Consider the following 71,648-nt stretch of genomic DNA (forward strand, 5'->3'; position numbering starts at 1 on the left):
ATCGAGCACGACGCGCCAAGGATCAAGCTCTACACAGAAGCCGAAGCCAAAGAAGCTCGCGAAGATGGAGTTGACCTGGTCGAAGAGGCCCGGCTGCTGGCCGAGTCTAGATCTACCATCTACCAGCAAAGCCTCCGACGCTATCACAGCCGGAAGGTCCAGCCCTTAGCATTCCGAGAAGGAGACCTAGTGCTCCGGCTGATCCAGCGGACAGCCGGACAGCATAAACTGTCATCCCCATGGGAGGGTCCCTTCATCGTGAGCAAGGCAGTAGGCAATGATTCCTACTATCTCATAGATGCCCAAGAGGCTAAGAAAAACAAGCCGGACAAGGCTGACGAGGAGACTAAACGTCCCTGGAATGTCAGGTTACTCCGCCCATTTTACACATGAGAGGAGGAATGTATGTATCCCTTGTATCCCTTTTGTGAGTTATGAAAAAGCTTGCGCCAAGAGCGCCGTTTCCGACAAGTTTTTCGCATATTTTACCTTGTTTCGCCAATTGGCTTGAACCCTCTCACGCGGCCGGCTCAGTAACGTGATCCGGTTTCCGACAGCCGGCTTCCGATCCAGCTACAGACCGCAACCCGGCTGTCCGGCTGGCGGGAGTAAGGCCTAGGGAGCCGGCACGCGAAAAACGACTAAGAGAAAGAGTAAAAGCGAGTTGACTTGCAACTTTTCACAAAAGTGCCGGATTGCCGAATTCAGCTCGTTCGACTGAAATACTGTCGGCCTCACCCAGCGGCCCGCTCTTGATCCGGCGACGGACCGCAAGTCGGACGTACGACCGGCAAGGGCACAGCCAAAGAGTGGGGCGGATGGGAAAAAGCGAACGAGTCGAAAGAAAGCAACTCGGCACATAATTGGTTAACAAACACATTAAAGTGTGGCATAATTAAAAGGCGATAATATTGTCTTACATCTGCACCCGGCATCCCGGGGATTTAATAAATTGTCTTGCAAAGGAACAACTGAAAAGCAGGAAATCTAAGCCGGAGGGGCATCAGTGGAGCCGGCGGCCGGGTCGTCCTCAGGCACATCTTCCGCCTCCTCATCATCCATGTATTCTCCATCGGATGGAGGAGGGTTCGGGTCCGCGACGAAGAGCGTCTTGTCGACGAAGTCGGCGATGGTGCTGGCTCGAGCAAGGCGGGCGGCCTTGAAGTCGGCTGGGAGCTTGTCCTCCACGCCGGCTCGCCGGAACTCAAGCTGCCCCAGGTCCACCTCGTTGTACCAGGAGAGGACGAAGGACAGCGCCATATCGGCACCGGCGCGCGTGGCCGACTCCTTCCAGTCGAGGAAGCGGTCCGGCGCCTGCTCCATCGAGGAGATGAGGCCGGAGATGTCTTGCGGCGCCGCCTCCCCAGGCCACAGCATGGGCACCAGCTCTTCGGCCGCCTTCCGCAGCTCCCAGCCGAGCTTGGTGACGGGCTCGATGCGGGCAGCCATGGACGCCAGATGGTCCTCCATGGAGAAGTACTCCGAGCTGCCCTCGCTGGTTTCCCGCCTCCTGGAATCGCGCGCGACGCCAACGGCTGCCAAAGCCGCCTCCTGCGTCTCCGGGAAGGCCGCTGCAAGAAGAAGAAGCAAGTCAGAAACCATCAAAGCCGAAATAAGCTGAAAAATGCAAATTTTCGAAGTCCTAAACCAAAAGGAAAAGCCTGGCGGCAGCCGGCAAGAACCGACTGCCACCAGCCCAAAGATGAGGATAACGAAGAAATCAGAAGTTTCTGCTGCCGGCTGCCAACAAAAGCCGGCAGTCGACAGCCGAAAGCCGGCAAAGGGAAGGAACATAAAGATGCACTCACCCGCCAAGCCGCGATCAAGCGCGCTAAAATCGTCGGTCCAACGCTTGGCGGTAGCCGTCAGCTCTGTGGACTTGGCAGTGACCTCCTCCTGCAGCGCAAGCCGCTGCTTCTCCACCTCCGACAGCCGCCGGCTCAGATCATCCACCTTCTCCTTCTCCGCCGTCCTGAGGGAGTTGAGCTCGGTGATGTGGTTCTTCTCCAGCAGGCGCAGCCGTGTCAGCTCCTGCTCAGCCAGCTTGAGCTTGCCGGCGGCGGATCGGCCCGCCTCCTCGCTCTCGGCGCACTGGGCGCGAGCGGCTCGGAGATCCGACTCCAGCTGCGGGACTTTGGCGGCTTCAGCTGCGGGGCGGCCGGAAAGAAATATCAGCCAACCAAGATTAAAAAGAAAATAAGACATCAAGTCGGAAGAAGCGTAGAGCTCACCCTTGACGACCTCCAGCTCACGAGCCAAGGCGGCCCGCTCGATCTTGGCCCGGTGGTAGCTGGTCACCACCTGGTTGTACAAGAAGGTGCGCCGCTCCTCAACCGTCTGAAAGAATCAGTTGTTTAGACGAAACCTGAGCCGGCTTCAGGCAGCCGGCCCACGTCTCGGAGGGCTACCAGGACAAGAAAATCGCAGAAGAAAAGAAAACACACCTTCTCGGCATCCTCCGGCCGTCGCCACCGGGGCAAGGGTCTCGGCGGCCTTGGTCTTGAGGCTGGCGCGATAGCCGGAGAAAAGCATCTTCATGGGCGCCGTGCCAGCTGCCCCTCCCGGCTGAGTACCTCGCAGGAGTTCGCCCGATGCCATGCCTTCTCCATGGTTCCCGCCGAGCCGGCCGGAGTCGGAGGCGGACGGCACAGCCACCAGCCGGGCACCCCTGGCCACATGAAGGCCCTCAGACGGGCCCGCTGCGCCCTCCGTCCTCACCAGCACGCGCGAGTCGGCGCCCTCCGTGCGCGCCGGCTCGTCCCTAGCCGGCTCCTGCCTGGTCGGCTCGTCCCTCGTCGGCTGCGGCGGCGGCGTCGCTCCGGGCGCAGCGGATGGCCCAGCCGGCCCAGTTGTCTCCGGCGCCTGGGGCGCCTCCGACTCTCGTCCAACTCCACCACGGTGGGCCTGCTGCCGGCTCCGGCCGCAGCGGCGCGCGGCCCCGCGCCGCCGGTCCTAGGAGCAGCCCCGCCGGCTCCGGCCCGGCTGAAGGCGGCATGCCCCGCCCGGCCCCAGCGGCTGGGTCCAGAAGAGGTGTCCGGCGCGGGAACATGTCGTCCAGCGTCGGCTGCCGCGTTGGCTCGACCCGCGTGCCGCGATCGGGCGCGGAGGCCAGCGGCACGGCAAAGGAAGAAGCCCCTGTCGCAGGCGGCGGCGGCGTAGGTGCGCGCGAGGAAGGCTGTGGCGTCTGCTCCCTCCTCTGGCGCGGAAGCGGCTACACCACGCGTGGAGCTTGCCGGGAGCCGCCGCCCTCGGCAAACTTGATAGGGGCCCTAGCCGGATAAACAGAAGGACGGTAAGCACAAAAGTAAGGAAAGAAAAGGAATCAAACAAGAAAAAGAGAGAGAGAACTCACCCGGCTTGCTCCGGGACCTTCTTCGGCTGATGCCGGCGCTGTTTCTTCGCCCTCGACTCCGCGGCGGCGGTGGAGCCGGCTCTCTTCGTGCCCTTGGGCGCCGAAGTCGCCGTGGTGCTTGGCGGCCTCGTGCGCAGAGGCACGGCGGGGATTGGCCCCGTGCCGGACGTCGCCGGCTCCTCTTCCTCCTGGTGCTCTGGTGAAGGGGGCGGATTGTGCTCCCCCTGGCCGCCTAGATCGGGCGCCTGCGGCAGGTCGTCGTCACCGGCATGGTCGCCGGCTTGGTCAGCCGGATCGACGAGATCCGGCGTCCACCTCTTCGTCGCCAGGTCGCCGTCCTCGGCGTTCTGGCGCTCAAAAACCTAGAAAGACAGAAAAACATGAGCATATGACAAGCCGGAAGTCGGCAGAAGAAAAAGGAAGTCGGCCTCGCAGCCGCAAGCCGGAAAATGGCAAAGACACGAAGCTTACCCGCGCCGGTGGATGGTTCCTGTCACAGGGCACCAGCCCGTAGCTCCAGTCCTCCGCCAGGTTCGCCTTGGTGATGTGGTTCACCCGGCTGGCCACCTGGGCCTTGGTGAGCGGCACCTTGGACGTCCGGTTCGGATCGAACCGGCCGGACATGTGCCCGATCTTGTGGGTGCGCATCTGGAGCGGCAGCACCCGGCGCTCGGCGATGGTGCAGAGAAGATCTTCGGCAGTCAGCCCGCCAGCGGTGGCTGTCGCCAGGAGATCCCAGAGCAGGTTCACCTCGGCATTCTGGTCCGTCGAGCGGGCGTTGTGGCTCCAGTTGATCCGGCCGACTGGAGGAGCCGGATTGAACTCCGGCAGGTTGATCCGGTCGACGAGCTCCCCCTCGTTGCGCACATAGAAGAATGACATTTGCCAGTTCTTCACCGAGTCGACGGTGGGGATCTTAGGGAAAGGCGTACCAGGCCGGGTGTAGATCGAGGTGGCGCCGCAGGCTCGCAGGCGGCCGTCGTTGGTCTGCGCCTTCAAGAAGAAGAGCCGGCTCCAGAAGTCGATGTCGGGCCACAAGCCGGCGTAAGCCTCCATGAACGCTACGAAGCAGCTCAGGAGGACGCACGCGTTGGCCGGCAGGTGGTGCGGCTGGAGGCCGAAGTGGTCGAGGAATTGCCGGAAGAACGGCGAAGCCGGCAGACCCAGCCCGCGATCAAGGTGCGCGCCGAAGACGACGCGCTCGCCGTCCCTCGGCTCGGGCTCCGTCTCCTCGCCGGGCACCCGCGTGATGACCGACTGCGGGATCCGCCGGAGGCGCACCAGGCGTTCGATGTCGTCTTCCTGCATGTAGGAGCCCCTCCACGATCCGCTGGGGGACGCCATTGACGAGGTCGAGGAAGAAGAGGACCAGGAGAGGCTGAACGGCGAGGAAGAACCTTGCGACCGCGGCGGCGACAACGGCGGCTGAGGACGCTCCGTCGAGATGCGTGGCCCCGTGGCGCCGGATTGACGAAGTGGCGGCGGCGGATCGGTGGAGGCTCGCCCGTCGGAGTTCGCCAGCGGAAGGAGTTCGCCGGAGCAGCAGCAAGCTCGAGCGCGCAGAGGGCGATGGAAGCAGGAGCGCGAGGAGGAAGAAATGGCAAGTGGCCGCCTCGAGGCGCTCCCCCGCGGCATTTATAGCCACCCGACGCGGGCGGTTGGCCTCCAAGTGGCGGTCGTGGGCCGTAACTCCTCCCACGTCGCCGGATTTACTGCGCCGTAACTGCGCCGTAACTCCTCCCACGTCCACGACGGTTACCAAAAACGGCCACACCACGTCGCCCACTACCGCACCGGATCCGGAGGGACAGTGATTTGACCAGACGAACCGACCGCCGGGCCAGGCGTCAGACCCGTCAAGTCGGGCGCAGGGCCCGAGGCGGCGGAGACTCCGGCGCGCCGCAAGCCGGAGCCGGACCAAAAGTTCCACTCGAGCCGAAACTCATCAGCAAGGCGGAGGCGCCATCAGATCTTGCGAGAAAGCAAAAATTGTACAAGTGTAAAAAGCGGCCGGCTGGGGAGCAGCCGGCAGGAACGAGCCGGATGAGGGCGCAGCTGGCTGAATGGAAATTCTCAGTCGGCCCCTCCAAGTGCCGTCAAATATATCGGAGAAGCCAGGAAAACCTGCCTAGGTCCTTCTAAACGCAGGACCTTGCCAGCTTCGGGGGCTAATGTCGGGGGGAAGACCTCGGATAGGGCAATGGACGCGGAGCAGCCGGCTGGCCACTGGCCGGCTCGCGGCAAAGCCGGCTGAGGAGCAGCCGGCTGGCGCCGTGGCCGGCTGGTCCGGAAGCCGGTTGGCTCTAGGTCCTAGTCGGCCTGGCTGCGGCCACCAATGCTGTAGCTGGGCCGGCTTCTACAAGCCATATCCGACTGGGGTTTGTACCTCAGACCGACTCGAGGCTGGCGAGTCTTGCACTGGAAGGAACCGGGTTGGTGATCCGGGTTCCCAAAGTCCACGCTGACTCCATCTTCCGTAAAGCGCGGGGCACTGTGGAGCAATAGTGCCACGCGCCGGACAGGCCGTCAGAGCTTACGACGATCCGTACTGGCTACAGTGGCTGACGGCGACAGGGACACCTCCTCCATACCGCTGACCGTGGCAGCCGGATGGGACAGGCCACGATGCTCAACCACTCCTGACGTCACCGCCTCGGGAAGGAGCGGAAGCCGAAGCCGGCCAAGCCGGCTAGTAGACTATAGGGTCTTATGTGTAAAGTGCCGGTGCCTATATAAGCCGCACTACCCCTCTAGTGCAGGGACGATCGATCATTTATTGCTTTCACCCACCTGCAGAGCTGCCCTGTGAGAGAGACCATCGTCTCCCTTAGCCTCTCAGGGCCAGCCGGACACAGCTCTAGGAGCACCACTGTACTGTGTGATCATCATATACACTCATAGCAGGAGTAGAGGTTTTACCTCCATCGGAGGGCCTCGAACCTGGGTACGTCGCCGTGTCGCTCGTGCCCATACCCGCTTCCGGATACCGCCGTGAGATCCCTCAGGAACCACTTCGATTAGCCACCCTATGGCATATGCCGTGACGATACCACGACAGGATCATTGGCTTGCATAGGAAGCACTGAAGCATATCACAGGCACCACTGGCACACACACAAGTGTCACTGATGCATCACAAGCACACCTAGACAAGCAAGCCATAATCAAGCATAGCATGGCATAGCAAGCTTTTGTGCAAAGTACAGTAGAGCATGGCAAGTACAGAGCATGCTAGGAGCAACAGAGAAGCAAGCACAGCATGAATAGCAAGCAAAGCAACATGGGTCAGTACCAGTAACTGGTAATTTGGCCATGAGCTTGCAGTAGACATAAGCACAGGAAGATTGCGCAGCAATAGCATGTCTCTGCGTGATCACAGGACCACCAGAGAGCAACAGAGCATGAGGAGGAAGAAGAACAGTAACAAGGGGAGGCGCACAGATATGGAGAAGAGGAAGAGGAAGTGCAGCAACTTACTTGCGCCTGGAAGAAGAAGCTAGGGCATGGCGAGGCAGTGCTCGCGCGGCCCTAACAGCTGCAAGTCCAGGGTAGGCGCCGACGTTACGCCGGCGAACCCAAACACGAACCAGCACCACCGTAGCAAGCACCTGAGGCGACGGCACGAGTACTGCGAGCAGCACCCGCGCCAGGTCAACCCCAGGCGCGTATCCATCGTCGGCGAGGATGAGAGCTCGCCGGAGTTCGTCGAGGAGAATCTCCACGAGATCCAGAACGGAGGCGATTCGCCAGTAGAGGAAGCAAAGGGGAAAACCACGCGGACAGATCGATAGATCTGCACGCGGCGGTTCCGAATCGGTAGGTGGCTACGGCGGGGAAGCTCGGAGATGGCCGGAGCGAGGCGGCGGCCATGGCGGCGACGCCATCGCCAGAGCGTCGCGAGAGATTAGGGTTAGAGGTGAACGAGAGAGAGAGGGCCAAGTGAGTGAGAGAGGTGGGCCGTTCGGCGCCACCGAACCCAAAAGGGATTAGCCTTATTGGGCCGTCCCTGGGTTTAGGTAAATGGGCTGGGCCCAATATGGGTCCAGGGGGGTATTTTGGTCTTTTAACATTTAATAAAAGGCCAGAACTTTACAAAATTTTAATAAATCAAATACAACTCTAAAAATCCATTAAATTTTGGATTAATGAATGAAAAATAAATCTGAACAAGAATAAAATATGAAATGAATTTATGAGACAAATTCAAAATTATGAATTTTAAGAATTTAAATAATAACTTGGGATTTTAAACTATTATTTCCTTGTAATTAAAATTCAAGGAAAAATATCAAATAAGTTCAAATACTTATTTTCAAACATTTCAAAATGAAATTCTACTATTCCAAGTCATTTCTATTGGAAAAGGGTATTTTTCCAAGAAAAATACTATATTCCTTTTTATTCCAAAAACTATAGAGGTAACTCTATGATTTCAAATTATTTTTGGAATGATTAAGGAAATCACCAAGTAAAAATAGTTTTACTTTGAATTGTTGTACTCCGTGTGAATTAAAATGGTATATACTTTTAAATCAATTGCAAGTTACCGTCAAAGACATAAATCTTAAACGCAACCCTAAATTGATATAACTCAACGGGGTAAAGGGATTCAACATAAAATAATACATCCATGATTGCATTATTTGGATTTTATAACATTGTCCTTACCGGACAATGATGCTTCTTCTGAGAACCCGAGGTCCAGGTTCCATCAACTGCATTGAACTGCACTATCTCGCAGTCCACAGGCAAGTTCACCCTTGCTCATGTCAACTTGAGTATTTTCTACTACTTTAATGCAAAGCTATATACTTATCATTCCTGCATCGCAAATGAAATGTTACTTTCCAACTATGAATATGACTATGTGGCTGGCAATGGAACCATGGTATGTGTTGATATGGTGGAGGTTCCATTGCAATGGGTTATATCACCCTAGGATTAAATTACCAATGCCGTCCAGTGATTCTAGCGCCGTACAAATCGCGTTGACCATGAGATCTATAATGGCTCTTGGGGAAGCCGGTCGTATCTTTTCCTTACGCACGCCAACGGATTGGTAGAGCCGGCGGGGTGTTGGAGGCACTGCCGTAGGTTGGGATAGCCTTTTAAATCCCCATCCATTAGTGATGATGGCTCTACGATCTATGAAGGATTGTCCGGAGTACACCATGAGTAAAGCCGTATTATCGGGGGAAGTCTACTGGAGGTGTACGGTTGGACAAAAGGGTGGGTTTGCAGTCGCGGAGAAGGCGGTGTGGGCTTGGATCTTTATACCTGGCCTCACACCAAAGGAAGTGTGAACAGGGGCAAGTCCCTGCGGATGGCAAAAAGGGTGAGATCTCTTGTGGGAAAAGTAACGCACCTCTGCAGAGTGTATCAAATTATGGTTGTCACTCCTTGTTCCGGGAAGTGAACTACGAACGCGGCAGGAAAGGAACTCCATGAAGTTCTAGTCAACCTGTGAAGACTGACGGGCATAGTTTTCATAATAAAAGCAACCTTTTGAAGAAATGATTTCAAAAACATGCATTGACCTGCGATTTCCTGATCAATGGTCGTAGCTAGTGCATCAAACACCTTTTTATTCTTTTAGAACTTGCTGAGTACCCCTGTACTCACTTTCTTTCGACACCCTTGCTAGACTGTGATCCGGAAGTGGAGGCCATCAACGATGGAGCACCAGAAGGAAGTTACGAGCTGGTCTACGAAGAACCTGATCTTACCGGCGGAGTGGAAGGCGTAGACTATGGGATAGTCTACGGACCAGATGACACGGAGGTGGAGGAGTAGTGACATACCCTAGCATCATAGAGCCGAGCAACGTAGAACTTACCTAAATAAGTTGTTGAGCTCTCTTTATATTTGTTATGAGTTGTAATCGTACTTAAGGAGTATCTTAGGGTGTTCTCATAGGACCTGTGAGAATACCAACTTGTTAAGACAATGTATGTAATAAAGTATGGAGTGTTATGACCTGCAATGTTTCTGTTGTACCACTCTGAGGGATATGGCAAATTGTGAAGAAGTCCCTTCGCAAAGATCATATCAACGACTTGTATACTACAACATGCAGTGGTATGCCGGGTCACCGCAGCTGGTATCAGAGCAAATGTTGCGACCTTAGGTTGGAAAAAACCTAGTATAGGGAAGAAACCTGTATGAGTCTAGTAGAAATAGTAAAGGATTCTCTAGAAATATGGTGATTATTCACTTGAGAATAGCAAAACCATATATTTTAGTGCGATAATTCTTTATTATAGCTATCATGATGCATTATCACTACTAACTAGCAAGGTGGCCCTCGCAAATGCGAGGGCATCTTCTTACCATTATAAAAGTGAAAAAATAATTCACAACACAATATAAAAGTAAAACGGTTAATTAGTGTGAAATGTTATCTCAATAAGAAAAGTTCAAATAGGCATGGAACACATAAATCATCTTGACATATGGATCTCCCTTTTTGAGTAATTAAATTAATGAACAAAAATCATCAATCTTTGTAGTTAACAGCCAGGCCAAGTAAAGAGTAATAATCTTCCGTTTTGTTGGTTTAAAATATTATTTGTTTTTTTTTTGTGTCGGTCTTTGTACTTTCACTATCTTCGTTCATTCTGAAATGCTTTTTGATCCCGGGCACAACTGCACCCTTTTTTTTGGAGTTGTCCATTCAGGCAGAGATTGGTGGTACGTGGTTGTATTTTACCCGTTCATTCCAAATACATAATACTTAAGACGTTATAGTCTCTAAGATGTGTGATTTTCTATAGCAATATGGTACTAAAATTTAATAATTATTATTATAAAAATAGAAAATATTTTGAACCGTGACTTAAGATATCTATTATTTTAGCCTATTTCAATATACTATATGTATATATACATTTATACACCGATAATCAAAGTAATAAAATTTATAGTGCCCAGTTTTCTAGGACATCATTTTCATTAGGATATTCTAATTGTTAATATGTAAATCCATCCATTCTTCCTATCCCTATCCATGTCCCTATCACTATGGCCAACACAATCATTCTACATTCCGATCACATGTACATGTAGTGTCATGTTCCGTGACTATGAGACATGAACAACAAAGTTTCATCATCTTAATCAGTCCTTGATTTTACGACGTGATTGTAGTGAGAAGTAACTCTTATAGGAACCCATGACCCATATGTATTTTGTAATACGGATTTACATAGATAAAATAGGCTATTTCTATTTTTCATCTCTATTGCACCAACAGAATAGAATACTATCCGTGATATGGTCAGTTATAATTATATCAAATGTATTGGTTATTTAAGATGTTTTATGAAATCATACAGGGAAGTACAAAAAATTACACTAAGATATGCATGTTTTACTGTCTCATGAGACTCTCTGGTATGCGGCGCTTTTTTTTTTTACCATATTTTGATTTCAACATCAAATAGATGTGAAAGTTCTAGAGAACTCTCAACATTTTTTCTATCCAATACTAAGATGGTCGTGGTCAATTTTCCACCATTTTAATTTGCGCCGGTACCTCTCACCTTACTCGGAAATAAATCTCTTTCCAATGTTTATTTGCAAGTTGGGTAATTTAGCAAAGTACAGCTATAAGGCACGTGTTAAATCTTATATCCGAATTTAAGTTTTGTATTTTAATAGATCAAAATCAAAATTTTACCCACATGTACCCACATACCAGATTCTACTATGCGAACTGAATGTGCAATTGACGTGCACATCTAGCTAGCTTTGTCCACAATTGATTCCGCCATGATTGCATATATGTCATGCTCCTCTGTTGTGGCATTATCGTACCACCATCGTAAGTTTATTTTTAATTTTTTCTCTATAATTTTATTTAAAAATATGTTTAGTTCAGTTATTAAAAAAACTACTTTTTTGATCTGCCAGAACTGTCTAAAAATTTGTAGTCTCATTGCTAAAGTGAACCCCAATGATTTGCAATCTGAATATGAGCTATGCAAAATGATAGCCTGATTTTTCATTGCATTTACCAGATTGATAGCATGAATGATCTACACAAATCTCTTCCGTTATAATTAACTACTTTTTACAAAATGGAATATTTTCTATCGGACCGCAAGATTGAATACATTCTTTTTGACGGGCTAAGCGTTTTTTCTAAAACTGCACAGATTGAATAGGTGTATTTTATTTGACTGCTCATACGTGATAGCTAGCCAGCTAGGTTTTGAAAAAAGAGGCTTCGATTGGGACGTTTAAAATCTCGACTCATCAGAACGTACATGTTAAATCAATCAGTACTCTGCCTAGACGTAACACTGTTAGGTCCAAGTGGTATGACCGGATGCAAATGTGTAGAGATTTTTAGAGTTAAGGGATAAGGGATACGAAACGTGTATAGATCAACACATAAAAATTAGGCTGTCACACATTTACCAGATTGATAGCATGAACGATCTACACAAATCTCTTCCGTTATAATTAACTACTTTATACAAAATGGAATATTTTCTATCGGACCGCAAGATTGAATACATTCTTTTTGACAGGCTAACCGTTTTTTCTAAAACTGCACATATTGAATAGGTGTATTTTATTTGACTGCTCATACGTGATAGCTAGCTAGCTAGGTTTTGAAAAAAGAGGCTTCGATTGGGACGTTTAAAATCTCGACTCATCAGGACGTACATGTTAAATCAATCTGTACTCTGCCTAGACGCAACACTGTTAGGTCCAAGTGGTATGACCGGATGCAAATGTGTAGAGATTTTTCGAGTTAAGGGATAAGGGATACGAAACGTGTATAGATCAACACATAAAAATTAGGCTGTCACGTAAGGTACTGCCATTAAAATATGGAAAGACATAAAACGTGCAGTGTTTTTTTTCTTTGCGACCTGTGTAGTGTTGAATCCAAACTCTAACTATCAAAATATTAGATCCTCTTTCCACATGCACGTAAGGTACTGCCATTAAAATATGGAAAGACATAAAACGTGCAGTGTTTTTTTTTCTTTGCGACCTGTGTAGTGTTGAATCCAAACTCTAACTATCAAAATATTAGATCCTCTTTCCACATGACACGGACCTCATATGGTACCCATTTTTCTTTTGGACTTCCTATTTTTCTTTTTTTTCGTGAGATATATGGAGCTTACGTGCCAGTCTATTTTTGTACACCTATATTGTTATACGTAACACTTCCTATCTTTTAATCTCAGACGTTAAAATTAAAATCACCGGTTTATATTTTTTAAGCATATGTGGATTAACCTGGTGCCTCGAAAAACACCCTTATTTTGCTTTTAGTATATAATAGATATTCTGCTTTTGTATACAGCCATAATGGCGAACACTTTTCCTAAGAGGACTTTGAGGAAGGTTGAGGGATGGCTCGGTGATTATGATGGACCAATAACAGCTCTCCTGTGTGGGATGCTGAAGGAACTTCATTGTGATCCACGGATACCTGTTATCAAGTATACCTACTATGATGGGAAAATCCTAGCCAAGTGCGGGGTATCGGTCCAATTACCGACAAAACTGCTGAAGAGTCGTATAATGCCATACGGAGAAGCCAAAACTATCACCACAGCCTACCACATGGGCCTATTCAAGGCAATCCTTGAGATAAGGCAGCATAAGTCAGTAGAACTGCTATGTTCAGAGTTTTCTCATATACCTCATGCCGAGGAAGATGAGGATCCCACTCTGAATCATTTGGTGTTAGCACGCAGAAGTCCTGTAGCTGCAGCACAGCACATGGATAGCTGTAAGTCTTTATTGACCACGATGTACCTTTTACACATGAAGATGAGAGGTGAGATTGACCACATGCTAGCTGAGTTCACGGACCCTGATAAAGTCCAAACTCGGATGAGTGATTTGAGGGCACAACCACAACACACTACACCTTTCTTTAGCCTAGACAGCTATGTAGATGACCAGTTATCCCATAAAGATCCACTCACACCCAACTTTGTCCCACATTATCCACATGTGTCAGCATCATATGAGTCTGGATACGGGGGAGATGATTCCAGGAACCTAAACTGCTCGGAGTCACCAATCGAGAACTCGACTGGTTGGCGTTTCGGGGAACCATTTGGAGATGAAGGAGAACCCATCACTTGTGAGTCAGAGGATGAAGGAGGCGCGGTTAACCAGAATGTTAACCAGAGCTTTGGGCAGGAAGAGAAAGATACCAACTCCATTTCTTTAGATTTGGAGATGGGATTACCCAAAACATCCCAGTACGTCGTAGGTGAGAGTTCTAGAACCAAGAAAAAGAAGAAGAAGAAGATGAGGGGTCAAGTGAATAGGAATCCTACATGGATGACAGAAGAAGATGAGCTGTATTCCACTGGGGATATATATGAGTCTTTATCGAGCTACTTTGGCATGACAGATCTCTGTCTCGGCACTTCGTCCGATTCAGACTACATACCTACGGGAAGGACCTTCATTCCGGACGGTGTTCGGAGGACAAACCGCTGTACCGGATGGACCCCAGGGATGTACGCGGAGGCGAGTTATGATGACGAGGAGTAGAGCTCCAAGGAAGAATAAAGTAATCTAGGTGGTATTGTAATAGAGCGTATTTTAAATTCCCGTTGGCTTGGGCTTTGAGCCAAATAAGTGGTTTATATATACCACATGTAATATAAGTTTGTGAGTGTGTTATGTATTATACAAAGTATATGCATAATAAATGTTTGTTTTGTATTTGCTTCTTGATTTCATTGTGTGACTAGTTCTGGGCATTGAGTTGAGCTCAGAAAGCATTTGCATGGTGTAATTATGAGTAATCGCTCTTTGTTACAGGACTAGGGGGAAATGGCGTTGGTAGAAACCGAAGAGGCTCGCAGAGAGCGGGAAGCAAGAGAGAAAGAGGAGGCAGATGCAGCAGCTAGAGCAGAGAACGCACCACCACCACCACACCCAATGATGCACCCAGACTTCCAACAGTATATGAGGTCAATGGAGGAAGATAGGAGGCGTTACCAGGAAAGCCAGAGCAAGAACATGCAAGATTTCTTTACCCACGTCATCAATGATAGGGGTAATGAAGGCAAGGGAGTAACACTATCGGACTTCCAAAATGCAAGACCACTACCATTTACATCAGCTCCAGAACCAATGGACGCTGAAGATTGGCTTATGGATACGGAACGGAAGCTGAAGACCGTTGGTTGCAACGATGAGGAGAAGATTAGATACACCACTTATCTGTTGTCAGGACCAGCAGCGTCATGGTGGGAGAACCTTGTAGCAGTACACCCTCCAGATAAGGTATTCACCTGGGAGGAGTTCAAGAAGAAGTTCCGGGATGCTCATGTTCCGGACAGCGTGGTGGAGCTGAAGAAGAGGGAGTTTGAAGAACTAAGACAGAATACTGCACCCATCATGCAGTATGTTCAGGATTTCAACAGGTTATCCAGGTATGCACCTGAGGATGTAGATACAGAGGAGAAGCGGAAGAAGCGGTTCATGAAAGGCATGAATCCATACATGAAGATGCAACTGAGGTTGGCACGGACTGCCGAATTCCAGGAACTGATTGACTCGGCAATCACTTTTGAGGATGATTACCGGCAAGTCCAAGAGGATAGGAGGAAGAGGGCTCGTATAGAGCCAAGGAAGTACCCAATCAGTAAACCAACACCTGATCGGAGTTTCAAACCCCGATACCGACCTACTACTGGTAGCCAATACAACCGGGGAGGTCAGAACCAGAACCCAATCAGCCAAATCATCTGCAATAATTGTGGCCTAAAGGGTCATTTGCAGAAGGATTGTTAGAAACCCAGGATCATTTGTTATGGTTGTGGGAAGGAAGGACACATCAAGCCAGAGTGTCCAAACAAGGCATCTTGGAGCGGACAGAGCTCTGGAGGACGAGGTGGAAACAACAACAACAACAACAACAACAACCGCAACAACAACAACAACAACCGCAACTACAACTACAACAACAAGAGGGGAAAGCCTTATGGAAAGCTGAATTGCACATCTTTGGAACAAGCGGAAGAGTCGGATCAAACAGTCTTAGGTACGCTAAGCATTCTTACTCATCCTGGCAAAGTATTATTTGATACTGGAGCAACCACATCATTTCTTGCATTGGAGTTTGTGGAAAAATTCGGGCTTAGATGTTCTAAGTTAGAAACTCCTATAACTGTTCTATCCGCGGGGGGAACGATCTTAGTAACCCACGTGAAAGAAGCACAAGTCCTAACCATATGTGACTGTGTGTATTTCGCGGACCTATTCATCATACCCATGAAGGACATATCAGTCATCCTAGGGATGGATTGGTTGACAGAAAATGGAGCGGTGATTAACTGTGGAGACAAAACAGTATCACTTCGCAACTCCATCGGAGGTCGAATAGTGTTCCAAGGAGATAAGTACAGTTAGTTGGAGATTGGATTGGAACTCAATAGTCTGAAGGAGGTGAGAATTGAAGATATTCCTGTAGTGAATGAGTTTAAGGATGTATTTCCTAAGGAACTACCGGGAATGCCACCCGATAGAGAGATAGAATTCACAATCGATCTGATTCCAGGCACAGCACCAATAGCACAACCACCATATAAGATGGGGCCGAAGGAATTAGTGGAACTGAAAGCTCAGATTGATGAGTTAGAACAGAAGGGATTCATTCAAGAAAGTGTGTCACCATGGGGTACACCAGTGATTTTTGTGGATAAAAGAGATGGAGGAAAGAGAATGTGTGGAGATTACAGAAATTTGAACAATGTAACTATCAAGAACAAGTATCCTTTACCTAGAATCCAAGACCTTTTTGATCAAGTTCAAGGAGCAGGAGTCTTCTCGAAGATAGATTTAAGGTCAGGATACCATCAAATCAAGATCAAGAAGGAGGATGTACCAAAAACAGCGTTCGTATCAAGGTATGGACACCATGAATACTTGGTTGTACCATTTGGACTAACAAATGCACCAGCAATTTTCATGAATTTGATGAACAAGATATTCATGAAGTACTTGGACAAGTTTGTGATAGTGTTCATAGATGATATTCTAATCTATTCCAAAGATAAAGAAGAACATGCCAAGCATTTGAAGATAGTTCTGCAAACTTTGAGGGAACATCAGCTATATGCGAAGTTTAGCAAGTGCAAATTTTGGTTAGATAGTGTTGAATTTCTTGGACATGTCATAACCAAAGAAGGCATAGCGGTGAATCCAAGCAAGGTTCAGTCCGTATTGGAATGGAAATCACCTAAAAATGCTAAGGAGATACGAGGATTTCTTGGTATGGCAGGCTATTATCGGAGATTCATAGAGGGATTTTTGAAGATTGCAGGACCAATGACCAAGTTACTCAAGAAAAATACTCCATTTGTGTGGACAGATGAGTGTGAAGCCAGCTTCCAAACACTAAAAGATAAGTTAACCACAGCACCGGTGTTAGCAGTTCCTGAACCTGGAAAGGATTACACGGTGTATTGTGATGCTTCCAAGAATGGACTTGGATGTGTTCTTATGCAAGATCGGAAGGTCATAGCTTATGGATCAAGGCAGTTGAAACCACATGAACACAACTACCCAGTACATGATCTAGAGTTAGCGGCAGTTGTGTATGCTCTGAAGAGTTGGAGACAATTTCTATATGGATCCAAGTGTGAGTTATACACCGATCACAAAAGTTTGAAATATTTCTTCACCCAGAAGGAATTAAACATGAGACAGAAGAGATGGTTAGAGTTGATTAAGGATTACGACCTTAAGATCAACTATACACCAGGCAAAGCTAATGTAGTAGCAGATGCCCTAAGTAGGAAGAGTACCGAGAATCAACCTACGGAATGGGAGATTCCAAAGGAACTTCGGAAAGAGCTAGAGGAGGCTCAGATTTTATTTATTCAAGGTGATGATAAGGGAAGTATAGCAACCATGAGGATTATGGATGAGATGTACTCAGACTTGAAATATGAGATTATCCGAAAGCAAGCGGATGATTTGTTCATCCAAGAGGAAATCAAGAGGATCGGAGAAGGAAAACCATCAGAATTCCATCTAGGGGATTTTGATTCATTATACTTCCAGAAAAGGATCTGTGTACCGGATGATCCAGAAGTGAAGACAATCATATTAAAGGAAGCACATGAAACCCCTTATTCAATACATCCAGGAAGTACTAAGATGTATATGGATTTGAAGGAGATGTTCTGGTGGAACAACATGAAAAGAGAAATAGCACAATATGTCTCGGAATGTCATACATGTCAACGAGTGAAGGCAGAGCATCAGAGTCCTGCGGGATTACTCAAACCACTAGCGATACCGGAATGGAAATGGGATGAAATCGGAATGGATTTTGTTACTGGTCTACCAATGACTAGTAAGAAGAAGGATATGATATGGGTAATAGTGGACAGACTTACCAAGAGCGCTCATTTCATAGCCGTAAACACAAAAGATACTGCAGAAAAGCTTGTGGATATATATGTGAAGGAGATTGTGAGTAAGCATGGAGTACCAAAGAAGATAGTCTCAGATAGAGGTTCAATTTTCACATCAGCATTTTGGAAACAACTACACGAAGCTTTGGGATCCAAGCTGGATTTCAGTACAACTTATCATCCACAAACCGGAGGACAAACCGAAAGAACCAATCAGATACTTGAGGACATGCTTAGAGCTTGTGCTCTGAACTTTGGAGGCTCATGGGAGGACCATTTACCTTTAGCGGAATTCTCATATAACAATAGTTATCAGAGTAGCATCCAGATGGCACCGTACGAAGCATTGTACGGAAGAAAGTGTCGATCACCAATTTGTTGGTTTGAAACCGGAGAAAACAAGGAGTTTACACCGGACTACATCAAGGAGAGACAAGAAGTCATCGAGGTGATCCGGGATAGACTCAAAATAGCTCAGAGTCGTCAGAAGAGTTACGCCGACTTAAAGAGAAGAGATTGGGAACCAAAAGTGGGAGACATGGTTTATTAAAGGTTAGCCCAATGAAAGGACTTAAGAGGTTCGGAGTAAAAGGAAAATTAAGTCCTCGATATATTGGACCATTTAAGATACTCAGTCAGAATCGAGGAACAGCTTTTGAGTTGGAGTTACCGGCACAACTAAATCAAGTTCATAATGTGTTTCATGTTTCACAACTCAGAAAGTGTTTGAAGGCACCGGATGATCCCATTACATATGAAGAAATAGAATTGCAATCTGACTTAACTTATGTGGAAAGACCAGAAAAGATCTTAGAAGTACAGTGGAAGAAGTTAAGAAACAGAGCAATTAAATACTGCAAAGTTCAATGGCAACATCATCCTGAGCGAGAAGCAACTTGGGAGACGGAAGAAGAATTAAGGAAGTCATACCCCGAAATGTTCAGGTACCAATCTTCAGTTCGGGACGAAGTTTCTGTTAAGGGGGAGAGGCTGTAATAACCCAGAACATAGGAACAACGAAGGGTAGATTTAGAAATGGGATGTGCATTTCATCGCAAAACGGGGGAAATTTTCGCGCCTTATTGCAACTAAACCTAAGAGGGATCGAGGTTCTCTCTCATTTTGCACTTAGGGTTAGGCAATGTGAGTTAGGGAAATTTCGACATGATCTCTTTTGTATCTTGTACTTTGAGGGAATGATTACATTTGATAAGTGTTAAACATTTAACTATAAACATCACACAATAGAAACAATGAATTTAAAATTTCAAACATAAGATATAAATTCAAATCACTTTGAAATTCAAAGTGAATATGAAATACAATATATAATCAAGAATATAAACATTACATAATACAAAGCTCATAAACCAAAAACTTGAGCTTTATTGATATACAACACATATACAAGGTCTTTACAATATTCTTGATACAAGAATTGAGACATAATTATCAATATAAAGGAAAAAGGAAAATTACAAGTTTAATTCTAAACTAAACCTAAACTAAGTGGCTTGAGGATGATCTTCTGGCCATAGCATCATTCAACCCTGCAAAACAAAAACAGAGAACAAGAACTAGCCAGAATACAAGTGTTAACACAAAGTTCAGTTTGGACAGTTAGCAAAATAACACAAAGTTCAGTTTGGACAGTGAAACTGTCACAGCACACTTGTGCTTGTCCAAAATCCTGGACAGCACAAGATAGACATAGGCAGACCAGCACTGAGCAAGCCACAGGGGCTCAAGTTTCACCATATGAAGGCTGTTGCTAGGCAAGCAACAGCAAGGCAATGCAAGGGGTGAGTCATAAAGTAAATGAGCTTGTGTGTCATGGCCAGGGAAGAAGTAGAGGCCATATAAATAGCACACAAACCCTAGAACCATGACAGTCGACCACATTTGCAAATCACCAGGTAAGGGTGAAGCAAGAACAAGCAACAGTTCATCCAGTTCATACTCAAGAACAGAAACCAACACAACCAACTTAGACACCAGTAATCATGGTGACCTAAGAAGATCAACCAGACACTGGAGGTGAAGGGCTGTGCACAACAGAAACCCCAAGTCTGCATCAACCAAATATTTCACACTAGGAGCTGGAACAAGGTATACCAAATACCTGGACAGATCCAATGGATCTGATCCATCACATATGCATGAAATAAGCATGGGATGAGCAGATGCTCATATGGGTAGATCATCACTTGGTTTTCACCAAGGATTACTGCCAGTCAAAAGCTACTAAAAATAGAAAGCATCTAGGTACAGATCTTGTACACTGAAACTAGCACACATGCACAGATGCACACCATAGCCAGATCACATGCACAGATAGCACCAGTAGATGAATTGCAAGGATTAGCAGCTAAGACTACACAGTAAATCCTAAGCTATGAACCATCAGTAAACCCTAGTTTTCATCAGGCAAACATATTGGCATTCATATCAAGTATGATTCCCAAATATGCAAGCAAAGGTTGAGTAGCCACAAGATCCAACTAACTAAGTGAGCAACCAATCAGTAGCAAGGCTACTGAGGTCACATCACACTTAGCATCAATTAAAAGGAAGCCAAACATAGCACATCATTATCCAGGAATGGATTCAGATTCAATTGCTTGCTAAACACTCATGAATAGCCAAATCATTTGCAAGCAAGTCATTTAAATCATTACTGCATAAGCAGTTCATCATAATTTAATTAATACAAGCATGAATTTATCACAGATCCATGCTAAGCACTGACAGTAGCATACTATTAAGCAACACAATTTAATCACTGCAACATAGCCACTGGAGCAAGTCCAGTAGCTTGAGTAAGCAACAGCATAGTGATGCTTGAGCATCAGCATCACAAGGGAATTGAATCACTTAGCCACAGTATTAATCAGTAAGCCATCACTAACAATTAATTGATCAAATGGATCAATTGAATCAAGTCAAGCTACACAGGGAAGTTAGCCGACAAGCAAGGAATGATCCAATGGATCATTGGCTTGCATAGGAAGCACTGAAGCATATCACAGGCACCACTGGCACACACACAAGTGTCACTGATGCATCACAAGCACACCTAGACAAGCAAGCCATAATCAAGCATAGCATGGCATAGCAAGCTTTTGAGCAAAGTACAGTAGAGCATGGCAAGTACAGAGCATGCTAGGAGCAACAGAGAAGCAAGCACAGCATGAATAGCAAGCAAATCAACATGGGTCAGTACCAGTAACTGGTAATTTGGCCATGAGCTTGCAGTAGACATAAGCACAGGAAGATTGCGCAGCAATAGCTTGTCTCTGCGTGATCACAGGACCACCAGAGAGCAACAGAGCATGAGGAGGAAGAAGAACAGTAACAAGGGGAGGCGCACAGATATGGAGAAGAGGAAGAGGAAGTGCAGCAACTTACTTGCGCCTGGAAGCAGAAGCTAGGGCATGGCGAGGCAGTGCTCACGCGGCCCTAACAGCTGCAAGTCCAGGGTAGGCGCCGACGTTACGCCAGCGAACCCAAACACGAACCAGCACCACCGTAGCAAGCACCTGAGGCGACGGCACGAGTACTGCGAGCAGCACCCGCGCCAGGTCAACCCCAGGCGCGTATCCATCATCGGTGAGGACGAGAGCTCGCCGGAGTTCGTCGAGGCGAATCTCCACGAGATCCAGAATGGAGGCGATTCGCCAGTAGAGGAAGCAAAGGGGAAAACCACGCGGACAGATCGATAGATCTGCACGCGGCGGTTCCGAATCGGTAGGTGGCTACGACGGGGAAGCTCGGAGATGGCCGGAGCGAGGCGGCGGCCATGGCGGCGACGCCATCGCCAAAGCGTCGCGAGAGATTAGGGTTAGAGGTGAACGAGAGAGAGAGGGCCAAGTGAGTGAGAGAGGTGGGCCGTTCGGCGCCACCGAACCCAAAAGGGATTAGCCTTATTGGGCCGTCCCTGGGTTTAGGTAAATGGGCTGGGCCCAATATGGGTCCAGGGGGGTATTTTGGTCTTTTAACATTTAATAAAAGGCCAGAAATTTACAAAATTTTAATAAATCAAATAAAACTCTAAAAATCCATTAAAATTTGGATTAATGAATGAAAAATAAATCTGAACAAGAATAAAATATGAAATGAATTTATGAGACAAATTCAAAATTATGAATTTTAATAATTTAAATAATAACTTGGGATTTTAAACTATTATTTCCTTGTAATTAAAATTCAAGGAAAAATATCAAATAAGTTCAAATACTTATTTTCAAACATTTCAAAATGAAATTCTACTATTCCAAGTCATTTCTATTGGAAAAGGGTATTTTTCCAAGAATAATACTATATTCCTTTTTATTCCAAAAACTATAGAGGTAACTCTATGATTTCAAATTATTTTTGGAATGATTAAGGAAATTGCGGTGACCCAGCATACCACTGCATGTTGTAGTATACAAGTCGTTGATATGATCTTTGCGAAGGGACTTCTTCATAATTTGCCATATCCCTCAGAGTGGTACAACAGAAACATTGCAGGTCATAACACTCCATACTTTATTACATACATTGTCTTAACAAGTTGGTATTCTCACAGGTCCTATGAGAACACCCTAAGGTACTACTTAAGTACGATTACAACTCATAACAAATATAAAGAGAGCTCAACAACTTATTTAGGTAAGTTCTACGTTGCTCGGCTCTATGATGCTAGGGTATGTCACTACTCCTCCACCTCCGTGTCATCTGGTCCGTAGACTATCCCATAGTCTACACCTTCCACTCCGCCGGTAAGATCAGGTTCTTCGTAGACCAGCTCGTAACTTCCTTCTGGTGCTCCATCGTTGATGGCCTCCACTTCCGGATCACAGTCTAGCAAGGGTGTCGAAAGAAAGTGAGTGCAGGGGTACTCAGCAAGTTCTAAAAGAATAAAAAGGTGTTTGATGCACTAGCTACGACCATTGATCAGGAAATCGCAGGTCAATGCATGTTTTTGAAATCATTTCTTCAAAAGGTTGCTTTTATTATGAAAACTATGCCCGTCAGTCTTCACAGGTTGACTAGAACTTCATGGAGTTCCTTTCCTGCCGCGTTCGTAGTTCACTTCCCGGAACAAGGAGTGACAACCACAATTTGATACACTCTACAGAGGTGCGTTACTTTTCCCACAAGAGATCTCACCCTTTTTGCCATCCGCAGGGACTTGCCCCTGTTCACACTTCCTTTGGTGTGAGGCCAGGTATAAAGATCCAAGCCCACACCGCCTTCTCCGCGACTGCAAATCCACCCTTTTGTCCAACCGTACACCTCCAGTAGACTTCCCCCGATAATACGGCTTTACTCATGGTGTACTCCGGACAATCCTTCATAGATCGTAGAGCCATCATCACTAATGGATGGGGATTTAAAAGGCTATCCCAACCTACGGCAGTGCCTCCAACACCCCGCCGGCTCTACCAATCCATTGGCGTGCAGAAGGGAAAAGATACGACTGGCTTCCCCAGAGCCATTATAGATCTCATGGTCAACGCGATTTGTACGGCGCTAGAATCACTGGACGACATTGGTAATTTAATCCTAGGGTGATATAACCCATTGCAATGGAACCTCCACCATATCAACACATACCATGGTTCCATTGCCAGCCACATAGTCATATTCATAGTTGGAAAGTAACATTTCATTTGCGATGTAGGAATGATAAGTATATAGCTTTGCATTAAAGTAGTAGAAAATACTCAAGTTGACATGAGCAAGGGTGAACTTGCCTGTGGACTGCGAGATAGTGCAGTTCAATGCAGTTGATGGAACCTGGACCTCGGGTTCTGTAAGAAGCATCATTGTCCGGTAAGGACAATGTTATAAAATCCAAATAATGCAATCATGGATGTATTATTTTATGTTGAATCCCTTTACCCCGTTGAGTTATATCAATTTAGGGTTGCGTTTAAGATTTATGTCTTTGACGGTAACTTGCAATTGATTTAAAAGTATAAACCATTTTAATTCACACGGAGTACAACAATTCAAAGTAAAACTATTTTTACTTGGTGATTTCCTTAATCATTCCAAAAATAATTTGAAATCATAGAGTTACCTCTATAGTTTTTGGAATAAAAAGGAATATAGTATTTTTCTTGGAAAAATACCCTTTTCCAATAGAAATGACTTGGAATAGTAGAATTTCATTTTGAAATGTTTGAAAATAAGTATTTGAACTTATTTGATATTTTTCCTTGAATTTTAATTACAAGGAAATAATAGTTTAAAATCCCAAGTTATTATTTAAATTCTTAAAATTCATAATTTTGAATTTGTCTCATAAATTCATTTCATATTTTATTCTTGTTCAGATTTATTTTTCATTCATTAATCCAAAATTTAATGGATTTTTAGAGTTGTATTTGATTTATTAAAATTTTGTAAAGTTCTGGCCTTTTATTAAATGTTAAAAGACCAAAATACCCCCCTGGACCCATATTGGGCCCAGCCCATTTACCTAAACCCAGGGACGGCCCAATAAGGCTAATCCCTTTTGGGTTCGGTGGCACCGAACGGCCCACCTCTCTCACTCACTTGGCCCTCTCTCTCTCGTTCACCTCTAACCCTAATCTCTCGCGACGCTCTGGCGATGGCGTCGCCGCCATGGCCGCCGCCTCGCTCCGGCCATCTCCGAGCTTCCCCGCCGTAGCCACCTACCGATTCGGAACCGCCGCGTGCAGATCTATCGATCTGTCCGCGTGGTTTTCCCCTTTGCTTCCTCTACTGGCGAATCGCCTCCGTTCTGGATCTCGTGGAGATTCGCCTCGACGAACTCCGGCGAGCTCTCGTCCTCGCCGACGATGGATACGCGCCTGGGGTTGACTTGGCGCGGGTGCTGCTCGCAGTACTCGTGCCGTCGCCTCAGGTGCTTGCTACGGTGGTGCTGGTTCGTGTTTGGGTTCGCCGGCGTAACGTCGGCGCCTACCCTGGACTTGCAGCTGTTAGGGCCGCGCGAGCACTGCCTCGCCATGCCCTAGCTTCTTCCTCCAGGCGCAAGTAAGTTGCTGCACTTCCTCTTCCTCTTCTCCATATTTGTGCGCCTCCCCTTGTTACTGTTCTTCTTCCTCCTCATGCTCTGTTGCTCTCTGGTGGTCCTGTGATCACGCAGAGACATGCTATTGCTACGCAATCTTCCTGTGCTTATGTCTACTGCAAGCTCATGGCCAAATTACCGCCATCGGTACTGACCCATGTTGCTTTGCTTGCTATTCATGCTGTGCTTGCTTCTCTGTTGCTCCTAGCATGCTCTGTACTTGCCATGCTCTACTGTACTTTGCTCAAAAGCTTGCTATGCCATGCTATGCTTGATTATGGCTTGCTTGTCTAGGTGTGCTTGTGATGCATCAGTGACACTTGTGTGTGTGCCAGTGGTGCCTGTGATATGCTTCAGTGCTTCCTATGCAAGCCAATGATCCATTGGATCATTCCTTGCTTGTCGGCTAACTTCCCTGTGTAGCTTGACTTGATTCAATTGATCCATTTGATCAATTAATTGTTAGTGATGGCTTACTGATTAATACTGTGGCTAAGTGATTCAATTCCCTTGTGATGCTGATGCTCAAGCATCACTATGCTGTTGCTTACTCAAGCTACTGGACTTGCTCGATGGCTATGTTGCGTTGATTAAATTGTGTTGCTTAATAGTATGCTATGTCGATTGCTTAGCATGGATCTGTGATAAATTCATGCTTGTATTAATTAAATTATGATGAACTGCTTATGCAGTAATGATTTAAATGACTTGCTTGCAAATGATTTGGCTATTCATGAGTGTTTAGCAAGCAATTGAATCTGAATCCATTCCTGGATAATGATGTGCTATGTTTGGCTTCCTTTTAATTGATGCTAAGTGTGATGTGACCTCAGTAGCCTTGCTACTGATTGGTTGCTCACTTAGTTAGTTGGATCTTGTGGCTACTCAACCTTTGCTTGCATATTTGGGAATCATACTTGATATGAATGCCAATATGTTTGCCTGATGAAAACTAGGGTTTACTGATGGTTCATAGCTTAGGATTTACTGTGTAGTCTTAGCTGCTAATCGTTGCAATTCATCTACTGGTGCTATCTCGTGCATGTGATCCGGCTATGGTGTGCATCCGTGCATGTGTGCTAGTTTCGGTGTACAAGATCCGTACCTAGATGCTTTCTATTTTTAGTAGCTTTTGATCGGCGATAATCCTTGGTGAAAAACCAAGTGATGATCTACCCATATGAGCATCTGCTCATCCCATGCTTATTTCATGCATATGCGATGGATCAGATCCATTGGATCTGTCCAGGTATTTGGTATACCTTGTTCCAGCTCCTAGTGTGAAATATTTGGTTGATGCAGACTTGGGGTTTACATTGTGCACAGCCCTTCACCTCCAAGAACCGGTTGATCTTCTTAGGTCACCATGATTACTGGTGGCTAAGTTCGTTGTGTTGGTTTCTGTTCTTGAGTATGAACTGGATGAACTGTTGCTTGTTCTTGCTTCACCCTTACCTGGTGATTTGCAAATGTGGTCGACTGTCATGGTTCTAGGGTTTGTGTGCTATTTATATGGCCTCTACTTCTTCCCTAGCCATGACACACAAGCTCATTTACTTTATGACTCACCCCTTGCATTGCCTTGCTGTTGCTTGCCTAGCAACAGCCTTCATATGGTGAAACTTGAGCCCCGTGGCTTGCTCTCCGGGTCTGCCTATGTCTATCTTGTGTTGTCCAGGATTTTGGACAAGCACAAGTGTGCTGTGACAGTTTCACTGTCCAAACTGAACTTTGTGTTATTTTGCTAACTGTCCAAACTGAACTTTGTGTTAACACTTGTATTCTGGCTAGTTCTTGTTTTCTGTTTTTGTTTTGCAGGGTTGAATGATGCTATGGCCAGAAGATCATCCTCAAGCCACTTAGTTTAGGTTTAGTTTAGAATTAAACTTGTAATTTTCCTTTTTCCTTTATATTGATAATTATGTCTCAATTCTTGTATCAAGAATATTGTAAAGACCTTGTATATGTGTTGTATATCAATAAAGCTCAAGTTTTTGGTTTATGAGCTTTGTATTATGTAATGTTTATATTCTTGATTATATATTGTATTTGATATTCACTTTGAATTTCAAAGTGATTTGAATTTATATCTTATGTTTGAAATTTTAAATTCATTGTTTATATTGTGTGATGTTTATAGTTAAATGTTTAACACTTATCAAATGTAATCATTCCCTCAAAGTACAAGATACAAAAGAGATCATGTCGAAATTTCCCTAACTCACATTGCCTAACCCTAAGTGCAAAATGAGAGAGAACCTCGATCCCTCTTAGGTTTAGTTGCAATAAGGCGCGAAAATTTCCCCCGTTTTGCGTTGAAATGCACATCCCATTTCTAAATCTACCCTTCGTTGTTCCTATGTTCTGGGTTATTACAGCCTCTCCCCCTTAACAGAAACTTCGTCCCAAAGTTAAGATTGGTACCTGAACATTTCGGGGTATGACTTCCTTAGTTCTTCTTCCGTCTCCCAAGTTGCTTCTCGCTCAGGATGATGTTGCCATTGAACTTTGCAGTATTTAATTGCTCTGTTTCTTAACTTCTTCCACTGTACTTCTAAGATCTTTTCTTGTCTTTCCACATAAGTTAAGTCAGATTGCAATTCTATTTCTTCATATGTAATGGGATCATCCGGTGCCTTCAAACACTTTCTGAGTTGTGAAACATGAAACACATTATGAACTTGACTTAGTTGTGCCGTTAACTCCAACTCAAAAGCTGTTCCTCGATTCTGACTGAGTATCTTAAATGGTCCAATATATCAAGGACTTAATTTTCCTTTTACTCCGAACCTCTTAAGTCCTTTCATTGGGCTAACCTTTAAATAAACCATGTCTCCCACTTTCGGTTCCCAATCTCTTCTCTTTTGTCGGGGGGAAGACCCCGGATAGGGCAATGGACGCGGAGCAGCCGGCTGGCCACTGGCCGGCTCGCGGCAAGGCCGGCTGAGGAGCAGCCGGCTGGCGCCGTGGCCGGCTGGTCCGGAAGCCGGTTGGCTCTAGGTCCTAGTCGGCCTGGCTGCGGCCACCAATGCTGTAGCTGGGCCGGCTTCTACAAGCCATATCCGACTGGGGTTTGTACCTCAGACCGACTCGAGGCTGGCGAGTCTTGCACTCGAAGGAACCGGGTTGGTGATCCGGGTTCCCAAAGTCCACGCTGACTCCATCTTCCATAAAGCGCGGGGCACTGTGGAGCAATAGTGCCACGCGCTGGACAGGCCGTCAGAGCTTACGACGATCCGTGCGGCTACGGTGGCTGACGGCGACAGGGACACCTCCTCCATACCGCCGACCGTGGCAGCCGGATGGGACAGGCCACGATGCTCAACCACTCCTGACGTCACCACCTCGGGAAGGAGCGGAAGCCGAAGCCGGCCAAGCCGGCCAGTAGACTATAGGGTCTTATGTGTAAAGTGCCGGTGCCTATATAAGCCGCACTACCCCTCTAGTGCGAGGAGGATCGATCATTTTATTGCTTTCACCTACCTACGTAGCTGCCCCGTGAGAGAGACCATCGTCTTCCTTAGCCTCTCGGGCCAGCCGGACACAGCTCTAGGAGCACCACCGCATCGTGTGATCATCATATACACTCATAGCAGGAGTAGAGGTTTTACCTCCACCGGAGGGCCTCGAACCTGGGTACGTCGCCGTGTCGCTCATGCCCATACCCGCTTCCGGATACCGCCGTGAGATCCCTCAGGAACCACTTCGATTAGCCACCCTATGGCATATGCCGTGACGATACCACGACATTTGGCGCCCACCGTGGGGCCTTCAGCATCCTCGGCCGGTGTCTTCATCCGGACGGGCCTCACCATCACCACCGGCGAGCGAGTCGCCTGTGCTTGATCTGGAGATTCGGCTCCCTCAACTGCATCAGCGACAACGCTGGCTGCTTCGCTGACCGGCCCTTCCCAGCCGGCGGCAGCGTCATCTCCTTCGGCGGCTTCGACGTTTACGTCGCCACCGTCGCACCGCCGCGCTACCCGCGGCAGGTGCTGCGCTGCGCTAGCCCTCCTCCGCGAGCCGGCAGCAGCGCTCCCGCCAGCCCCGCCGTCGTGCAAGTCATGATGGCTGGCGAGGAGCTCCCCGAGAAGAACCCGCGCACCCGCGGCCCCGGCTTGGAGCGCAACATCGACCCCAACGCCTCCGGCTCGGGCCCGAAAGCGCCACCACCACCGTCCCGGCTGGATGCAGTCCGGGCAAAACTGAGCACCCCGCTCACGCCTGGCGGAGATCCCACCGCCGTCGAGGCGGACTTGGAGGCGCACCGCCAGCTCCTCCTCAAGCAAACCGAAGAACTGGCTGCTGCTAAGCGCCAGATGGAGATCACCCAGCGCGAGTACAACCGCGCCCACGGCCTCACTCCAGGCGGCGACGAGCCAAGCCGAGCCGGCCATATCCGCCGCAGGGGCCGCGACCTTGGCGCTGAGATCGCCCGCGACGGCGCTCCTTCGCCGGCTCCGTCCATGGAGCTCCCCGTCTACAACACGCCCGACAAGAACATGCGCGCGGCAGAAGCCGCCGCGGAAGAGCTGAACCGCCTTGAAGGCGAAGAGTTACGCCGTCGACCAGCAGGATCGAGCCGCTTAACGCAGCCAACAGGCAGATCGCCGACCCCAGGTATGTCAATGCCCCCAGAGCTTCTCACGCTCGTGGAGCTGCAGGCAACGACAGGGAAGGCGCCAGGGACACGGCCGAGTCCGCCTCCCCAGGACCAAGCCGGCGCCATGACTCCCGGGCCACGCACAGCTCGGGCCGGCCAAGCCACCAGCCGAGCGGCAGCGGCCGCAGCCGGCCCCCTCCAAGCCGGAACCAGGAGCAAGACTCCGGACCCCGCCGTCATCACCGGCCGGCTCCAGAAACAAGCGGCGCGCGCCAGCCGGCACACTCCCGGCTGGGCCCGCGCATCGAGCCCGCCGACGCCCGAGATCGCCTCGACCGGCTGGTCGAATCCCGCATTGCGGAGGAAGAAGCTCCAGCCGGCCCAAAGTGCTTCGGGCCCCGCATCGCCAACGAGCCCACGCTCGAAGGCTTCACGCTCCCCCGCGACACCCCCAAGTACGACGGCACCGCCAAGCCGGAGGACTGGCTGCAGGACTACTCCACCGCAGTCGGCATCGCCAAAGGCAACAAGCGCTGGGCCGTGCGCTACTCCCCCCTGATGCTGGTCGGCTCCGCCCGCACATGGCTCAACAACCTGCCAGCCGGCAGCATAAACGGCTGGCTCGACTTCGAAGCGGCCTTCATCAGCAACTTCACCGGCACCTATCGCCGGCCGGGTCGCCCCCAGCAGCTCGAGATGTGCAAGCAGGGCCCCGACGAGACGGATCGCGCGTACCTGACGCGTTGGTGCGAGATGCGCAACTCCTGCGAGTCACGATGGCAATTTTATCCACGGATCCGGGTATCCACGGATATTCGACCCGCCGGGCACGGGTATGAAGGATTGGTTGTGTCCACGGATTTCATGGGGCGGATATCCAATAATTCATGGAGCGGGCACGGGCGTAGCTTTTGCTCCATGGATATTCGATGGATATCCAACTGACATGTGGGACCCACATGTCAGTGACACATGTGATTTTACGTACGATTGGCTGTCCTTTTTAGGCCCAAATCACCAAACCCTTACTTTAAGCATTAATGATTTTATACTCTAAATAATCACGGAACCGCCTTGTGCTGGTAGGGCTTCCGCCGGCCGCATTGACAGTGGATCTTCGTTGATTGCTTCGCCTCCTCGCTATTGTGATATATTGTTGCTTTGATATTCCTATGAATTGTCGATATAATTACGACTGCAATGCTACGAAAATAATGTCGAAATGCTGCCAAAATATTCATGTTAGCTTATTATTGATGAAATGCAAGTGAAATATTGCTGAAATGGTACTCAAATTTTATGGGTATGGATATCCATGGATATCCAGGTATCCATCGGATTTGGATTTGGGGCGACATCCATGCCCATGGATACTTTCGTGGGCGGGGCAGAGCGAGGCTGATGGATTTGGGCATGGATCTGGTTTTTCTATATCCGTCCAAACCCGCTCCATTGCCATCCTTACCTGCGAGGGCGTGCACGAGATCCAGGCCATCAGCTTCTTCATGGGAGGCTGTCGGCCCAACACCATGCTGTGGCACAAGTTGCGCCGCAGTGACCCCAAGTCGATGGCCGCCTTGATGGCCATCGCCGACAAGTACGCGCTGGCAGAGGAAGCCGGCAAGGCGCCGGCTGATATTTCACCGGCTCCAGCAAGGCGGGACAACAACAGGCCGGCTGAGCACAAGCCGGCCGAGGGCGGTTCGCATGGCAGCCGGCGGGACAACTACCGCGGCAAGCGTCACAGCGACCAGCCGGACCGCCGGTACGGCTCCGCCCACGTAGCCGCCGTGGCAGACAACGCGGCAGGCGGCAGCCGCCGCCAGAAGCAAGACCGGCAGTGGAAGCCGAAGTACACCTTTGAGCAAATGCTCGACTCGCCGTGCAAGTACCACAGCGGCAAGAACCCCTCCAACCACACCACCCGCGACTGCCACTTCATGAAGCGGCTGACAAGCGGTGAACCTCTACCGCCTCCACCCCCGCCTCCACCAGCCGGCGGGCCGGGTGGCCCAGCCGGCGCAGAGAACGCCAACCTCGAGCACCACGAGGCTAACCAAGTGCACCATGGCGGCCGATATCTGGCCGAAGACGCCACCTACATCATCTTCACCTCCGAGCCCGAGGATAGGACGAGCCAAGAGCGCCGTTCCCTCGAGGTCAACGCGGTCATACCGCCGGTCCCCCAGTACCTAAACTGGTCAGAGCAGGCCATCACTTTCGATCGCCGTGACACACCGGCTGTCCTGCCGAAGCCGGGCAGCTACGCCATGGTCCTCGACCCCACCATCGGCACAACCCGGCGCAGCGTGCGTTTTTCGCGCGTCCTCATCGACGGCGGCAGCAGCATCAACATCCTCTACCGCGACACCGCCCGCAAGCTGGGCATCCAGGAGGCCGAGTTGCGCCCCACCCCCACCGTCTTCCACGGCATCGTGCCAGGCCATTGCTGCCAGCCGATCGGCCGGATCACGCTGGAGGTGATGTTCGGGCAGCCGGATCACTTCCGCACCGAAAGAATCGAGTTCGAGGTGGTGGACCTCGTGAGTCCCTACCACGCGCTCCTGGGCAGGCCGGCCCTGACCAAGTTCATGGCGGTGCCCCACTATGGGTACATGAAGCTGAAGCTGCCTGGCCCCAAGGGGGTCACCACCGGAGCCGCCGACTACCGCCGCCCCCAGGACTGCGCCAAGCCGAGCACCAAGATGGCCCGAGACGCTGGTCATCGCCACCGAGAAGCAGCTCATCCACGACGCCGTTGCCCTCGCCAAAGCCGCGCAGACAGACATGCCGGCTGCAGGCAACCCGGCTGGGACGACTCACTTCCAGCCGGCCGACCACACCAAGAAGATCCTCCTGGACCCGGCGCAGCCGGACAAGTTCGTCACCATCGGTGCCGGCTTGAACAAGAAATAGGAAAGCGAGCTCACCAGCTTCCTCCGTGAGAATCGGGACATCTTCGCATGGACTCCAAGAGACATGCCGGGTGTGCCGAGGGAGTTGGCTGAGCATCACCTCCACGTCCGGCCTGAAGCCAAGCCGGTGAAGCAGCCTCTCAGGCGCTTCGCCGAAGAACGAAGGAAGGCCATCGGTGAAGAAATCGCCCGGCTCCTAGCTGCCGGCTTCATCATGGAAGTGCTGCACCCGGACTGGCTGGCGAACCCGGTCCTGGTGTTGAAGAAGAACGGCTCTGGCGCATGTGTATCGACTACACCAGCCTGAACAAGGCGTGCCCAAAGGATCCCTTTCCCCGCCGCGCATAGATCAAGTTATAGACTCGATCGCCGGCTGTGAACTGTTGTCTTTCCTAGATGCCTATTCAGGCTACCACCGATTCCTTTGAATCCGGCTGATCAAATAAAGACTTCGTTCATTACCCCGTACGGGGCTTACTGCTACACGACTATGCCATTCGGCTTGAAAAATGCAGGCGCCACCTACCAAAGGTGCATGCAAAAGTGTTTGCAGGATCAAATCGGCAGAAATGTTCACGCATATGTGGATGATGTCGTTGTAAAAACCAAGGAGATGCCTACCCTCCTTGACGACCTGAGAGAAACCTTCACCAATCTGAGAAGATTCCGGATGAAGCTCAACCCGGCCAAGTGCACATTCGGCGTACCGTCTGGCCAGCTCCTCGGCTACCTCGTCTCTCAGCGAGGGATTGAAGCCAACCCGGACAAGATCAGTGCCCTGGAGAAGATGGAACTGCCGCAGTGCCTCAAGGACGTCCAGAAGTTTGCTGGCTGCCTGGCCTCCTTGAGTCGCTTCGTCGGCCGAGCTGGGAGAGAAGGCACCGCCCCTGTATCAACTAATGAAGAAGGCGGACAAGTTCGTCTGGTCACCGCAGGCGGATGAAGCCTTCCGTGACTTAAAGCGCGTGCTCTCAACCGCGCCAATCCTTGCAACGCCGGCTTCAATGGAGCCGATGCTGTTGTACATCGCAGCCACCAACCGAGTGGTTAGCGTTGTCCTGGTGGTGGAGCGCAAAGAAGCCGAAACAGAGAGAAGCTGGTCCAGCGCCCCGCCTATTACCTCAGCGAAGTGCTCTCCCAGTCGAAGCAAAACTACCCCCACTACCAGAAGGTCACCTACGGCGTCTACATGGCGGCCAAGAAGCTCAAGCATTACTTTCAAGAACATCCCATCAGGGTGGTTGCCACAGCGCCTTTGGCGGAAATCATCGGCAGCAAGGATGCCAACAGCCGGGTTGCCAAGTGGGCCCTGGAGCTAGCCGCCCACACTATCCTCTACGAGCCACGCACAGCCATCAAGTCGCAGATCCTCGCGGACTTCTTCGTCGACTGGGCTGAGATGCGCACCGCCGCCCGTGCCGGATTCCACACATTGGAAGATGCACTTCGACGGCTCGAAGATGCGCAACGGCTTGGGAGCCGGCATCGTCATCACCTCTCCCAAGGGAGACCGGCTGGACTACGTCCCGCAGATCCACTTCGCCGCATGCAACAAGGTGGCGGAATATGAAGCGCTCATTCATGGGCTGAAGCTGGCGAAGGAGAGTGGCGTGCGTCGCTGCGTGTGCTTCGGCGCCTCCGACGTGGTCATACAGCAAGCATCTGGCGACTGGGACGCGAAGGACGCCAATATGGCCTCGTACCGCTTCCATGTCCAGCAGCTATCCGGCTTCTTCGACGGCTGCGAATTCCACCACGTGCCACGAGCAAACAACGAGGCGGCTGATGCCTTATCCAAGATTGGCTCAACCCGGCAAGCCATCCCGCCGGGTGTCGCCTTGGCGGTTCTCAAGAAGCCGTCCATCATACCGTCACCGGACTCGGATTCAATATTCGTGCCGGCTGACCCGGGGGCTGCTCAGTCCAACCCGGGGGCTTCATCGCCCAAGTCGGGGGCTAACAAGCCAAACCCGCCGGCTAGCATGCCGAACCCGGGGACTTCTCAGTCCAACCCGGGGGCTTCATCGCCAAACTCGGGGGCTAGCAAGCCGAACCCGCCGGCTAGCAAGCCGGACCCGGCGACCATGCAGTCGAATCCGGAAGCTCCCACGCAGAGGCCCCGTTGGTCAGCGTATTCGAGATAAGATGCGTACCTTCATGGGCACAAGAATTCCTCTCCTACCTCACCGACGGTGTGCTGCCCGATGATAGAGTCCAGGGCCAGGCAGATTGAGAGAAGGGCCAAGGCCTACACCATCATCAACCACCAGCTGTACAAACGCAGCGTAAGTGGGGTGTTCCAGCGGTGCGTCGAGCCGGCTGAAGGGATTGAACTCCTACGGGAAATCCATCAAGGAGAGTGCGGACATCACGCCTCATCCAGAGCCATAGTGGCCAAAGCCTTCCGGCACGGCTTTTACTGGCCGACTGCGCTCAGAGACGCAGAAGATTTGGTGAAGAAGTGCAACGGCTGTCAGCGCTTCGCAAAGCAAAGACACCAGCCGGCTTCCGCCTTGAAAACCATCCCCATCACATGGCCATTTGCCGTATGGGGCTTGGATATGGTGGGCCCATTCAGAACAGCGCGAGGCGGCATGACACATCTCTTGGTGATGATTGATAAATTCACCAAGTGGATCGAAGCCAAGCCAATCAAGAAACTGGACGGGTCCACAGCCGTCACATTCCTCAAGGAAATCATTGTGAGATTCGGCTACCCCCACACCATCATCACCGACAACGGCACCAACTTCTCCCAAGGCATCTTCTCTCGCTATTGCGGGGAAATGGGAATCCGGATGGCCCTATCTTCTGTGGCACACCCAGAGTCCAACGGACAAGTGGAAAAGGCTAACGGCTTAGTCCTAGCCGGCATCCGGCCCCGGCTGGTGGAGCCGCTCGAGCGAGCAGCCGGCTGCTGGATTGAAGAATTGCCCGGTGTCTTTGTGGAGCCTGCGCACAACGACAAATCGCTCGCCGGCTTCACACCATTTTTCCTCGTATACGGGGCCGAAGCCGTCCTGCCGACTGATATCGAGCACGACGCGCCAAGGATCAAGCTCTACACAGAAGCCGAAGCCAAAGAAGCTCGCGAAGATGGAGTCGACCTGGTCGAAGAGGCCCGGCTGCTGGCTGAGTCTAGATCTACCATCTACCAGCAAAGCCTCCGACGCTATCACAGCCGGAAGGTCCAGCCCTTAGCATTCCGAGAAGGAGACCTAGTGCTCCGGCTGATCCAGCGGACAGCCGGACAGCATAAACTGTCATCCCCATGGGAGGGTCCCTTCATCGTGAGCAAGGCGGTAGGCAATGATTCCTACTATCTCATAGATGCCCAAGAGGCTAAGAAAAACAAGCCGGACAAGGCTGACGAGGAGACTAAACGTCCCTGGAATGTCAGGTTACTCCGCCCATTTTACGCATGAGAGCAGGAATGTATGTATCCCTTGTATCCCCTTTGTGAGTTATGAAAAAGCTTGCGCCAAGAGCGCCGTTTCCGACAAGTTTTTTGCATACTTTACCTTGTTTCGCCAATTGGCTTGAACCCTCTCACGCGGTCGGCTCAGTAACGTGATCCGGTTTCCGACAGCCGGCTTCCGACCAGCTACAGACCGCAACCCGGCTGTCCGTCGGCGGGAGTAAGGCCTAGGGAGCCGGCACGCGAAAACGACTAAGGGAAAGAGTAAAGCGAGTTGACTTGCAACTTTTCCTATAAGTGCCGGATTGCCAAATTCAGCTCGTTCGACTGAAATACTATCGGCCTCACCCAGCGGCCCGCTCTTGATCCGGCGACGGACCGCAAGTCGGACGTACGACCGGCAAGGGCACAGCCAAAGAGTGGGGTGGATGGGAAAAAGCGAACGAGTCGAAAGAAAGCAACTCGGCACATAATTGGTTAACAAACACATTAAAGTGTGGCATAATTAAAAGGCGATAATATTGTCTTACATCTGCACCCGGCATCCCGGGGATTTAATAAATTGTCTTGCAAAAGAACAACTGAAAAGCAGGAAATCTAAGCCGGAGGGGCATCAGTGGAGCCGGCGGCCGGGTCGTCCTCAGGCACACCTTCCGCCTCCTCATCATCCAGGTATTCTCCATCGGATGGAGGAGGGTTCGGGTCCGCGACGAAGAGCGTCTTGTCGACGAAGTCGGCGATGGTGCTGGCTCGAGCAAGGCGGGCGGCCTTGAAGTCGGCTGGGAGCTTGTCCTCCACGCCGGCTCGCCGGAACTCAAGCTGCCCCAGGTCCACCTCGTTGTACCAGGAGAGGACGAAGGACAGCGCCATATCGGCACCGGCGCGCGTGGCTGACTCTTTCCAGTCGAGGAAGCGGTCCGGCGCCTGCTCCATCGAGGAGATGAGGCCGGAGATGTCTTGCGGCGCCGCCTCCCCAGGCCACAGCATGGGCACCAGCTCTTCGGCCGCCTTCCGCAGCTCCCAGCCGAGCTTGGTGACGGGCTCGATGCGGGCAGCCATGGACGCCAGATGGTCCTCCATGGAGAAGTACTCCGAGCTGCCCTCGCCGGTTTCCCGCCTCCTGGAATCGCGCGCGACGCCAACGGCTGCCAAAGCCGCCTCCTGCGTCTCCGGGAAGGCCGCTGCAAGAAGAAGAAGCAAGTCAGAAACCATCAAAGCCGAAATAAGATGAAAAATGCAAATTTTCGAAGTCCTAAACCAAAAGGAAAAGCCTGGCGGCAGCCGGCAAGAACCGACTGCCGCCAGCCCGAAGATGAGGGTAGCGAAGAAATAAGAAGTTTCTGCTGCCGGCTACCAACGAAAGTCGGCAGTCGACAGCCGAAAGCCGGCAAAGGGAAGGAACATAAAGATGCACTCACCCGCCAAGCCGCGATCAAGCGCGCTGAAATCGTCGGTCCAACGCTTGGCGGTAGCCGTCAGCTCCGTGGACTTGGCAGTGACCTCCTCCTGCAGCGCAAGCCACTGCTTCTCCACCTCCGACAGCCGCCGGCTCAGATCATCCACCTTCTCCTTCTCCGCCGTCCTGAGGGAGTTGAGCTCGGTGATGTGGTTCTTCTCCAGCAGGCGCAGCCGTGTCAGCTCCTGCTCAGCCAGCTTGAGCTTGCCGGCGGCGGATCGGCCCGCCTCCTCGCTCTCGGCGCACTGCGCGCGAGCGGCTCGGAGATCCGACTCCAGCTGCGGGACTTTGGCGGCTTCAGCTGCGGGGCGGCCGGAAAGAAATATCAGCCAACCAAGATTAAAAAGAAAATAAGACATCAAGTCGAAAGAAGCGTAGAGCTCACCCTTGACGACCTCCAGCTCACGAGCCAAGGCGGCCCGCTCGATCTTGGCCCGGTGGTAGCTGGTCACCACCTGGTTGTACAAGAGGGTGCGCCGCTCCTCAACCGTCTGAAAGAATCAGTTGTTTAGACGAAACCTGAGCCGGCTTCAGGCAGCCGACCCACGTCTCGGAGGGCTACCAGGACAAGAAAATCGCAGAAGAAAAGAAAACACACCTTCTCAGCATCCTCCAGCGTCGCCAGCTGGGCAAGGGTCTCGGCGGCCTTGGTCTTGAGGCTGGCCCGATAGCCGGAGAAAAGCATCTTCATGGGCGCCGTGCCAGGCTGCCCCTCCCGGCTGAGTACCTCGCAGGAGTTCGCCTGATGCCATGCCCTCTCCATGGTTCCTGCCGAGCCGAAGCTGGAGTCGGAGGCGGACGGCACAGCCACCAGCCGGGCACCCTTGGCCACATGAAGGCCCTCAGACGGGCCCGCTGCGCCCTCCGTCCTCACCAGCGCGCGCGAGTCGGCGCCCTCCGTGCGCGCCGGCTCGTCCCTCGCCGGCTCCTGCCTGGTCGGCTCGTCCCTCGTCGGCTGCGGCGGCGGCGTCGCTCCGGGCGCAGCGGATGGCCCAGCCGGCCCAGTTGTCTCCGGCGCCTGGGGCGCCCCCTCCGGACTCTCGTCCAACTCCACCACGGTGGGCCTGCTGCCGGCTCCGGCAGCAGGCGGCGCGGCCTGCCGGCGCCAGTCCTAGGAGCAGCCCCGCCGGCTCCGGCCCCGGCTGAAGGCGGCATGCCCCGCCCGGCCCCAGCGGCTGGGTCCAGAAGAGGCGTCCGGCGCGGGAACATGTCGTCCAGCGTCGGCTGCCGCGTTGGTTCGACCCGCATGCCGCGATCGGGCGCGGAGGCCAGCGGCACGGCAAAGGAAGACGCCCCTGTCGCAGGCGGCGGCGGCGGCGTAGGTGCGCGCGAGGAAGGCTGTGGCGTCTGCTCCCTCCTCTGGCGCGGAAGCGGCGACACCACGCGTGGAGCTTGCCGGGAGCCGCCGCCCTGGGCAAACTTGATAGGGGCCCTAGCCGGATAAACAGAAAGATAATAAGCACAAAAGTAAGGAAAGAAAAGGAATCAAACAAGAAAAAGAGAGAGAGAGCTCACCCGGCTTGCTCCGGGACCTTCTTCGGCTGATGCCGGCGCTGTTTCTTCGCCCTCGACTCCGCGGCGGCGGTGGAGCCGGCTCTCTTCGTGCCCTTGGGCGCCGAAGTCGCCGTGGCGCTTGGCGGCCTCGTGCGCAGAGGCACGGCGGGGATTGGCCCCGTGCCGGACGTCGCCGGCTCCTCCTCCTCCTGGTGCTCTGGTGAAGGGGGCGGATTGTGCTCCCCCTGGCCGCCTAGATCAGGCGCCTGCGGCAGGTCGTCGTCGCCGGCATGGTCGCCGGCTTGGTCAGCCGGATCGACGAGATCCGGCGTCCACCTCTTCGTCGCCAGGTCGCCGTCCTCGGCGTTCTGGCGCTCAAAAACCTAGAAAGACAGAAAAACATGAGCATAGCCGGAAGTCGGCAGAAGAAAAAGGAAGTCGGCCTCGCAGCCGCAAGCCGGAAAATGGCAAAGACACGAAGCTTACCCGCGCCGGTGGATGGTTCCTGTCGCAGGGCACCAGCCCGTAGCTCCAGTCCTCCGCCAGGTTCGCCTTGGTGATGTGGTTCACCCGGCTGGCCACCTGGGCCTTGGTGAGCGGCACCTTGGACGTCCGGTTCGGATCGAACCGGCCGGACATGTGCCCGATCTTGTGGGTGCGCATCTGGAGCGGCAGCACCCGGCGCTCGGCGATGGTGCAGAGAAGATCTTCGGCAGTCAGCCCGCCAGCGGTGGCTGTCGCCAGGAGATCCCAGAGCAGGTTCACCTCGGCGTTCTGGTCCGTCGAGCGGGCGTTGTGGCTCCAGTTGATCCGGCCGACTGGAGGAGCCGGATTGAACTCCGGCAGGTTGATCCGGTCGACGAGCTCCCCCTCGTTGCGCACGTAGAAGAATGACATTTGCCAGTTCTTCACCGAGTCGACGGTGGGGATCTTGGGGAAAGGCGTACCAGGCCGGGTGTAGATCGAGGCGGCGCCGCAGGCTCGCAGGCGGCCGTCGTTGGTCTGCGCCTTCAAGAAGAAGAGCCGGCTCCAGAAGTCGATGTCGGGCCACAAGCCGGCGTAGGCCTCCATGAACGCTACGAAGCAGCTCAGGAGGACGCACGCGTTGGCCGGCAGGTGGTGCGGCTGAAGGCCGAAGTGGTCGAGGAATTGCCGGAAGAACGGCGAAGCCGGCAGACCCAGCCCGCGGTCGAGGTGCGCGCCGAAGACGACGCGCTCGCCGTTCCTCGGCTCGGGCTCCGTCTCCTCGCCGGGCACCCGCGTGATGACCGACTGCGGGACTCGCCGGAGGCGTACTGTGCGCTCGATGTCGTCCTCCCGCATGTAGGAGCCCCTCCACGATCCACTGGGGGACGCCATTGACGAGGTCGAGGAAGAAGATGACCAGGAGAGGCTGAACGGCGAGGAAGAACCTTGCGATCGCGGCGGCGACAGCGGCGGCTGAGGACGCTCCGTCGAGACGCGCGGCCCCGTGGCGCCGGATTGGCGGGGTGGCGGCGGCGGATCGGTGGAGATTCGCCCGCCGGAGTTCGCCAGCGGAAGATGTTCGCCGGAGCAGCAGCGAGCTCGAGCGCGCAGAGGATAGCGATGGGAGCAAGAGTGCGAGGAAGAAGAAATGGCAAGTCGCCGCCTCGAGGCGCCCCCCCGCGGCATTTATAGCCACCCGACGCGGGCGGTTGGCCTCCAAGTGGCGGTCGTGGGCCGTAACTCCTCCCACGTCGCCGGATTTATCGCGCCGTAATCGCGCCGTAACTCCTCCCACGTCCACGACGGTTACCGAAACGGCCACACCACGTCGCCCACTACCGCACCGGATCCGGGGAACATTGATGTGACCAGACGAACCGACCACCGGGCCAGGCGTCGACCCGCCAAGTCGGGCGCAGGACCCGAGGCGGCGGGAGACTCCGGCGCGCCGCAAGCCGGAGCCGGACCAAAAGTTCCACTCAAGCCAAAATTCATCAGCAAGGCGGAGGCGCCGTCGAGATCTTGCAAGAAAGCAAAAACCGTACAAGTGTAAAAGCGGCCGGCTGGGAAGCAGCCGGCAGGAACGAGCCGGATGAGGGCGCAGCCGGCTGAATGGAAATTCTCAGTCGGCCCCTCCAAGTGCCGTCTAATATATTCGAGAAGCCGGGAAAACCTGCCTAGGTCCTTCTAAACGCAGGACCTTGCCAGCTTCGGGGGCTAATGTCGGGGGGAAGACCCCGGATAGGGCAATGGACGCGGAGCAGCCGGCTGGCCACTGGCCGGCTCGCGGCAAGGCCGGCTGAGGAGCAGCCGGCTGGCGCCGTGGCCGGCTGGTCCGGAAGCCGGTTGGCTCTAGGTCCTAGTCGGCCTGGCTGCGGCCACCAATGCTGTAGCTGGGCCGGCTTCTACAAGCCATATCCGACTGGGGTTTGTACCTCAGACCGACTCGAGGCTGGCGAGTCTTGCACTCGAAGGAACCGGGTTGGTGATCCGGGTTCCCAAAGTCCACGCTGACTCCATCTTCCATAAAGCGCGGGGCACTGTGGAGCAATAGTGCCACGCGCTGGACAGGCCGTCAGAGCTTACGACGATCCGTACTGGCTACAGTGGCTGACGGCGACAGGGACACCTCCTCCATACCGCTGACCGTGGCAGCCGGATGGGACAGGCCACGATGCTCAACCACTCCTGACGTCACCACCTCGGGAAGGAGCGGAAGCCGAAGCCGGCCAAGCCGGCCAGTAGACTATAGGGTCTTATGTGTAAAGTGCCGGTGCCTATATAAGCCGCACTACCCCTCTAGTGCGAGGAGGATCGATCATTTTATTGCTTTCACCTACCTACAGAGCTGCCCTGTGAGAGAGACCATCGTCTTCCTTAGCCTCTCAGGGCCAGCCGGACACAGCTCTAGGAGCACCACTGTACTGTGTGATCATCATATACACTCATAGCAGGAGTAGAGGTTTTACCTCCACCGGAGGGCCTCGAACCTGGGTACGTCGCCATGTCGCTCGTGCCCATACCCGCTTCCGGATACCGCCGTGAGATCCCTCAGGAACCACTTCGATTAGCCACCCTATGGCATATGCCGTGACGATACCACGACATCTTTAAGTCGGCGTAACTCTTCTGACGACTCTGAGCTATTTTGAGTCTATCCCGGATCACCTCGATGACTTCTTGTCTCTCCTTGATGTAGTCCGGTGTAAACTCCTTGTTTTCTCCGGTTTCAAACCAACAAATTGGTGATCGACACTTTCTTCCGTACAATGCTTCGTACGGTGCCATCTGGATGCTACTCTGATAACTATTGTTATATGAGAATTCCGCTAAAGGTAAATGGTCCTCCCATGAGCCTCCAAAGTTCAGAGCACAAGCTCTAAGCATGTCCTCAAGTATCTGATTGGTTCTTTCGGTTTGTCCTCCGGTTTGTGGATGATAAGCTGTACTGAAATCCAGCTTGGATCCCAAAGCTTCTTGTAGTTGTTTCCAAAATGCTGATGTGAAAATTGAACCTCTATCTGAGACTATCTTCTTTGGTACTCCATGCTTACTCACAATCTCCTTCACATATATATCCACAAGCTTTTCTGCAGTATCTTTTGTGTTTACGGCTATGAAATGAGCACTCTTGGTAAGTCTGTCCACTATTACCCATATCATATCCTTCTTCTTACTAGTCATTGGTAGACCAGTAACAAAATCCATTCCGATTTCATCCCATTTCCATTCCGGTATCTCTAGTGGTTTGAGTAATCCCGCAGGACTCTGATGCTCTGCCTTCACTCGTTGACATGTATGACATTCCGAGACATATTGTGCTATTTCTCTTTTCATGTTGTTCCACGTAACATCTCCTTCAAATCCATATACATCTTAGTACTTCCCGGATGTATTGAATAAGGGGTTTCATGTGCTTCCTTTAATATGATTGTCTTCACTTCTGGATCATCCGGTACACAGATCCTTTTCTGGAAGTATAATGAATCAAAATCCCCTAGATGGAATTCTGATGGTTTTCCTTCTCCAATCCTCTTGATTTCCTCTTGGATGAACAAATCATCCGCTTGCTTTCGGATAATCTCATATTTCAAGTCTGAGTACATCTCATCCATAATCCTCATGGTTGCTATACTTCCCTTATCATCACCTTGAATAAATAAAATCTGAGCCTCCTCTAGCTCTTTCCGAAGTTCCTTTGGAATCTCCCATTCCGTAGGTTGATTCTCGGTACTCTTCCTACTTAGGGCATCTGCTACTACATTAGCTTTGCCTGGTGTATAGTTGATCTTAAGGTCGTAATCCTTAATCAACTCTAACCATCTCTTCTGTCTCATGTTAATTCCTTCTGGGTGAAGAAATATTTCAAACTTTTGTGATCGGTGTATAACTCACACTTGGATCCATATAGAAATTGTCTCCAACTCTTCGTAGCATACACAATCGTCCGTAACTCTAGATCATGTACTGGGTAGTTGTGTTCATGTGGTTTCAACTGCCTTGATCCATAAGCTATGACCTTCCGATCTTGCATAAGAACACATCCAAGTCCATTCTTGGAAGCATCACAATACACCGTGTAATCCTTTCCAGGTTCAGGAACTGCTAACACCGGTGCTGTGGTTAACTTATCTTTGAGTGTTTGGAAGCTGGCTTCACACTCATCCGTCCACACAAATGGAGTATTTTTCTTGAGTAACTTGGTCATTGGTCCTGCAATCTTCGAAAATCCCTCTATGAATCTCCGATAATAGCCTGCCATACCAAGAAATCCTCGTATCTCCTTAGCATTTTTAGGTGATTTCCATTCCAATACGGACTGAACCTTGCTTGGATTCACCGCTATGCCTTCTTTGGTTATGACATGTCCAAGAAATTCAACACTATCTAACCAAAATTTGCACTTGCTAAACTTCGCATATAGCTGATGTTCCCTCAAAGTTTGCAGAACTATCTTCAAATGCTTGGCATGTTCTTCTTTATCTTTGGAATAGATTAGAATATCATCTATGAACACTATCACAAACTTGTCCAAGTACTTCATGAATATCTTGTTCATCAAATTCATGAAAATTGCTGGTGCATTTGTTAGTCCAAATGGTACAACCAAGTATTCATGGTGTCCATACCTTGATACGAACGCTGTTTTTGGTACATCCTCCTTCTTGATCTTGATTTGATGGTATCCTGACCTTAAATCTATCTTCGAGAAGACTCCTGCTCCTTGAACTTGATCAAAAAGGTCTTGGATTCTAGGTAAAGGATACTTGTTCTTGATAGTTACATTGTTCAAATTTCTGTAATCTCCACATATTCTCTTTCCTCCATCTCTTTTATCCACAAAAATCACTGGTGTACCCCATGGTGACACACTTTCTTGAATGAATCCCTTCTGTTCTAACTCATCAATCTGAGCTTTCAGTTCCACTAATTCCTTCGGCCCCATCTTATATGGTGGTTGTGCTATTGGTGCTGTGCCTGGAATCAGATCGATTGTGAATTCTATCTCTCTATCGGGTGGCATTCCCGGTAGTTCCTTAGGAAATACATCCTTAAACTCATTCACTACAGGAATATCTTCAATTCTCACCTCCTTCAGACTATTGAGTTCCAATCCAATCTCCAACTCACTGTACTTATCTCCTTGGAACACTATTTGACCTCCGATGGAGTTGCGAAGTGATACTGTTTTGTCTCCACAGTTAATCACCGCTCCATTTTCTGTCAACCAATCCATCCCTAGGATGACTGATATGTCCTTCATGGGTATGATGAATAGGTCCGCGAAATACACACAGTCACATATGGTTAGGACTTGTGCTTCTTTCACGTGGGTTACTAAGATCGTTCCCCCCGCGGATAGAACAGTTATAGGAGTTTCTAACTTAGAACATCTAAGCCCGGATTTTTCCACAAACTCCAATACAAGAAATGATGTGGTTGCTCTCGTATCAAATAATACTTTGCCAGGATGAGTAAGAATGCTTAGCGTACCTAAGACTGTTTGATCCGACTCTTCCGCTTGTTCCAAAGATGTGCAATTCAGCTTTCCATAAGGCTTTCCCCTCTTGTTGTTGTAGTTGTAGTTGCGGTTGTTGTTGTTGTTGTTGTTGCGGTTGTTGTTGTTGTTGTTGTTGTTGTTGTTGTTTCCACCTCGTCCTCCAGAGCTCTGTCCGCTCCAAGACGCCTTGTTTGGACACTCTGGCTTGATGTGTCCTTCCTTCCCACAACCATAACAAATGATCCTGGGTTTCTGACAATCCTTCTGCAAATGACCCTTTAGGCCACAATTATTGCAGATGATTTGGCTGATTGGGTTCTGGTTCTGACCTCCCCGGTTGTATTGGCTACCAGTAGTAGGTCGGTATCGGGGTTTGAAACTCCGATCAGGTGTTGTTTTACTGATTGGGTACTTCCTTGGCTCTATACGAGCCCTCTTCCTCCTATCCTCTTGGACTTGCCGGTAATCATCCTCGAAAGTGATTGCCGAGTCAATCAGTTCCTGGAATTCGGCAGTCCGTGCCAACCTCAGTTGCATCTTCATGTATGGATTCATGCCTTTCATGAACCGCTTCTTCCGCTTCTCCTCTGTATCTACATCCTCAGGTGCATACCTGGATAACCTGTTGAAATCCCGAACATACTGCATGATGGGTGCAGTATTCTGTCTTAGTTCTTCAAACTCCCTCTTCTTCAGCTCCACCACGCTGTCCGGAACATGAGCATCCCGGAACTTCTTCTTGAACTCCTCCCAGGTGAATACCTTATCTGGAGGGTGTACTGCTACAAGGTTCTCCCACCATGACGCTGCTGGTCCTGACAACAGATAAGTGGTGTATCTAATCTTCTCCTCATCGTTGCAACCAACGGTCTTCAGCTTCCGTTCCGTATCCATAAGCCAATCTTCAGCGTCCATTGGTTCTGGAGCTGATGTAAATGGTAGTGGTCTTGCATTTTGGAAGTCCGATAGTGTTACTCCCTTGCCTTCATTACCCCTATCATTGATGACGTGGGTAAAGAAATCTTGCATGTTCTTGCTCTGGCTTTCCTGGTAACGCCTCCTATCTTCCTCCATTGACCTCATATACTGTTGGAAGTCTGGGTGCATCATTGGGTGTGGTGGTGGTGGTGCGTTCTCTGCTCTAGCTGCTGCATCTGCCTCCTCTTTCTCTCTTGCTTCCCGCTCTCTGCGAGCCTCTTCGGTTTCTACCAACGCCATTTCCCCCTAGTCCTGTAACAAAGAGCGATTACTCATAATTACACCATGCAAATGCTTTCTGAGCTCAACTCAATGCCCAGAACTAGTCACACAATGAAATCAAGAAGCAAATACAAAACAAACATTTATTATGCATATACTTTGTATAATACATAACACACTCACAAACTTATATTACATGTGGTATATATAAACCACTTATTTGGCTCAAAGCCCAAGCCAACGGGAATTTAAAATACGCTCTATTACAATACCATCTAGATTACTTTATTCTTCCTTGGAGCTCTACTCCTCGTCATCATAACTCGCCTCCGCGTACATCCCTGGGGTCCATCCGGTACAGCGGTTTGTCCTCCGAACACCGTCCGGAATGAAGGTCCTTCCCGTAGGTATGTAGTCTGAATCGGACGAAGTGCCGAGACAGAGATCTGTCATGCCAAAGTAGCTCGATAAAGACTCATATATATCCCCAGTGGAATACAGCTCATCTTCTTCTGTCATCCATGTAGGATTCCTATTCACTTGACCCCTCATCTTCTTCTTCTTATTTTTCTTGGTTCCAGAACTCTCACCTACGATGTACTAGGATGTTTTGGGTAATCCCATCTCCAAATCTAAAGAAATGGAGTTGGTATCTTTCTCTTCCTGCCCAAAGCTCTGGTTAACATTCTGGTTAACCGCGCCTCCTTCATCCTCTGACTCACAAGTGATGGGTTCTCCTTCATCTCCAATTGGTTCCCCGAAACACCAACCAGTCGAGTTCTCGATTGGTGACTCCGAGCAGTTTAGGTTCCTGGAATCATCTCCCCCGTATCCAGACTCATATGATGTTGACAGATGTGGATAATGTGGGACAAAGTTGGGTGTGAGTGGATCTTTATGGGACAACTGGTCACTCAAATCTACATAGCTGTCTAGGCTAAAGAAAGGTGTAGTGTGTTGTGGTTGTGCCCTCAAATCACTCATCCGAGTTTGGACTTTATCAGGGTCCGTGAACTCAGCTAGCATGTGGTCAATCTCACCTCTCATCTTCATGTGTAAAAGGTACATCGTGGTCAATAAAGACTTACAGCTATCCATGTGATGTGCTGCAGCTTCAGGACTTCTGCGTGCTAACACCAAATGATTCAGAGTGGGATCCTCATCTTCCTCGGCATGAGGTATATGAGAAAACTCTGAACATAGTAGTTCTACTGACTTGTGCTACCTTATCTCAAGGATTGCCTTGAATAGGCCCATGTGGTAGGCTGTGGTGATAGTTTTGGCTTCTCCGTATGGCATTATACGACTCATCAGCAGTTTTGTCGGTAATTGGACCGATACCCTGCACTTGGCTAGAATTTCTCCATCATAGTAGGTATACTTGATAACAGGTATCCGTGGATCACAATGAAGTTCCTTCAGCATCCCACACAGGAGAGCTGTTATTGGTCCATCATAATCACCGAGCCATCCCTCAACCTTCCTCAAAGTCATCTTAGGAAAAGTGTTCGCCATTATGGCTGTATACAAAAGCAGAATATTAGTAGTGATAATGCATCATAATAGCTATAATAAAGAATTATCGCACTAAAATATATGGTTTTGCTATTCTCAAGTGAATAATCACCATATTTCTAGAGAATCCTTTACTATTTCTACTAGACTCATACAGGTTTCTTCCCTATACTAGGTTTTTCCAACCTAAGGTCGCAACATTTGCTCTGATACCAGCTGCGGTGACCCAGCATACCACTGCATGTTGTAGTATACAAGTCGTTGATATGATCTTTGCGAAGGGACTTCTTCACAATTTGCCATATCCCTCAGAGTGGTACAACAGAAACATTGCAGGTCATAACACTCCATACTTTATTACATACATTGTCTTAACAAGTTGGTATTCTCACAGGTCCTATGAGAACACCCTAAGGTACTACTTAAGTACGATTACAACTCATAACAAATATAAAGAGAGCTCAACAACTTATTTAGGTAAGTTCTACGTTGCTCGGCTCTATGATGCTAGGGTATGTCACTACTCCTCCACCTCCGTGTCATCTGGCCCGTAGACTATCCCATAGTCTACGCCTTCCACTCCGCCGGTAAGATCAGGTTCTTCGTAGACCAGCTCGTAACTTCCTTCTGGTGCTCCATCGTTGATGGCCTCCACTTCCGGATCACAGTCTAGCAAGGGTGTCGAAAGAAAGTGAGTACAGGGGTACTCAGCAAGTTCTAAAAGAATAAAAAGGTGTTTGATGCACTAGCTATGACCATTGATCAGGAAATCGTAGGTCAATGCATGTTTTTGAAATCATTTCTTCAAAAGGTTGCTTTTATTATGAAAACTATGCCCGTCAGTCTTCACAGGTTGACTAGAACTTCGTGGAGTTCCTTTCCTACCGCGTTGTCAGTTCCCTTCCCGGAACAAGGAGTGACAGCCACAATTTGATACACTCTGCAGAGGTGCGTTACTTTTCTCACAAGAGATCTCACCCTTTTGGCCATCCGCAGGGACTTGCCCCCGTTCACACTTCCTTTGGTGTGAGGCCAGGTATAAAGATCCAAGCCCACACCGCCTTCTCCGCGACTGCAAACCCACCCTTTTGTCCAACCGTACACCTCCAGTAGACTTCCCCCGATAATACGGCTTTACTCATGGTGTACTCCGGACAATCCTTCATAGATCGTAGAGCCATCATCACTAATGGATGGGGATTTAAAAGGCTATCCCAACCTACGGCAGTGCCTCCAACACCCCGCCGGCTCTACCAATCCGTTGGCGTGCAGAAGGGAAAAGATACGACTGGCTTCCCCAGAGCCATTATAGATCTCATGGTCAACGCGATTTGTACGGCGCTAGAATCACTGGACGGCATTGGTAATTTAATCCTAGGGTGATATAACCCATTGCAATGGAACCTCCACCATATCAACACATACCATGGTTCCATTGCCAGCCACATAGTCATATTCATAGTTGGAAAGTAACATTTCATTTGCGATGCAGGAATGATAAGTATATAGCTTTACATTAAAGTAGTAGAAAATACTCAAGTTGGCATGAGCAAGGGTGAAGTTGCCTGTGGACTGCGAGATAGTGCAGTTCAATGCAGTTGATGGAACCTGGACCTCGGGTTCTGTAAGAAGCATCATTGTCTGGTAAGGACAATGTTATAAAATCCAAATAATGCAATCATGGATGTATTATTTTATGTTGAATCCCTTTACCCCGTTGAGTTATATCAATTTAGGGTTGCGTTTAAGATTTATGTCTTTGACGGTAACTTGCAATTGATTTAAAAGTATAAACCATTTTAATTCACACGGAGTACAACAATTCAAAGTAAAACTATTTTTACTTGGTGATTTCCTTAATCATTCCAAAAATAATTTGAAATCATAGAGTTACCTCTATAGTTTTTGGAATAAAAAGGAATATAGTATTTTTCTTGGAAAAATACCCTTTTCCAATAGAAATGACTTGGAATAGTAGAATTTCATTTTGAAATGTTTGAAAATAAGTATTTGAATTTATTTGATATTTTTCCTTGAATTTTAATTACAAGGAAATAATAGTTTAAAATCCCAAGTTATTATTTAAATTCTTAAAATTCATAATTTTGAATTTGTCTCATAAATTCATTTCATATTTTATTCTTGTTCAGATTTATTTTTCATTCATTAATCCAAATTTTAATGGATTTTTAGAGTTGTATTTGATTTATTAAAATTTTGTGAAGTTCTGGCCTTTTATTAAATGTTAAAAGACCAAAATACCCCCCTGGACCCATATTGGGCCCAGCCCATTTACCTAAACCCAGGGACGGCCCAATAAGGCTAATCCCTTTTGGGTTCGGTGGCGCCGAACGGCCCACCTCTCTCACTCACTTGGCCCTCTCTCTCTCGTTCACCTCTAACCCTAATCTCTCGCGACGCTCTGGCGATGGCGTCGCCGCCATGGCCGCCGCCTCGCTCCGGCCATCTCCGAGCTTCCCCGCCGTAGCCACCTACCGATTCGGAACCGCCGCGTGCAGATCTATCGATCTGTCCGCGTGGTTTTCGCCTTTGCTTCCTCTACTGGCGAATCGCCTCCGTTCTGGATCTCGTGGAGATTCGCCTCGACGAACTCCGGCGAGCTCTCGTCCTCGCCGACGATGGATACGCGCCTGGGGTTGACCTGGCGCGGGTGCTACTCGCAGTACTCGTGCCGTCGCCTCAGGTGCTTGCTACGGTGGTGCTGGTTCGTGTTTGGGTTCGCCGGCGTAACGTCGGCGCCTACCCTGGACTTGCAGCTGTTAGGGTCGCGCGAGCACTGCCTCGCCATGCCCTAGCTTCTGCTTCCAGGCGCAAGTAAGTTGCTGCACTTCCTCTTCCTCTTCTCCATATCTGTGCGCCTCCCCTTGTTACTGTTCTTCTTCCTCCTCATGCTCTGTTGCTCTCTGGTGGTCCTGTGATCACGCAGAGACATGCTATTGCTGCGCAATCTTCCTGTGCTTATGTCTACTGCAAGCTCATGGCCAAATTACCAGTTACTGGTACTGACCCATGTTGCTTTGCTTGCTATTCATGCTGTGCTTGCTTCTCTGTTGCTCCTAGCATGCTCTGTACTTGCCATGCTCTACTGTACTTTGCTCAAAAGCTTGCTATGCCATGCTATGCTTGATTATGGCTTGCTTGTCTAGGTGTGCTTGTGATGCATCAGTGACACTTGTGTGTGTGCCAGTGGTGCCTGTGATATGCTTCAGTGCTTCCTATGCAAGCCAATGATCCATTGGATCATTCCTTGCTTGTCGGCTAACTTCCCTGTGTAGCTTGACTTGATTCAATTGATCCATTTGATCAATTAATTGTTAGTGATGGCTTACTGATTAATACTGTGGCTAAGTGATTCAATTCCCTTGTGATGCTGATGCTCAAGCATCACTATGCTGTTGCTTACTCAAGCTACTGGACTTGCTCCAGTGGCTATGTTGCAGTGATTAAATTGTGTTGCTTAATAGTATGCTACTGTCAGTGCTTAGCATGGATCTGTGATAAATTCATGCTTGTATTAATTAAATTATGATGAACTGCTTATGCAGTAATGATTTAAATGACTTGCTTGCAAATGATTTGGCTATTCATGAGTGTTTAGCAAGCAATTGAATCTGAATCCATTCCTGGATAATGATGTGCTATGTTTGGCTTCCTTTTAATTGATGCTAAGTGTGATGTGACCTCAGTAGCCTTGCTACTGATTGGTTGCTCACTTAGTTAGTTGGATCTTGTGGCTACTCAACCTTTGCTTGCATATTTGGGAATCATACTTGATATGAATGCCAATATGTTTGCCTGATGAAAACTAGGGTTTACTGATGGTTCATAGCTTAGGATTTACTGTGTAGTCTTAGCTGCTAATCGTTGCAATTCATCTACTGGTGCTATCTGTGCATGTGATCTGGCTATGGTGTGCATCTGTGCATGTGTGCTAGTTTCAGTGTACAAGATCTGTACCTAGATGCTTTCTATTTTTAGTAGCTTTTGACTGGCAGTAATCCTTGGTGAAAAACCAAGTGATGATCTACCCATATGAGCATCTGCTCATCCCATGCTTATTTCATGCATATGCGATGGATCAGATCCATTGGATCTGTCCAGGTATTTGGTATACCTTGTTCCAGCTCCTAGTGTGAAATATTTGGTTGATGCAGACTTGGGGTTTCTGTTGTGCACAGCCCTTCACCTCCAGTGTCTGGTTGATCTTCTTAGGTCACCATGATTACTGGTGGCTAAGTTGGTTGTGTTGGTTTCTGTTCTTGAGTATGAACTGGATGAACTATTGCTTGTTCTTGCTTCACCCTTACCTGGTGATTTGCAAATGTGGTCGACTGTCATGGTTCTAGGGTTTGTGTGCTATTTATATGGCCTCTACTTCTTCCCTGGCCATGACACACAAGCTCATTTACTTTATGACTCACCCCTTGCATTGCCTTGCTGTTGCTTGCCTAGCAACAGCCTTCATATGGTGAAACTTGAGCCCCTGTGGCTTGCTCAGTGCTGGTCTGCCTATGTCTATCTTGTGCTGTCCAGGATTTTGGACAAGCACAAGTGTGCTGTGACAGTTTCACTGTCCAAACTGAACTTTGTGTTATTTGGCTAACTGTCCAAACTGAACTTTGTGTTAACACTTGTATTCTGGCTAGTTCTTGTTCTCTGTTTTTGTTTTGCAGGGTTGAATGATGCTATGGCCAGAAGATCATCCTCAAGCCACTTAGTTTAGGTTTAGTTTAGAATTAAACTTGTAATTTTCCTTTTTCCTTTATATTGATAATTATGTCTTAATTCTTGTATCAAGAATATTGTAATGACCTTGTATATGTGTTGTATATCAATAAAGCTCAAGTTTTTGGTTTATGAGCTTTGTATTATGTAATGTTTATATTCTTGATTATATATTGTATTTGATATTCACTTTGAATTTCAAAGTGATTTGAATTTATATCTTATGTTTGAAATTTTAAATTCATTGTTTATATTGTGTGATGTTTATAGTTAAATGTTTAACACTTATCAAATGTAATCATTCCCTCAAAGTACAAGATACAAAAGAGATCATGTCGAAATTTCCCTAACTCACATTGCCTAACCCTAAGTGCAAAATGAGAGAGAACCTCGATCCCTCTTAGGTTTAGTTGCAATAAGGCGCAAAAATTTCCCCCGTTTTGCGATGAAATGCACATCCCATTTCTAAATCTACCCTTCGTTGTTCCTATGTTCTGGGTTATTACAGAAATCACCAAGTAAAAATAGTTTTACTTTGAATTGTTGTACTCTGTGTGAATTAAAATGGTTTATACTTTTAAATCAATTGCAAGTTACCGTCAAAGACATAAATCTTAAACGCAGCCCTAAATTGATATAACTCAACGGGGTAAAGGGATTCAACATAAAATAATACATCCATGATTGCATTATTTGGATTTTATAACATTGTCCTTACCGAACAATGATGCTTCTTACAGAACCCGAGGTCCAGGTTCCATCAACTGCATTGAACTGCACTATCTCGCAGTCCACAGGCAAGTTCACCCTTGCTCATGTCAACTTGAGTATTTTCTACTACTTTAATGCAAAGCTATATACTTATCATTCCTGCATCGCAAATGAAATGTTACTTTCCAACTATGAATATGACTATGTGGCTGGCAATGGAACCATGGTATGTGTTGATATGGTGGAGGTTCCATTGCAATGGGTTATATCACCCTAGGATTAAATTACCAATGCCGTCCAGTGATTCTAGCGCCGTACAAATCGCGTTGACCATGAGATCTATAATGGCTCTGGGGAAGCCAGTCGTATCTTTTCCCTTCTGCACGCCAACGGATTGGTAGAGCCGGCGGGGTGTTGGAGGCACTGCCGTAGGTTGGGATAGCCTTTTAAATCCCCATCCATTAGTGATGATGGCTCTACGATCTATGAAGGATTGTCCAGAGTACACCATGAGTAAAGCCGTATTATCGGGGGAAGTCTACTGGAGGTGTACGGTTGGACAAAAGGGTGGGTTTGCAGTCGCGGAGAAGGCGGTGTGGGCTTGGATCTTTATACCTGGCCTCACACCAAAGGAAGTGTGAACGGGGGCAAGTCCCTGCAGATGGCAAAAAGGGTGAGATCTCTTGTGGGAAAAGTAACACACCTCTGCAGAGTGTATCAAATTGTGGCTGTCACTCCTTGTTCCGGGAAGGGAACTGCGAACGCGGCAGGAAAGGAACTCCACGAAGTTCTAGTCAACCTGTGAAGACTGACGGGCATAGTTTTCATAATAAAAGCAACCTTTTGAAGAAATGATTTCAAAAACATGCATTGACCAGCGATTTCCTGATCAATGGTCGTAGCTAGTGCATCAAACACCTTTTTATTCTTTTAGAACTTGCTGAGTACCCCTGTACTCACTTTCTTTCGACACCCTTGCTAGACTGTGATCCGGAAGTGGAGGCCATCAACGATGGAGCACCAGAAGGAAGTTACGAGCTGGTCTACGAAGAACCTGATCTTACCGGCGGAGTGGAAGGCGTAGACTATGGGATAGTCTACGGACTAGATGACACGGAGGTGGAGGAGTAGTGACATACCCTAGCATCATAGAGCCGAGCAACGTAGAACTTACCTAAATAAGTTGTTGAGCTCTCTTTATATTTGTTATGAGTTGTAATCATACTTAAGGAGTATCTTAGGGTGTTCTCATAAGACCTGTGAGAATACCAACTTGTTAAGACAATGTATGTAATAAAGTATGGAGTGTTATGACCTGCAATGTTTCTGTTGTACCACTCCGAGGGATATGGCAAATTGTGAAGAAGTCCCTTCGCAAAGATCATATCAACGACTTGTATACTACAACATGCAGTGGTATGCCGGGTCACCGCATATAATCACAAGTATGTATTAGTCCTAGGAAGGGCGGTGCATTAGCATAGGTTCACCCACACAACACTTATCAAAACAATGAAGATTAATTAGCCATATGAAGCGAAAGCACTAGACTAAAATCCCGTGTGTCCTCAAGAACGTTTGGTCATTATAAGTAAACAAACCGGCTTGTCCTTTGTGCCAAAAAGGATTGGGCCACTCGCTGCAATTGTTACTCTTGCACTTTACTTACTCGTACTTTATTCATCTGCTACATCAAAACCCCCTGAATACTTGTCTGTGAGCATTTACAGTGAATCCTTCATCGAAACTGCTTGTCAACACCTTCTGCTCCTCGTTGGGATCGACATTCTTACTTATCGAAAATACTACGATACACCCCCTATACTTGTGGGTCATCAGAGGACCTAACTGAATTGCTGAGGAAAAAAATTCTATAAAGAACAAGAGGATGAAGGGAAGGAGGTCAAGTCGAAGTCTTCAAATTCAAAATCAGTTTTTTCCAGGCTTTGTTATTCACATGAGGGTTTTAAGCATAATTTGAGACAGTCTGTTTCTCAGAGAATTGGGCACCCAACGGCTGGCGCAATGGCTATGACTTCTCGACAAATTAAAGAGCCATTCAAGGTGAATTTTAATTGCCCTACTTATGCTGACATTATTACTGGTCAAAGGAGCAATCACCTGCAATTTAATCAGCCGACAAATCCATGTCGTGGCGCCAAATTACCAGGCTTTCTTTCCTCTTTTAATTTCCCTATTTTCCCTATTTTGGCTTGGCCCGACAAGACTTACCTTTCTTGGTTTAATGCCCATGGGCCTGCCCCCCAAATGCAGCAAGTTTCCTCTTTTAGCGATTTCTCTTTTTTTCCAGTCTCTGGTGGCAGAAAACCCTCTCTGCGTTGCCTCCTCGACTTCTTCGTCACTCTCTCACCACCCTGACACCTCTCTGCCGACCACCGCTCCTCGGTCATCAGAGGTCTCACCGGTGGCAATGGTGTCGGGGGGAAGACCCCGGGTAGGGCAATGGACGCGGAGCAGCCGGCTGGCCACTGGCCGGCTCGCGGCAAAGGCCGGCTGAGGAGCAGCCGGCTGGCGCCGTGGTCGGCTGGTCCGGAAGCCGGCTGGCTCTAGGTCCTAGTCGGCTTGGCTACGGCCGCCAATGCTGTAGCTGGGCCGGCTTCTACAAGCCATATCCGACTGGGGGTTGTACCTCAGACCGACTCGAGGCTGGCGAGTCTTGCACTAGAAGGAACCGGGTTGGTGATCCGGGTTCCCAAAGTCCACGCTGACTTCATCTTCCGTAAAGCGCGGGGCACTGTGGAGCAATAGTGGCACGCGCCGGACAGGCCATCATGGTCCACGCCGATCCGTACTGGCTACAGTGGCTGATGGCGACAGGGACACCTCCTCTCCATACCGCTGACCTCGGCAGCCGGATGGGACAGGCCATGAGGCCTCAACGGCTCCTGACGTCACTGCCTCGGGAAGGAGCGGAAGCCGGAGCCGGCCAAGCCGGCCAGTAGACTATAGGGTCTTATATGTAAAGTGCCGGTGCCTATATAAGCCGCACTACCCCCTCTCGTGCAGGGGATCGATCATTCTCACCTCACTTCCACCCCTAGCGCTGCCCTGTGAGAGAGACTCTTGTCTTCCTTAGCCTACCAGGAGCAGCCGGACACAGCTCAAGGAGCAACCTTGTATTGTGTGATCATCATATACATCACTAGCAGGAGTAGAGGTGTTACCTCCATTGGAGGGCCTCGAACCTGGGTACGTCGCCGTGTCGCTCGTCCCCATACCCGCATCCGGATACCGCCTTGAGATCTCCTAGGAACCACCTTCGTTAGCCACCCTATGGCATATGCCGTGACGATACCACGACATTTGGCGCCAACCGTGGGGCCTTCAGCATCCTCGGCCGGTGTCTTCATCCGGACGGGCATCACCATCACCACCGGCGAGCGAGTCGCTTCAGGCTTGATCTGGAGATTCGGCTCCCTCGACTGCGTCAGCGACAACGCTGGCTGCTTCACCGACCGGCCCTTCCCAGCCGGCGGCAGCGTCATCTCCTTCGGCGGCCACGATGTCTACGTCGCCACCGTCGCACCTCCGCGCTACCTGTGGCAGGTGCTGCGCTGCGCAAGCCCTCCTCCGCGAGCCGGCAGCAGCGCTCCCGCCAGCCCCGCTGTCGTGCAAGTCATGATGGCTGGCGAGGAGCTCCCCACCAAGAACCCGCGCACCCGCGGCCCCAACCTGGAGCGCAACGTCGACCCCAACGCCTCCGGCTCGGGCCCAAAGGCGCCCCCACCTCCATCCCGGCTGGACGAAGTCCGGACGAAGTTGAGCTCCCCGCTCACCGCAGGCAGCGACGCCGCCACCGTCGAGGCGGACCTGGAAGCACATCGCCAGCTCCTCCTCCAGCAAGCCGAAGAGCTGGCTGCAGCCAAGCGCCAGCTGGCCATCACCCAGCGTGAATTCGAGCACGCCCATGGCTTCACGCCAGGCGGCAACAACCCCAGCCGAGCCGGCATGATCCGCAAGCGCGGAGGCGGCTTAGGCGCTGAGATCGAGCGCGACGGCGCGGAAGCGCCGACTCCGTCCGCAGAGCTGCCCGTCTACAACACCCCCGACAAGAACATCCTCGCAGCCGAAGCCGCTTCGAAGGAGCTAGCCCTCCTTGAAGGAGAAGAGCTGCGCCGCCAGATGCAGCGCGTAGCTGACCTTTGCCGGGCTGCAGCTGAGCAGACCAAGGACCCCAGGTATGGTGCTTCGAAAGCTCCTCCCGTCCGCGCTGCTGCAGGCACCAGCAAGGACCCCCACAGAGACACGGCCGAGTCCGCCTCGCCCGCACCAAGCCGGCACAGAGACTCCCGCGACACCTGCGCAGGTTCAAGCCGGACAAGCCGGCTGGACGGCGGCCACAGCGGCCGTAGCCGGCCCCCACCAAACCGGAACGAGGAGCATGACTCCGAGCTGGCGGCGCCAAGGCGCCAGCATAGGCCGGCTCCAGAGCGAACCGGCACCCGGCAGCCGGCACGTTCCCGGCTGGGCCCCCGCATCGAGCCCGTCGACGCCAGAGACCGCCTCGATCGGCTGGTCGAATCCCGCATCGCGGAAGAAGAGGCGCCGGCTTGCCCCAAGTGCTTCGGGCCCCGCATTGCCAACGAGCCCATGCTCGACGGCTTCCAGCTCCCCCGCGACACGCCCAAGTACGACGGCACCGCCAAGCCGGAGGACTGGCTGCAGGACTACTCCACCGCAGTCGGCATCTCCAGAGGCAACAAGCGCTGGGCGGTGCGCTACTCCCCCCTGATGCTGGTCGGCTCCGCCCGCACCTGGCTCAACAACTTGCCAGCCGGCAGCATCAACGGCTGGCTTGATTTCGAGGAGGCCTTCATCAGCAACTTCACCGGCACCTATCGCCGTCCGGGTCGCCCCCAGCAGCTCGAGATGTGCAAGTAGGGCCCGGACGAGATGGATCGCGCGTACCTGACGCGCTGGTGCGAGATGCGCAACTCCTGCGAGGGTGTGCACGAGATCCAGGCCATCAGCTTCTTTATGGGTGGCTGCCGGCCCAACACCATGCTGTGGCACAAGCTGCGCCGCAGCGAGCCCAAGTCCATGGCCGCCTTCATGGCCATCGCTGACAAGTACGCGCTGGCTGAAGAAGCCGGCAAGGCGACGGCTGACCCAGCGCCGGCTCCCTCCAGGCGGGACCACCACAAGTCGGCTGAGCACAAGCCGGCAGACGGCGCCTCCCATGGTAGCCGGCGGGACAACTACCGCGGCAAGCATCACAGCGACCAGCCGGACCGCCGGTACGGCTCCGCCCACGTAGCCGCCGTAGCAGACTACGCGGCAGGTGGCAGCCGCCGCCAGAAGCAAGATCGGCAGTGGAAGCTGAAGTACACCTTCGAGCAGATGCTCGACTCGCCGTGCAAGTACCACAGCGGCAAGAACCCCTCCAACCACACCACCCGCGACTGCCACTTCATGAAGCGGCTGACAAGCGGTGAACCTCTCCCGCCTCCACCCCCGCCTCCTCCAGCCGGCGGGCCGGGTGGCACAGCCGGCGCGGAGAACGCCAACCTCGAGCACCACGAGGCTAACCAAGTGCACCATGGCCGATATCTGGCCGAAGATGCTACCTACATCATCTTCAACTCCGTGCCCGAGGACAAGACGAGCCAGCAGAGCCGTTCCCTCGAGGTCAACGCGGTCATACCGCCGGTCCCCCAGTACCTAAACTGGTCAGAGCAGGCCATCACTTTTGATCGCCACGACACACCGGCTGTCCTGCCGAAGCCGGGCAGCTACGCCATGGTCCTCGACCCCACCATTGGCACGACCCGGCGCAGCGTGCGTTTTTCGCGCGTTCTCATCGACGGCGGTAGCATCATCAACATCCTCTACCACGACACCGCCCGCAAGCTAGGCATCCAGGAAGCCGAGCTGCGTCCCACCCCCACCGTCTTCCATGGCATCGTGCCGGGCCACTGCTGCCAGCCGATTGGCCGGATCACGCTGGAGGTGATGTTCGGGAAGCCGGATCACTTCCGCACCGAGAAGATCGAGTTCGAGGTGGTGGACCTCGTCAGTCCCTACCACGCGCTCCTGGGCAGGCCGGCCCTGACCAAGTTCATGGCGGTGCCCCACTATGGGTACCTGAAGATGAAGCTGCCTGGCCCCAAGGGGGTCATCACCATAGCCGGCGACTATCGCCGCTCCATGGACTGCGCCACGCAGAGCTCCAAGATGGCCCAGACGCTGGTCATCGCCACCAAGAAGCAGCTCATCCACGACGCCGTCGCCCTCGCCAAGGCCGCGCAGACAGACATGCCGGCTGCAGGCAACCCGGCTGGGACGACTCACTTCCAGCCGGCCGACAACACCAAGAAGATCCTGCTGGACCCGGCGCAGCCGGACAAGTACGTCACCATCGGTGCCGGCTTGAGCAGGAAATAGGAAAGCGAGCTCACCAGCTTCCTCCGTGAGAATCGGGACATCTTCGCATGGACTCCAAGAGACATGCCGGGTGTGCCGAGGGAGTTGGCTGAGCACCACCTCCACGTCCGGCCTGAAGCCAAGCCGGTGAAGCAGCCTCTCAGGCGCTTCGCCGAAGAAAGGAGGAAGGCCATCGGTGAAGAAATCGCCCGGCTGCTGGCAGCCGGCTTCATCATGGAAGTGCTGCACCCGGACTGGTTGGCGAACCCGGTCCTGGTTTTTAAGAAGAACGGCTCCTGGCGCATGTGTATTGACTACACCAGCCTGAACAAGGCGTGCCCGAAGGACCCCTTCCCCCTGCCGCGCATAGATCAAGTCATAGACTCGACTGCCGGCTGTGAACTGTTGTCTTTTCTAGATGCCTATTCAGGCTACCACCAGATTCCTTTGAATCCGGATGATCAAATAAAGACTTCGTTCATTACCCCGTACGGGGCTTATTGCTACACGACTATGCCGTTCGGCTTGAAAAATGCAGGCGCCACCTACCAAAGGTGCATGCAAAAATGCTTGCAGGATCAAATCGGCAGAAACGTTCACGCATATGTGGATGATGTCGTTGTAAAGACCAAGGAGACAACTACCCTCCTTGATGATCTGAGAGAAACCTTCACCAATCTGCGAAGATTCCAGATGAAGCTCAACCCGACCAAGTGCACATTCGGCGTGCCGTCTGACCAGCTCCTTGGCTACCTCGTCTCTCAGCGAGGGATCGAAGCCAACCCGGAGAAGATCAGTGCCCTGGAAAAGATGGAACTGCCGCAGTGCCTCAAGGACGTCCAGAAGTTCGCTGGCTGCCTGGCCTCCTTGAGCCGCTTCGTCAGCCGGCTGGGGGAGAAGGCACTGCCCCTGTACCAATTGATGAAGAAGGCGGACAAGTTCGTCTGGTCACCACAGGCGGATGAAGCCTTCCGTGACTTGAAGCACGTGCTCTCAACCGCGCCAATCCTCGCAACGCCGGCTTCAATGGAGCCGATGTTGTTGTACATTGCAGCCACCAACCGAGTGGTTAGCGTTGTCCTGGTGGTGGAGCGCAAAGAAGCCGGCAGGGAGCAGCTGGTTCAGCGCCCAGTCTACTACCTCAGCGAAGTGCTCTCCCAGTCGAAGCAAAACTACCCCACTACCAGAAGGTCGCCTACGGCGTCTACATGGCGGCCAAGAAGCTCAAGCACTACTTCCAAGAGCACCCCATCAAGGTGGTTGCCACAGCGCCCTTGGCGGAAATCATTGGCAGCAAGGACGCCAATGGCCGGGTTGCCAAGTGGGCTCTGGAGCTAGCCGCCCACACCATCCTCTACGAGCCACGCACAGCCATCATGTCGCAGATCCTCGCGGACTTCTTCGTCGACTGGGCCGAGATGCAGTACCTGCCGCCTGTGCCGGATTCCACACATTGGAAGATGCACTTTGACGGCTCGAAGATGCGCAACGGCTTAGGAGTCGGCATCGTCATCACCTCTCCCAAGGGAGACCGGCTGGACTACGTCCTGCAGATCCACTTCGCCGCATCCAACAATGTGGCGGAGTATGAAGCGCTCATTCATGGGCTAAAGCTGGCCAAGGAGATTGGCGTGCGTCGCATACTCTGCTTCGGCGACTCCGACCTGGTTATATAACAAGCATCTGGCGACTGGGACGCGAAGGACGCCAATATGGCCTCGTACCGCTTCCACGTCCAGCAGCTATCCGGCTTCTTCGACGGCTGCGAATTCCACCATGTGCCACGAGCAAACAACGAGGCGGCTGACGCCTTGTCCAAGATTGGCTCAACCCGGCAAGCCATTCCGCCGGGCGTCGCCTTGGCGGTTCTCAAGAAGTCGTCCATCATACCGTCACCGGACTCGGATTCAATATTCGTGCCGGCTGACCCGGGGGCTGCTCAGCCGAACCCGGGGGCTTCATCGCCCAAGTCGGGGGCTAACAAGCCGAACCCGCCGGCTACCATGCCGAACCCGGGGACTTCTCGGTCCAACCCGGGGGCTTCATCGCCAAATTCGGGGGCTAGCAAGCCGAACCCACCGGCTAGCAAGCCAAACCCGGCGACCATGCAGTCGAATCCGGAAGCTCCCACGCAGGAGGCCTTGTTGGTCAGCGTATTCGAGATAAGATGCGTACCTTCATGGGCACAAGAATTCCTCTCCTACCTCACCGACGGTGTGCTGCCCGATGATAGAGTCCAGGCCAGGCAGATTGAGAGAAGGGCCAAGGCCTATACAATCATCAACCACCAGCTGTACAAACGCAGCGTAAGTGGGGTGTTCCAGCGGTGCGTCGAGCCGGCTGAAGGGATTGAACTCCTACGGGAAATCCATCAAGGAGAGTGCGGACATCACGCCTCATCCAGAGCCATAGTGGCCAAAGCCTTCCGGCACGGTTTTTACTGGCCGACTGCGCTCAGAGACGCAGAAGAGCTGGTGAAGAAGTGCAACGGCTGTCAGCGCTTCGCCAAGAAGAGGCACCAGCCGGCTTCCGCCTTGAAAACCATCCCCATCACATGGCCGTTCGCCGTATGGGGCCTGGACATGGTGGGCCCGTTCAGAACGCCGCGAGGCGGCATGACACACCTCTTGGTGATGATTGACAAATTCACCAAGTGGATCGAAGCCAAGCCAATCAAGAAGCTGGACGGCTCCACAGCCGTTACTTTCCTCAAGGAAATCATCGTGAGGTTCGGTCACCCCCACAGCATCATCACCGACAACGGCAGCAACTTCTCCCAAGGCATCTTCTCTCGCTATTGCGGGGAAATGGGGATCCGGATGGCCCTAGCCTCTGTGGCGCACCCAGAGTCTAACGGACAAGTGGAGAAGGCTAACGGCTTGGTCCTAGCCGGCATCCGGCCCCGGCTGGTGGAGCCGCTCGAGCGAGCAGCCGGCTGCTGGATTGAAGAGCTGCCCAATGTGTTGTGGAGCCTGCGCACAACGACAAACCGCTCAGTCGGCTTCACACCATTCTTTCTCGTATACGGGGCCGAAGCCGTCCTGCCGACTGATATCGAGCACGACGCGCCAAGGATCAAGCTCTACACAGAAGCCGAAGCCAAAGAAGCTCGCGAAGATGGAGTCGACTTGGTCGAAGAAGCCCGGCTGCTGGCTGCGTCCAGATCTACCATCTACCAGCAGAGCCTCCGACGCTATCACAGCCGGAAGGTCCAGCCCTTAGCATTCCGAGAAGGAGACCTAGTGCTCCGGCTGATCCAGCGGACAGCCGGACAACATAAACTGTCATCCCCATGGGAGGGTCCCTTCATCGTGAGCAAGGCAGTAGGCAATGATTCCTACTATCTCATAGATGCCCAAGAGGCTAGAGAGAACAAGCCGGACAAGGCTGACGAGGAGACTAAACGTCCCTGGAATGTCAACTTGCTCCGCCCATTTTACACTTGAGAGCAGGAATGTATGTATCCCTTGTATCCCTTTTGTAAGCTATGAAAAAGCATGCGCCAAGAGCGCCGTTTCCGACAAGTTTTTCGCGTACTCTACCTTGTTCCGCCAATTGGCTTAAACCCTCTCACGCGACCGGCTCAGTAACGTGATCCGGTTTCCGACAGCCGGCTTCCGATCCAGCTACAGTCCGCAACCCGGCTGTCCGGCTGGCGGGAGTAAGGCCTAGGAAGCCGGCACGCGAAAGACGACTAAGGGAAAGAGTAAAAGCGAATTGACTTGCAACTTTTCATAAAAGTGCCGGATTGCCGAACTCGGCTCGTTCGACTGAAATACTGTCGGCCTCACCCAGCGGCCCGCTCTTGATCCGACGACGGATCGCAAGTCGGACGTACGACCGGCAAGAGCAAAGCCAAAGAGTGGGGCGGATGGGAAAAAGCGAACAAGTCGAAAGAAAGCAAGTCGGCACACAAATGATTAACAAACACATTAAAGTGTGACATAATAAAGGGACGATAATATTCATACATATGCACCCGGCATCCCGGGGATTTAACAAATTGTCTTGGCAAAAGCAACAACAAAGACAGGTAAATTAAGCACCGGCTGGAGGAGGACCAGCCGGAGGAGCATCAGTGGAGCCGGCTTCCGGGTCGTCCCCAGGCGCATCTTCCGCCTCCTCATCTTCCATCTCCTCATCCTCGTCATCAGACGGCGGGTTCGGGTCCGCGACGAAGAGGCCCTTGTCGACGAAGTCGGCGATGGCGCTGGCTCGGGCAAGCTGAGCGGTCTTGTATTCGGCCGGGAGCTTGTCCTCCACGCCGGCTCGCTGGTACTCGAGCTGCCCAAGGTCCACCTCGTTGTACCAGGAGAGGACAAAGGACAACGCCATGTCGGCTCCAGCGCACGTGGCAGACTCCTTCCAGTCGAGGAAGCGATCCGGCGCCCGCTCCAGCCAGGAGATGAGGTTGGAGAGATCTTGCGGCACCGCCTCCGTGGGCCACAGCATCTGGACCAGCTCCTCAGCCGCCTTCCGGAGCTCCCAGCCAAGCTTGGTGATGGGCTCGACGCGGGCGGCCATGGATGCCATGTAATCCTCCATGGTGAAGTACTCCGAGCTGCCCTCGCCAGTCGCCCGCCTCCTAGCCTCGCGCGCAACGCCAACGGCCGCCAATGCCGCGTCCTGCGCCTCCGGGAAGGCCGCTGCAAAGAAGAAGCATGTCAAAAATCGTCAAAGCCGAAATAAGCTGAAAAATGCGAATTTTCGAAGTCCTAAAGTAGGCCTGGCGGCAGCCGGCAAAAGCCGACGGCCCCCAGCCCGAAGATGGAGATTCCGAAGGATAAAAGGAAAAGCCTGGCGGCAGCCGGCAAGAACCGACTGCCCCCAGCCCGAAGATGGAGATAGCGAAAAATCAGTTTCTGCCGCCGGCTACCAACCTAAGCCAGCAGCCGACAGCCGAAAGCCGGCAAAGGGAAAGGAAGAAAGAAGAGATGCACTCACCCGACAAGCCGCGGTCGAGCGCGCCAATCTCCTCCACCCAGCGCTTGGCGGTGGCCGACAGCTCCGTGGTCTTGGTGGTGACCTCCTCCTGAAGCGCAAGCCGCTGCTTCTCCACCTCAGTCAGCCGCTTGCTCAGGTCCTCCACCTTCTCCTTCTCAGCTGTCCTGAGGAGGGCAAGTTCCTTGAGGTGGTTCTCCTCAAGCCGGCGTAGCCGCGCTAGCTCCAGCTCAGCCACCTTGAGCTTGGCGGCAGCAGATCGGCCCGCCTCCTCGCTCTCGGTGCACTGAGCGCGAGCAGCCCGAAGATCCGCCTCCAGCTGCGGGACCTTGACGGCTTCAGCTGCAAGGCAGCCAGAAAGAAGCGTCAGCCAACCAAGACTAAAGAAAGAAGACATCAAGTCGGAAGGAGAAAGATCTTACCCTTGACGGCCTCCAGCTCGCGAGCCAAGTCGGCCTGGTCAAGCTTGGCCTTGTGATAGTGGGTCACGGCGCGGTTGTACAAGTTGGTGCGCCGCTCCGTCACAGCCTAGGCAGAAAGAAAATCAGTCAACTAGACGAAACCCGGACCGGCTCCAAGCAGCCGGCCCACGCCTCGGAGGGCTACCAGGATAATAACCAAAGTAAAAAACAAATGAAGCGCTTACCTTGCTCGCTTCCTCCACCTTGGCGAGGTTGGCCGCGGTCTCAGCAGCCCTGGCCTTGAGGTTGGCCTGGAAGCCGGAGAAGAACATCTTCACCGACGCTTGGCCTGGGTTCCCCTCCCGGCTGGTCACCTCGTAGGAGTCCGCGCTAAGCCACGCTTGCTCCATAGTGCCAGCCGAGCCAAGGCTGGAGTCAGAGGCGGACGGCACGTGCAGCAGCCGGGCGCCCTTGGCCACATGCAGGCTCCCCAACGGCACCGACGGGGCCTCCGTCCTCACCAGCGCGCGCGAGTCAGCGTCCTCCATGCGCGCCGGCTCGTCCCTTGCCGGCTCCCGTCTGGCCGGCTCCTCCCTTGTCGGCTCCGGCGGTGGAGGCGCTCCGGGCGAAGCAGTTGGCCCAGTCGGCGCAGCCATCTCCAGCGCCTGAGGCTCCCCCTCCGGGCTCTCCTCCAACACCACCACGCTCGGCCCGGCTCCGGCTCCGGTCGCAGGCGGCGCAGCCCTGCTGGCTCCGGCTCCGGTCGCAGGCGGCATGCCCCTGCCGGCCCCAGCGGCTGGGTCCAAAAGACGAGTGCGGCGCGGGAACATGTCGTCCAGCATCGGTTGGCGCGTCGGCTCGGCCCGCGTGCCACGGCCAGGTGCTGAAGCCAATGGCACAGCGAAGGAAGGCGCCCCTGCGGGAGGCGGAGTACCCGCAGGCGGCGGCGGCGTAGGCGCGCGCCCCGAAGGCTGTGGCGTCGGCTCCCTCCTTTGTCGCGGAGGCGGCGACACGACACGCGGGGCTTGCCGGGAGCCGCCGCCCTGAGTAAACTTGATGGGGGCCCTAGCCGAACAAATAAGAAAAAGATAAGTACAAAAAGAAAGGAAAGAAAAGGAATCAAACAACAGAAAAAGAGAACTCACCCGGCCTGCTCTGGAACCCTCTTCGGCTGCTGCCGGCGGAGCTTCTTCGCCTTCGCCTCCAAGGCGACGGTGGAGCGGGGGTCGCCGACCCGCTTCTTCCCCTTGGGCGCCGAAGTCGCCGTGGTGCTAGGCGGCCTCGCGCGCAGGGGCACGGCGGGGATCGGCCCCGTGGCGGACGTCGCCGGCTCGTCGTCCTCCTGCTGCTCTGGCGAAGGAGGCGGGTTGTGCTCCCCCTGGCCGCCTAGGTCAGGCGCCTGCAGCAGGTCGTCGTCGTCGTCGCCGGCCTGGTCGCCGGCTTGGTCAGCCGGATCAGCGTGATCCGGCGTCCATCTCCTTGTTGCCAGGTCGCCGTCCTCGACGTTCTGGCGGTCGAAGAGCTAGAGAAACAGAAGATATGAGCAAACAGTGAGCCGGAAGTCGGCAGAAAGAGAAAGAAGTTAGCCACGCAGCCGCAAGCCGGAAGTCGGCCAGAACAACAAGCTTACCAGCTCGGGCGGCAGGTCCCTGTTGCGGGGCGCCAGCCCGTAGTTCCAGTCCTCAGGCATGTTCGCCTTGGTGATGTTGTTCACCCGGCGGGCCACCTGGGCCTTGGTGAGCGGCGCCTTGGACGTCCGGGTCGGGTCGAACCGGCTGGACATGTGCCCGATCTTGTGGGTGCGCATCTGAAGCGGCAGCACCGGGTGCTCGGCGATGGTGCAGAGGAGGTCCTCGGCGGTCAGCCCGTTCCCGACGGCGGCCCCCAGGAAGTCCCAGAGCTGGCTCACCTCCGTGTCCGGGTCCGTCGTGTGGGCGTTGTAGCCCCAGTTGATCCGGCCGACTGGAGGAGCCGGATTGAACTCCGGCAAGTTGATCCGGTCGAAGAGCGGGCTCTCGTTGCGCACGTAGAAGAATGACATCTGCCAATTCTTCACCGAGTCAACGGTTGGAATCTTGGGGAAGGGCGTACCCGGCCGAGAGTAGATCGAGGCGGCGCCGCAGGTCCGCAGGTGGCCGTCGGTGGTCTGCGCCTTGATGAAGAAGAGCCGGCTCCAGAAATCTATGTCTGGCCACAAGCCGGCGTACGCCTCCATGAAGGCCACGTAGCAGCTGAGGAGGACGCAGGCGTTGGTCGGCAAGTGGTGCGGCTGCAAGCCGAAGTATTCGAGGAAGTGGCGGAAGAAGTTGGACGCCGGCAGGCCCAACCCACGGTCGAGGTGCGCGCCGAAGACGACGCGCTCACCGGGCTCCGGCTTGGGCTCCACCTCCGCGCCGGGCGCCCTCGTGGCCACCGTCGACGGGATCCGGCGGAGGCGCACCAAGCGCTCGATATCATCGTCCCTCATGTACGATCCCCTCCAAGATCCGCTGGCGGAGGCCATTGACGAAGAAGGGGAAGAAGAGGACCACGAAAGGCGAAATGGGGAAGAGGAACCTCGCGAGGGCGGCGGCGACGGCGGCGGCGAAGGGCGCACGGTTGAAACGCGGGGCCCCGTGGCGCCGACTCGACGGAGTGGCGGCGGCGGCTTGACGGAGATGCGCTCGCCGGAGTTCGCCATTGAGAAATGTTCGCCGGGGCAGCGAGGAGCTCGAGCGCGAGGAAGAGCGGAGCGAGAGCACGAGCGGAGCAAGGACGCGAGGAAGAAGAAGGAGTGCGGGGAGTGCCGCCTCGATCCCCCCTCCGTGCGGCATTTATAGCCGCCCGGGGCGGACGGTTGGCCTCCAAGTGGCAGACGTGGCCACGTCGCCCGGATTTTCTGCGCCATAACTCCTCCCATGTTCGCTGCAGTTACCAGAAACTGCCACACCACGTCCCCCACGACCGCACCGGATCCGGAGGAGACAGTGATGTGACCAGACGAACCGGCGGCAGAGCCCTGACGTGAGACCGGTCAAGTCGGGTGCAGGACCCGAGGCGGCGGAGACTCCGGCACGCCGCAAGCCGGAGCCGGACATTAAGTTCAACTCGGCCCAAAATTTGCCTAGCAAGGCGGAGACATCGCCAAAACTTGTGAGAAAGCAAAAGCTGCATAAGTGCAAATAGTGGCCGGCTAGGAGCAGCCGGCCGGAACGAGCCGGATGAGGGTGCAGCCGGCTGAATGGAAATTCTCAGTCGGCCCCTCCAAGTGCCGTCAAGTATATTCAAGAAGCCAGGAAAACCTGCCTAGGTCCTTCTAAACGCAGGACCTTGCCAGCTTCGGGGGCTAATGTCGGGGGGAAGACCCCGGGTAGGGCAATGGACGCGGAGCAGCCGGCTGGCCACTGGCCGGCTCGCGGCAAAGGCCGGGCCGAGGAGCAGCGGCCGGCGCCGTGGCCGGCTGGTCCGGAAGCCGGCTGGCTCTAGGTCCTAGTCGGCTTGGCTACGGCCGCCAATGCTGTAGCTGGGCCGGCTTCTACAAGCCATATCCGACTGGGGGTTTGTACCTCAGACCGACTCGAGGCTGGCGAGTCTTGCACTAGAAGGAACCGGGTTGGTGATCCGGGTTCCCAAAGTCCACGCTGACTTCATCTTCCGTAAAGCGCGGGGCACTGTGGAGCAATAGTGCCACGCGCCGGACAGGCCATCATGGTCCACGCCGATCCGTACTGGCTACAGTGGCTGATGGCGACAGGGACACCTCCTCTCCATACCGCTGACCTCGGCAGCCGGATGGGACAGGCCATGAGGCCTCAACGGCTCCTGACTTCACTGCCTCGGGAAGGAGCGGAAGCCGGAGCCGGCCAAGCCGGCCAGTAGACTATAGGGTCTTATATGTAAAGTGCCGGTGCCTATATAAGCCGCACTACCCCCTCTCGTGCAGGGGATCGATCATTCTCACCTCACTTCCACCCCTAGCGCTGCCCTGTGAGAGAGACTCTTGTCTTCCTTAGCCTCCCAGGAGCAGCCGGACACAGCTCAAGGAGCAACCTTGTATTGTGTGATCATCATATACATCACTAGCAGGAGTAGAGGTGTTACCTCCGTTGGAGGGCCTCGAACCTGGGTACGTCGCCGTGTCGCTCGTCCCCATACCCGCATCCGGATACCGCCTTGAGATCTCCTAGGAACCACCTTCGTTAGCCACCCTATGGCATATGCCGTGACGATACCACGACAAATGACGAACATCCCCATCGACCCTCGTCCATTCATCCCACATGGCTTTCATATTGGGTGGAAGGTCAAGCGCGTCGTCATCGCTCGGAAGCCGCATCTGCATGAGCAGCATGCCATCGCCACCATCAATCCTCTCTCTCAAGGTCAGGTACACTTCGGTAATGTTCGAAATGTGCTTGAGGAGTATCTCAATGAAGTTACTGAGGTGTGATTTCTGAGTATCCAAGAATGCCCTTTGGTGCCGCATATGTGCAGTTTACTAATGTCAGTGATAGAGAAAGATTAATCCACTCTAGTCCTAATGCTTTTGGCGATGTTGATATCTCTTTCTATAAGCATGATGAAGAAGATAATTAGCGTTCTCCTAATTTTAATAGAGATGCTTGGGTATTGTTGGTTGGCCCACCCTTAGATCACATGAACACAGAGGACCTCAATGCTTGTTTTCATGGCATTGGCACTTTAGTGCACTGGGAAAGGGATCCTAACAAGAAAGGAAGAGTGATGGCCAAGGTTAGAGTTACTGACCTAGAAGAAATTTCCAAAAGCATCAGGTTTACTGAAGGGAATATGCCAGAAGCAAAATCTTGGACTTTTTCAGTAGAGGTACTGCAACATAACTTGCTTGGAGGGGGCCCACCAGATAAGGACCCACTTCCAGGTGATGGAGTGGACCCACATCCTATGCCTGCTAACTTGGCACCACCTGATGCTCCCCTGCTATCAGTACAACCTCCTGAAGAGGATAATGAAGTGGAAGAGAATGATGGATGGGGGCATTGGGCCATGGGAAATAATATTCAACAAGATGTGGATAATGAGATGGAAGTTGATCGAGCTCCAAATGCTGCTTTTCAGGGGCTCCTTGATGTAATCCATGCTGAAGAAATGAATATTGATAATCCTCCACCTGTTAACTTAAGCAATGATATTACTTATTCCTCTGGTAGCTCCAACTCCAGCTCTTCTGATAATGTTGCTAATCAACAGATAATTATTCATGTTGGACTTGAAATGGGCTTGCTGGCAAACAATCAGATGGGGGAAGGTTATTGAATATTGCTCAGGCCTATCTGGATGAGGAAGATGAGGAGCTAGTGGGAAATGCTTTCCTGGAAGAAAATGCCCAACAAGTACATGCAGAGGAACAACTTGGAGAAAACAATGATAATGACTTTCAGCAGCTGGAGGATGTGAATATGGTTCCCCCACAGGAAGCACATATTATCATTGGGAAATAGAAACACATTTCTTTTCTATGCCTAAAGAACATGATCTGACAAAAAGGTTCTCTAAGCAGGGAATGCAAATCTGGGAGAACTTCTTTGCACCACACCCGCACTCTTCTTTTGGAAGTGTATCTACTTGTGAAATCCCTGTAAGTTGGTTTAACTTTGTCACTCTCATGCTCATGACTCCTGATAAATTTGATTGGGCCAAAGATTTCCTGTCTTCTCAATTATGGAATATTATCAAGGAACCTATTGAATCAGAACAGAATATTTCCTTTGTCATACCTGATAAGTGTACTGTGACCTAGGCTCATGTTTGCAAGCTGCTAGAGGAAACACAGGAGATAAGTAAGGACATCACTAAGTCTGATGATTTGGTTCCTCTCTCTCCTAAAAGGAAGAGGAGAGATGGAAAAGTGCCTCTGGTTGAATCATAGGTAAGAAGAAGTGCTAGACTGGTTCTTCTGAATGATGGTTTTAAAAATCATGATAATTGTGTGGACAAAAATTGTTTGACTTGCAATGTTGCCCCTCCTTTGATTAATTCAAAAGTTGTAATTTTTTTGGCTGCCTCATTCTGTAAGGTGGAGGAAGAGGGTCTAGAGAAGAGGTTGCAGAAGAGGAACAAATTAGAGGTAAGCAAGAAAGCTCTAGGTTCAGCTCAAGACATTGCTGCTCCAGCAAACAAGACAACAAGAGGGAAATCTCAAGAAAGCTCTAGTGGGAGAAGCAAGGAAAAAGGGACATGTGCTACTGTTGGAGTGGCATCACATGCCAAAAAAGGCCATCCAAATAGAGTTTCCCAATGATAGTCAGAAAAACAGCTTTTGCGGAAAGGGAGGAAATACATTCAGATTTTTGTAAAGACCCTGGGTCATAAACCAAAACTTGTTATGGTTGCTTTTGTGGATCTTATGCTGGTCATGGGCACATGTAATGATGAATATTATGAGCTGTGACTTGTGCTTATCTTTATCCTGTTGTCCTCTGCATTCTTTGTGTTTCTTCAACTGCACACATTTCACTTACACATGGAGCACTAGTTGTCTTCATGAGAAAATCAAATACACACATAGTTTTCCATGGATCAAAACAGATTATGGAAAATTCTAAATTGGAACTTGAGGGGTATTAACTCTGAGAAGAAATGGGTTGCTCTCGCCAGTAAAATTGATGAATCAAATTTTGACATTATATGCTTATAGGAGACAAAAAGAGATTCCTTTGATATGGATTGTATCAAAAAGTTTTTCCCAAAAAGATTTAATAAGTTTGAATTTATGCCATCAATTGGGGCATCCGGGGGAATTATTATTACCTGCAACACCTCCCTCTTTACTGGTACTCTTGCTTTCCAGAATGAATTCTCCATATCTATGCATTTCACCTGCAATCTTTCAAACAACACATGGATATTAACAAATGTATATGGCCCAAGTCAAGCAGAAAGGAAAGCTGATTTCATTGAGTGGTTCACCAATATTAATATGCCTGATAATATGGATTGTTTAATTTTGGGAGATTTCAATTTTATCAGAAAACCATCAGATAAAAATAAACCAGGTGGAGACATAAATGGGATGCTTCTTTTTAATGAGGCTATCAGTAATCTTGGTTTGGTGGAATTAC

At 51.4% G+C, this 71,648-nt stretch overlaps 2 protein-coding genes across 2 annotated transcripts; both read right to left on the reverse strand.

The window, feature by feature from the left end:
- Nucleotides 1-13,063: 13,063 nt before the first annotated feature.
- Nucleotides 13,064-38,113, reverse strand: LOC127329317 (uncharacterized). Its single transcript, XM_071825656.1, has 5 exons — nt 37,808-38,113; nt 37,595-37,700; nt 37,172-37,510; nt 36,598-36,934; nt 13,064-13,085 (listed from the first exon to the last, which is right to left on the reverse strand). Exons 1-5 carry the CDS (start codon nt 37,970-37,972, stop codon nt 13,064-13,066), a joined length of 969 nt encoding a protein of 322 aa, XP_071681757.1. The 5' UTR covers nt 37,973-38,113.
- Nucleotides 38,114-38,521: 408 nt separating this feature from the next.
- Nucleotides 38,522-39,774, reverse strand: LOC139835788 (uncharacterized). The gene is made up of 2 exons (XM_071825657.1): nt 39,190-39,774; nt 38,522-39,086 (listed from the first exon to the last, which is right to left on the reverse strand). Exons 1-2 carry the CDS (start codon nt 39,772-39,774, stop codon nt 38,721-38,723), a joined length of 951 nt encoding a protein of 316 aa, XP_071681758.1. The 3' UTR covers nt 38,522-38,720.
- Nucleotides 39,775-71,648: the final 31,874 nt, after the last annotated feature.

This window comes from Lolium perenne, chromosome 2 (assembly GCF_019359855.2).
Source record: "Lolium perenne isolate Kyuss_39 chromosome 2, Kyuss_2.0, whole genome shotgun sequence".
Classification (NCBI taxonomy): domain Eukaryota; kingdom Viridiplantae; phylum Streptophyta; class Magnoliopsida; order Poales; family Poaceae; genus Lolium; species Lolium perenne.

Excerpts from the sequence above, each read along its gene's own strand:
- LOC139835788 (XM_071825657.1), bottom strand. The coding sequence starts at position 39,774 with ATGGAGGCCTACGCCGGCTTGTGGCCCGACATCGACTTCTGGAGCCGG. Across the intron at positions 39,087-39,189 it reads GGAACCATCCACCGGCGCGG|GTTTTTGAGCGCCAGAACGC; the intron begins GTAAGCTTCGTG and ends CTGTCTTTCTAG.
- LOC127329317 (XM_071825656.1), bottom strand. The coding sequence starts at position 37,972 with ATGGAGAGGGCATGGCATCAGGCGAACTCCTGCGAGGTACTCAGCCGG. Across the intron at positions 37,511-37,594 it reads TGAGCTGGAGGTCGTCAAGG|CTGAAGCCGCCAAAGTCCCG; the intron begins GTGAGCTCTACG and ends GCCGCCCCGCAG. Across the intron at positions 36,935-37,171 it reads GCTTGATCGCGGCTTGGCGG|CGGCCTTCCCGGAGACGCAG; the intron begins GTGAGTGCATCT and ends TTCTTCTTGCAG.